The sequence below is a fragment of the Xiphias gladius genome, chromosome 11 (genome assembly GCF_016859285.1).
Source record: "Xiphias gladius isolate SHS-SW01 ecotype Sanya breed wild chromosome 11, ASM1685928v1, whole genome shotgun sequence".
Lineage (NCBI taxonomy): Eukaryota > Metazoa > Chordata > Actinopteri > Istiophoriformes > Xiphiidae > Xiphias > Xiphias gladius.
In genome coordinates this window covers 15,071,810-15,141,019 of record NC_053410.1, presented here as the reverse complement: position 1 = coordinate 15,141,019, position 69,210 = coordinate 15,071,810, and the positions used below count along the sequence as shown (strand labels likewise).

The following is a 69,210-nucleotide window of genomic DNA, read 5'->3' as shown; positions in this document are numbered from 1 at the left end:
GGGCTCTCCAGCACCTTCAGCACAGACTGAAATACAGAAGAGAGGAGTCAGATAGACCATTAGGACAGCGAGCATGTGGAATCACCAAACACACTTAAGCCTAATCACACATATGACAAAGCAGATTGTGTTCACTATACTTTATAGAGAATGTCTTTTGATAGACACTAAGTTTTGCTCAAAGTCTCAGCTTTTAAAAGCATCTCCCTAGTCAATTAAAACAATATCATGAAAAATAGATGAAACATATAGATGTATCATAAATCATTTCTGGTAACTAGTTTTTGGAGGTGAACTAAAACACATTAGGTTTATTCAATTTAAAGAGCTAATCCATCAGGTAGGTAATGTGTGAGGCAGAACGCAGAGGGAAATGTGATTAACTGAAACCGGAGTAATCACAATGGCTCTCAACACTTGCCAACACAGGTTGTACCCAATCTGATTGCCACTTGCTTTAACCATGTTAGCACAAAGAACAGACACACACACAGAGACAGACACACACACTTCTTCATGCATTCACAAACAAGCACTATCCAATACTCACACACATTGAATACACACAATATCTGCAAGTAAGTGCTCTTCTTGCTGCCATCTATAAAAACGGACACATACAGTAGGTGTGTAACTTAGTTAGGTTTAATCAGATCTCTGTCCCATTCACTGATCTGATAGAGGTGGTAATCTTCATAGTGCCACAGCACAAGGCTGCTGGCCTAATTGAATTGGTCCAGAGTTAACAGCTAAACCTGTTTTAGCAAATCAATCTGCATTTGTCTATAATGTAATCAGGGTCCCACATGCTAAGAAAATAAATTCACTAGCTTATTATGTCTTAAATGCATTACAATTTGTTATGATTTGATGCAGAGTGGAGACAACAGTACATTCTCAGTTCAGCTGAGATCACTGCATATGTGAGTGTTTCTGCTTCCGTGCATGTTGTTGTCTATGATTGTGTGTGCATGTAAAAGTACCTGCAAAAGGTCCCACTTCAACCCAAATTCCTGCTGTGTTGAAGAGCAGAGGGCACCTATGGCTGTACTCATGAACTCTTCAGGGTTAATCTCAGCTAGCTGCTCCAAAATGCTTAGAGTGGGACCTCGATACTGATCCTCATCCAAGAAGATCTTTATGTAGGGAACCATACCAAGGTCTCGCACTGAAACTGGAATACACATGCAAAACCTAAGTATAAGACAGTGCTGCTAGCCTTAACATACAGTATGTAAAAAAAACAACAAATGATTGCAGATGGTGACAGAGTGAGGAATTTAACTAAAAAATTGGAAATGAAAACAACGGAATGTGTATACCTGTGTTTTTGATTGATCGCAAGGTAAGGGTGGACACAACTTGAAGCATACAAGTAGTGAGCAGTCTCTCACTGTTTTCCACACATGGCAGGTTCTGGGGATCTAAAGAGCACAAGAACTTCAAATGCACATTACACAGTAAACTTACAAGGTGAGAAGTAATTTTGCATATTAAATTAGGCAGGCCAAGGACAAACGTCCAATGAATTTTATGTAAAAATGACTCACTTTGAAATCTACTGAATCATGACTAGGGTGTGTTGCTCAATCCCAAATTTGATGTAATGATGTGTTGTTTTGCAAACAATCCCTCTCTGTCTGTTCTTAGCAGTTGTACAATCCTGCTTACATCAGAGGCTGTAGAAATAAGTACTGTATGTTGCTTCATACTCATTTGAGAGGAAGAGACAACTCCAGCCTTCCTTAGGATCTTAGCTCTCCTACGAAGTTCCCCGAGCAGCAGCTCCAGCAGACCCCAGTCACTCAACACCTCAGCTAGCATACCACTGTGAACTGTCATCCTAAAGAGCACAGGGGACAGAACTTATTCAGCATACATCAAGGAAAAAAAATGGGTACAAACAAAGCATCTTTTCAGTAGGTACCACCTGCAGAGTTTGTTATTAACTTAAACAGAAATATACTATATTTATACCTAAATTTGGCAACTTTATCCCATCTTACCTTTCTTGTGTACATTTGTCTTAATGATCAGACTAACAAAGCTGTTGCAGTATTAGCGCACTTGTCAACTGAGAGGAGAACAACAAATTCTGACAGCGGATACACTTTGAATAAAGCAGGAGAATCCTGAACAATTCTGATAAATATGTTACCAACTAGCACTGCTCACCTGCGAAAACACTTAAGAGCTCCCACTCCAAACTCGATCCCTGCCACCCCTCCAGCTAGTGTCCCAGCCCAAATCTGCTTCAGCACACCCAGGAGTGCACGCAAGGTCTCATGGGGGATGTAGTTCATCTTAAATACCACCTGTAGGAAAACCAGCATTTAGTCAGTCCTTGCATGCATGTTGTATCATAGGAAAAACAAGCATGGGGACTTTACTGTCAACATTAGAAGTCATACCATCTCTAGCATTGAAAAGAATAGTTTTTGGACAGCAGCTGGTTTACGCCACACACAGGCAGCCACTTGGGCCATTGACTGAACAGTCCACTCCAAGAGGAAGAAATTGGCTGGATCCCTCTCCCATATTGTCTGCAGGGTACGCAGAAGGTGGCAGCACAGCAGAGAATCGTGGGAACGCAGCAAGGAAGCCTGCAGCAGGTGGAAGGCCTGCAGGTTCTTTACTGCTAAGCCTGGAGACAAAGGCACATTAGAAGACGAGGGGAAAAAAATGTCAGTACAATTAACTTGTCAAAGAAGGTTTCAGCCCTTCAAAACAGGTAAGATTGAATAGAATTTGGTCTGAATATTTGTTTATCTTAAATTTTTGAAATGGGAGAGAAGGTGTTCTGATACTAGTCTATCACGTACAGTACTGCAAAACAATATCAGCCTGAGGTCAATTTAGCCGAAAGATGTTTTGAATGTAAAGCTCCATTTATCTGATTTTGCTCTGGCAAGGTCAGTCGGTCAATTTCACAGAAAAAGGAAACCCAATAAATTACAAACAGCCTTTAACGCATAACACATGCTGAATCCCATAAGCCAATTGAGTTATACATACATAGATAGATTGAAGATAACATGCATGAAGGCAAAAGAAAAGTAGCGTAATCTGCCTGGATAGATTTTGTTCGCTTCATTGTCAAAATACTTAGAGAAGGTCTTAGATTTGGGAGCCAAAACACACTGGTGTTTGTTTTGAATAAATATATACCTGGTTTGTAATAGGATCGTTCACACACTTAATCAAAATTGCAACAGAATCAAATAAGATCAGCACAAAACAGTCCCTGGACCCTCTGCTGCAAAGGCATCTACTCCTCAGTGTGATAGATGGGTGCTGAGTGTGTGTGTCTGTGTGTATGTGTGGATAGGTATGTGTGTGTTTATTATGGACACTCTATTTATGAGTGTTGGATGGAGGTGTGTGTGCATCTATGATAGATGGCTGGTTGCCGTAGGCCAATGGTGAATGGATGTGGGGCATCCTAACAGAGTTAGAGGGGAGGCCTCCACTTCATCATTCCAGACATAATCACCTCAGCTTCCCGTTAACCTGAGGGATGTTGTGCACTGCAGCGAGGTCGTAGTGGGGTAGTGGGGAGTCAGGGTGTGTGGGAAATCAGGGAAGGGGGAAAGGGGGTGGTGTAGTTTGGGTGGATTACATAAGGGCAAAAGTGCAAAAGAGGGATGAACTGTGTGGTTATCTGGGGGGTCCATTCCCCTCCCTACACCTGTGTTTGCTGAGCCTTGCAAGTGATAATAATTAGATGGTTTGGAGTATGCAATTGGAAGGGATGGTTCAGAGTTTATCCTCGTGATACAATCAACCATTAGAGATAATTAGGGAGTGGTGGCCAGAGTATAACAATGCACAACTTTTGCTGGAGACTTGACCTACCTCTGGTGAGCGGTGGATTAAACTTAAAGCTTGAAGGCTGGGGGTTGGTGACACAAAGAGCCACTTTCAGCTCAGTTTTTCCAAGCAGGGTGAGAGACGCAATGAGAGCCAGCAACTCCTCCACAGACTGAAACTGATCCATGGACACACCTGCCTCACAGCTTACGATGGTATAATGATAAGAGACAAAAGAGGTAAAGTTAAATGAATAGCAGAGAGAAAAAGATTTCTCTTTACTGAGCTGAAAAAATACATTTATATGAATTATTGCACCATTTGAAGGGTCTGTATATCATGAAATTCCACTTATTTTCTCAGAATGCCTTTTCAGTCTTGCCTTAAAAAATACCAAGATGACAAAAATACAATTCTTTTGATGCCTTTTCATCTTTAAAAAAGTATGTCCTTTCTAAGCAGACTCCTTCACTACTATTCCTGAAATCACATAGTTGTTTCATTCTTTTTGTGTTCATGTCCTTGTATCTCACCGTTTTAGGATGTTCTCAAGGGCCTGGTAGCCGTTGTTGGTGTCAAACTCTATGAAGAGGGCTTCATTGAGGGGATAGGTATCTCTAATGAAGCTAAACACAGCCACAGCCACCTCAGCAAGCAACGGTCCTGAGACGTCAGCACTGATGTGCAACATGTTCTGGATGCAGATACGCACACAGTTCTTGCCTAATGCGGAAAAGGCAGAGTTCTTGGTAAGTGAAGTCGTAATTGCTCCGAGACGTACAGCACATCAGAACACAGTCAGCACACTCACGGTTTCCAACACAAGAAATGTATCATCGCAGACAAGGAATGTTTCAAGAACACTTCTCTTAAGGCTTCAACCAGGTTTAACAGACTGCTAAAAAAACGATAATTCAATATGCATATAAGTATATTCGATGTACACGATATGGCAAAGACCTATAGTCCTGTGAGCAAAATATCATGCTGGAAAATGCTGATAACTTCTCGATGTCCAAAACGAATCAAAGTAAATTTGTGTAACAGAACATTTGAGTGAATCATCTGTGCTGATGGGTACATCGTGTGAAACATACTTGCAGTGTGTCTGTTGCTGGGGTTTGTGGTCATGTGTCTCTGTATAATCATCTCATTACTGGAACAAAAATATCTCTCTGCACAAATAACTTCCCCTAATAAAATATAATTTTTCACTTTCTGTGCAGTCTGTTTTCTGATGTATTTAATACTTTTCCTTATGTGTTCAGTCTCATTGGTGGAATAGAATTTATTATAGGAAGCAGAACAATTAAATGACTGAGCTTAACAGAAATGTTATTTATCTCAATAGTTTTGAGTTACCTCACCTTGCAAGCTCGGGACAGTGTTGCTTGTTGCTGAAGCAGAGACTGCCTTAAGGACGCGGGAGGCCTGGTGCCTCCAGGGGGCACTGGTCTGATCCCATAGTGATGTGAGCCCAATGATAAGACACTGCAGTTCCTGAGTTTCCACCAGTCTTTCCACACTGACTGGCAACCTACAGAGCTGAAGGAGAACCTGGAACAGAGCAGGGGGAAGAAGTGGAGAGTGAAACCCGCATCCAATGGAAAAGAAAGGAAGTAGCACAGAGGATAGCCAGATGGAACTTGAGGAAAAATGTAAAGTGAAAACTAAAATGTAAAATGAGGCTGTTGCCTCAACTGACCTGTGTTAGTGACTCCTGAAAGGTCTCTTCTATGGCCACGTTCTCCTTTTTAGCTGGAAGGCACACTAGCAGGTACAGACATTTCACCAAAGCAGCAGGGAGCTCTGGGTTTATGCAGGACAATATATCCTACAAAACAAAGTGTTTTGAAGCATTCTCTAAAAAACAAGAAGCATTTGACTTTTATGATGAAAATTTAAAGTGAAAAAAACTGGAAAAAAGTTCAGATCTTTATTTTCTAAAAATATTCAAAGGTATAATACTAATAATAATAACCCATGTTGTCCTAGTTTTGGCAATTTTGATAAATTGTGAAGGTATGTGTGGTATTTATCAATATGATCTATATGACATAGTATTGTCCACTCTCCAATGCCAGTCAAGGACTTCACATAAATAACGGTAATTTCTCCATAAATGAGTGATTCCCATCAAATGTAAAACGGTTGTCAATTAAACAGCATTGACCAGCTGAAAGTGTAGAAAACTCACATTGAAAATTCATTTAATTTTAAAACTAACTATTAATAATCACTCACTGAGCTGTCAGCTGTCAACAGCAAAAGGGACTTTAACAGCAGCCATCCTGGTCTTTTTCCTATTTCACACTTTGTGTCCTCATCCAGCCTCTGGAAGAACTGTACCACTTCTTCACGAGCCCCCTCTGAAAACACATGAGACTCAACATTTACTGAGCCCTGACCCTGGAAGACTAAGGGTCATAAACAAAGATAACAAGAAAGCAATACTGCTACATATTATAGTTGCTTCTCTTCACTATTTATAGTTGCAAAAAAACATTAAAATCTAACTCCATATTTCAGTTAAGTAGACTAGTATTCAAATAGAAAGCAACATGCATATCTGAAAAGAATGTGGGTGGCTAAAAGTTTCATTTCTATTTTCAAAAAGGAAAAAAAACTGCATAGTATTTCTATTCTGGTAGTTCTAAGTTTTCAGGCTACACAACAGTTCCTAAACAGTAAATGATTTTAATATTAGAGTAGTCTGTTCCTTGAAGACCAGCTGAGCCTTGAATCGAGAAAGAGAGGCCACACTTTTGTTTGTTCCCAATAGTAAAGAAGTATGAAATAGCTACTACAAACTAAGGTGTTAACACCTTACCAAACTAGTACCCATAACTTCATCAAAAAACAGAAGTGTTTACTTCCCTACGAACAAAGTAAGTTTCTCCTTCCAATCTCCAGAAAAACACTATTGCACATAAACAACCAGAGCAGACAGAACCGAGCCTCTGGAAGGCTCCAAAACTCCGCATGAGGTGTTTCCACTTCTCTATGCATGTGCTTTGGCGTTCCGCTTTCGATAGAATGGCAAGAGTGACATTTACAACATATGAGAGAAAAAAAAAAAAAAAAAAAAAATCACACTGGAACCACCAAAGAGCCACAGCACACTGAAAAAGCAGAAGTAGACAGCAGAGGTAGAAAGTCCCTCTACCTGGAAATAACTGTGCTGTATGTGCTGATATTAGCAGTTGTTAGTACCTGCAGGCCTTTCTGACAGTCTGTTGTGGATGTTATGGATGACCGCGTCAGCAGTGAGAGTTGCAAGCGCCTTTACATCCAAACCTTCAAGTCTGCTACCATCCTCGCAGACCTGGGATCAGAGGGGAGAGTGTCTATCATACAGACACACTGAAGAGGAAAAACAAACACCTGTTCTGAAAGTTTTAGATAATACAGATGTTGATAGCTATATTGAAAATCTGTAAATATACTGACAAATTTCAGTTATATTGAGGTGTTTCTGTCCACCCCGTTTACATACATCAATGAGAGAATTAAGGGAAATTATAACTTTCATTAAAAAAGGATTTATTAATAAACTGACAACTGAGTGTAAATTAAAAGTCATGTAACATGCAATAAATGCCATAAATTATCATTCTTTTGCTTATTGTATGGGCAATCTCATCTGTACCCAATTTTAGGTTTTCAGGACTTTACCCACAATATACTGTATCTGTGCATTATGATATCCAATGAAGCAATGTAACCACGTTGTAGCTGGATCACAAGTGCTTTTGCTAATGCACTACACTATAAATAATAAAAGCCAATGTGCCCTTTTCAGTTCCGTAAGAGGATATCGCATTTCACTGAGTTTACTATTCTTAAGTGAGGCCCTCTGTTCTGCTCAAATCTCTGGTCATGAGGTTTATCCGTACAGCCACACACATACACACACAGAACCGCGCACAGACCAAAGAGTGATTACGTCTGCAGCTGTAAGCCTGATCAATGATGTTTTACACAAACACACACACAAGCAGATCAGTGATGGAATTTATAGTGTGTGTACATAGGTAAACAAAAAATTGGGATGCATCTTCATAACTGTGATGAAATTTAGGTACTGAGAATAAGAAAATTCCTCTTTTTCCAGTTAATCAAAGTGAGGCCTGAAGCTATGGATCTGAAGCACTGTTGTATTTCATGTGATAGTCCTGTGAACTGTATAGATTTACTGCAAAACCACATATACATTCATCCATTCAAGAGACAGTGCAGTGATGGGATCAGCTGAGGCCCAAACATCTGACTGCTGACTCATGTTGTGCCACGAGGCATCCACTTAACCTTTTTAAGGTTGGGTATTAATTAGAACCGTGGCTCCTCTTTAAGGTCTCCTGTCACGATCCATTAATGATTCTCCAGTTGTATTTGTTCAAGAGTAAGAGTTTTACAAGTGAATAACTTCCACTTCATTCAGAACAGAAAATAAATAACTCCCTTGGTGGATTGATAAAGTGCAAAATATAACTCTGAAAATGGATGAACAATGAATAGACACACATTGATGTCCCAGTGGTCCATACCTGTATGTAGAGAAGCAGGACTTTGACTAGATGCTCCTCTCTCTGCTCTAAAGGAACATGGTCAGTTCTTTGGTCAGGGCTCGAGCATGTGTGAATTCCCAGCGCTTGTAGTTCTTCTTTGAGCACTTGCGGGAGTTGAGGGTTCCCACAAGAGCCCTCTACTTCCAGCTCTTTCAGCTCCACAGCGGCAGATAACTCCCCTGAAGCACTCAGCTCTCCGGTTTCCTTATTGATCCTCTCCCCCTTAGCAGTCTGTTCCTGCAGGGGGGCAAAAAAAAGAGAGAGAGACAAAAGTAGAAGTCCTCAGACTGTTCCATCTTTTTTTTAGCCATAATATCCAAAATATCCTTTAATCATATTTCCTTGGTCTGTCTCACTTCCTCAGATAAATTTGTCTCAAACCAAACCCTCAGCCCTCCTCCCCCACCCAATGAGCACACTGCCTGCATTGAGAAATCCCCAGACTGAAGAACAGACCCCTGGCAATCATGTGCCACTCTCATTAACCAGTTATCAACCTCTGTGATGGATATGTATAGTATAATTGATGGCCAATTTTCAATGCCGTCTTTGAAAGTTGAAACCCCAAATGTGGAAAGCTTTCATGCTTCAAATCCTCGAGTACTAAATTTACCACTCATTTTTTATACCATGTAGTAATATTATTTCCCTTTTCTCCAGTGCAGTATTTAGTCAGCAAAGGTAACTGTGCAACAGTTTGGTAATAATTTAACAGTGCTTTCACTTACAAGTAGAAGGAATTGGGACAATAAGACAATTGTATGCATAAGACAATTTGAGTGCACATATGTTAAAAATGGCAAATCAGGATGTTTTGTTCTTAAAAAAAATCAAATAGATTTGACAATGATGAAACCCTAGAATGTTCAGGTCCACTCAATTTTGCCCCTAATACTGACAACACTTTGGATACTGTAACATACATGTCCTTCATACAGGAGGCTGCTAATGTAAGTTTTACACTTCTCTGGCACAGTAGGTGTAGAAGAGGAGTCCTGCTCCCATGCAGACATGTTACTGTTTGACTGAGGCTCGACTAGAGCATTTTTTCTTCATTACAGTGATGTTATTTTTGGCTCTTTCTGTTTTGAGACACCCATGATGAACAATGAGGGACATTTTTAGAGACAGACTGCTAAACTGAAAAACAGGAGCCAGGATAATCAGTTATGATGGTGCAGAAAGTAAAGGGAGCGTCAGTTCACATTCCACAGTAATTCAATAATACTTTGACATTTCCTCGTGTTTGAATGTTCTGTGCGAAATGAGTGTGTGTGAGAGACAAACAGCAAGAAAGGGCAAAAGCATTCAAAGTCACTCCTTACTGGAAAAGCATCAAATACCTCTATTGTGTTTTATAGTGCCATACAGTCAAGTATGTCAAAGGGAAAAATATATACATGATCACATGTACACCAAGACTTCTCACATCTTCACCATGCTATTCAAAAGGAAAATAATTAATACATCACACAGTGCAGTCCTCATTTTCTTACCTGTACTTGTGAGAGAGCCATTTGGGAGATTCCTGGCTCTAGGACTCTGTCATCTGTGTTGTGTTATTCCAACTGAGTGAGTGGTCTGTCTCTGTTGCCATGTCAGGGGGAAAAGACAAGCAGGGACCTGCTAAGACATTACTAGCGCCTACTGTGCAGAAGCTTTCGAAAAACTACCCACCCCTTACTAATCTGCACCAAGTAGACTGAACTTTGAACAAGCAGAGCAACTCACATCAGCTGGCCCAGGTCATGTGCCTCCTTACTTCCTTCGAGAAGCAGAAGTGAAAAACTGTTGTTTAGCTGGTTGGATGAGGCCCTCCCACTGCAGCTCAAAGAAGAGTCCATTTGCTTTTTATAGATGTGTCATTTAAGACTGGCACGATATAAATCCCACTGACAGGAACCCATGATTCACCGAAGAAGCCAGCAAGCGCAGCTTGTATTTACAGGTTTATGTGGATAATTTGAAGGCTTTGGCTTACAGGTGAAGAATTACAAACAACATTCATTTTGTTTGTTTATCTGCTGATAACTGGGAAAACAGGTCTGCTTGATTGTGTTTAAATGGTATAGTACAGCAGGAAAATATCCTACTAGACTGTTAGATCTTGTAATATAAGTCCAATCGATTTGGTTGTAAAAGTAGGGTCCAATTTAGAGTTTTGTTTTTTTCTTTACATTTAGTTCACGTATTGGGCCTTTAATCATAAGGAGTATGTTAGTGTGGTTTGAATGAGTGTAGCTGCATTGAGGTTGGGAAACCACTGTGGTTGTATTGACATTAAATAAATATATATATTTTTTTTTAAATCAAAGCAATGCTAATATGAATAAACAGCGCCATCTTGTGGGGTTTAATGATACAGAAATACGCCGACAACAGCCAGTTGAGAAAAAAATGTCCAAAAGTAAATGGACAATCTTAAAGCCCAATCAATCATGTACCATAGACTTTATTTACTTTAGATATTTTAGCAGTAAAAACCACAGGTTTAACCTATGACATCAATGATGCAGCTGCCATTAATGTTTGGCTCAGTTGTGGTTTTCCAGCGCTGGTATGGTGCATGGTAACTCAGTGGCTATTTGGGCACTGAAACTGAACGAAGCCATGATCTATGTGATTAATTACACTTTCACCTGATGCGAGAGATCGGAGTGTCTACGGCGAAAGGGATACGTGCAGACTTTAATTACAAAAACCCACCAAAAGTAGTGGGTTGCCACTCGTGAACATGGCTCCCTCCACCACTCCGCTACCACTCACTGAAGCCAGAGCTCCTCTCTGTGGACCCTGCCGAGCTCCTTGGCGCACTATTCCCCTTTTTTTTTTTTTTAAAGCCTTTTTATCCCCTGCTCCGGCCTGCTGTTGACTCCGGCCGATAGCGTTACTCTCCGCTTCAGTGCTTTGCCAGAACTTTGGATAAAACCAAAAACTGTCGCCCTGTCGCAACGGCGGTGCTAACTAACCTTTGCAGGCTGGCGGCGTGTGCCATGGGTACACCGACGTCTATCCCCTCCGCGCCAGAAAAGCCGGACTTCGGCCACTGAGCCAAACGCTGCATTATCACCTCTGGGCCGTACGTGGAACGGCTGCAACGTTGGCGTTGCTACTGGCGAGGGTCATAAGAGGCAAATATCACAGAGTATGATGTCTTTTCCTTCCAATAACACATAATGCATTTCTTGCCATTCATGACTTAACATTGGAAATAAGCCTCTGCGTCTAAAAAGTTGTGTAAATACTCTTTAGAAATGAGTTGTTTGGTGTTTGGTGTTCTGCCCCGACACGTCCACGGTCAGCGTGAAACACCGCTAATTGATTTCCGAGGCGTCATCGTGTTCATCGGCACTATGCGTTTTGTTGACGCAGCGGCGTCACGGATCACGTGGCCGGCTCCAGCCAATGAGGCGCCCAGGGCGTGGTCTGCCCCCCGGTCGGTTTAGCACAACGAAAGATCCCCGTTACCGTGCAGCGAAAGATGATCTCCCTTCTCACCTTACGCTATGATGTTGTAACGCTTCGCCCGAGGAGCTGATTTTTGTTTCCGTTGCAGTTTGCCGTCAGTGGAAGTAAGGGCGGGCCGCTGCTGTGCACTCGTCAGAATGCACCCGATGCCCGTGTGCCCCGTTAGCGGCGGAGACATATTTGACTGTATACAGAGAGCAAATACTGAGCAATGCATACAGTTCGTTCAAAACGATCGATCAGTCCTCAAGCAAAAAGGTAAGGAAGAATAAGATGCAGTAAAAACCCCACGTCACGATCTTGCCTGGGTAGTTCTTTTACTCACAGCTTCCTACTCTGTTCCTGTCAGCATTTGCATAGTCTTTAGCCTTTAACTGTGAGTGCTGGTATTTTCCGATTTGCCCATTATAAAGCCAGAAAACTGCTGGTGAACATAGTTTACCAAGAGGACACACCTGTTATGCCCACGCCATATGTCTGTAATACACCTCTGCTGAACTCTGCATCATAATCTTAGACTAAGTTATCATGTGCACTGTACAAGTATAATTTTACATTATATTATTTTAAAAGGACACCTTTAAACTTTATCATGCTTCAGAGTCTCCTGACGTGATTTTGGTCCTAATGCCAAAGGGAATTTTAACCCTGCTGCAGCTCCTCTGTGAGATGGTCTGGCACAGATCTAGATTGACAGATCCTGTGACAACAGAGTACAGAGTCACGTTGTGCCAAAGGAAACCCTAACTCAAACTCCAGAGGGTTCTAACGATCAACAGGCTAACACACCGTGCATTTGTGTCAGGCTTAGATTGTAAATCGCAGAGACTTGAGATTAAATTTGAAGGTCAGCATCTTCAAACCTGACTGTGATGTGCATGTGTTTGCCTTCATCCAGGCTGGGGTGGTTTCACCCCGCTCCACTACGCTGCCCTCCATGGTAACCGTGTCCTGGTTGACCTTTTCCTTAGTAATGGAGCTGACCCCAACCTGACATGCGATGCAGGACAGACAGCCTTTCATTTTGCCTGCAGGTGAGCAGTTGGTCTCCAGTGTTAACAAACATGCCTGGATTCTTGAGGTGATAATGTCTTTTTGTTCTTTACTTGATCCTGCATAATAACAGTTTGTACTTTTGACTCTTTTCAGACAAGGGAACATATATATCATACACCAAATGATGCAGTATGGAGCTGATTTGCGCCTCATAGACCTGCAAAGAAAAACGTCTCTGCATCATGCAGTCACCGGGGGCAACATGTGGGTGGAAGAAGCAACGCATCACTTACTTAGTTGTTTTTGTCTTTTGTCTTTGTGCGACTACACAGTCATACACAAATATATTAAGTACACACTAACTGTTACTTATCGTTCCCAGTGTTGCAGTGCACTATTTGTGGGAGACAGGAATGTTCCGGTTTTCGGACACGGACATGTACCAGGTGACACCCCTACACCTGGCTGCATCCACAGGCAACACAGAGATGGTCCGGTATTTGCTCAGAGACCAGGTACGATATAGTCCTCACTCTCTCACGCACTCACATGCTTTAATTGACTGTTTTACAAAGAGGCATTATCCTACAGTTTTAAAGCTCCATAAAAAAATGTCTTTTGAGTCAAATGAAAATGATGAAAAAGGGTAATACGTCTGACTTGACTGAACGTCTAGCTGCTTTTGGTCACTTTTAGCTCATTGTTTTGGTTCTGAAGGTTAAGTCTCACTATCATTCACAACTTTCCTTAAACTGTAGGCGGCCATTGTCAGCAAATAACCTCAGCTGAAAACCTGTACACAACCCGGCACAAAATAGCTACAGTCAAAGCAAAAAATAAATAGCTGGCTGGTGGGGAAAAAAAAACAAGTGGTTATCAAGCCTAAAACCCCAGATTTTCTCAAGCATTGGTAGCCAAAACCAGAACTAAAGGCAAGTTAGTAATGTATTCGTCTTAGATGTACCAGAAACACAGCTCCTTTGAGATATTATTATTGCTTGTCTGTTGGATGTGTAAAAAACAATTCTTTGCTTGAACTTACCCATAACAATTTGATAAACACGAGGAATGTGTTTCCCTGCTGTCTCTTTGTTTTATTCTTTGTATGCCCTAATGCTCAATGCAGCTTTAAAGAAATGAAAACGTGGTTTTGACTTACACGGATTTTTCAGTTTATACAATTAGCTACATCGATTGCAATGCTACAAACAGCTCCGCAATAAAAGCTGCCTTTTAGGTGTTGATTGGTCATTTTTCTGGCTGTAGTTTGTGGTACCGTTGAATTGTATTTCGTTATATTGAAAAGTTTTGATAATATTATTAGGGTAGTTAACAATTATAAATCATATGCTTGGAAATGGAACAAAGATTAGCTAAATCTTAAGATGCTTTTGTGAAGCAGGACCCAGTGCAGATGTGACGATCCTTCTAGCAGCTGTGCATCTGAACCCTCTGTTTGTCTCTCAGAGATGTGCTGTGGATGCAGTTGACCAGCAGGGAGCGACAGCGCTTCACGTTGCAGCAGAGAGGGGTGGAGTGGAGGTGTGCTGGACACTGCTGCAGAGAACAGGGTGCAGGATGCTCCATCAGAAGAACCACAGCAGCCTCACACCACTGGATCTCAGCAAACAGGGGAAAACATTTAGGTGAATCTGCTGTCTCCAGAAATATTTGGAAAAACACTGACTAGCAGCCCGCTGCATGGGATTCTAAAATCCCTCAGTACCTTTAAAATATACAGTATGTTTGCTTTTCCAGATTACCTTTTTCTCTTGGGGTCCTGATGCTGATTAATATATGGCTATACTATGTATTTTCCACTAGACACCAGCAACTCACCAAACTACTGAGTCGGCACATAAACGAGCCAATACACCAAAAGCCCAGAGAGTCTCATGGTAAATATGACTCTGTAGTTTTCATCATTCACGTAGAAATAAAAACAAGGATGATGATGATGATGATGACAATGGCGATGATAATAGTGGCACTGTAACATTAAAAGCGCTGTGTGTGTGTTTATATGTTGAGTATACGTACTGGTACGGTTGTGTTCTGTTTTTTCTCACCAGTTTTATATTACTGGACACTATTTTTTCCAACTCTGAGTGGAGCTGCCATCCTGCTAATAGCAGCCATGTTTGGAGGCTATGGGGGTCTAATCTGCGGCCTGCTCTTCCCCTGGCTGGCCAGAAGCATCTTCACACAGTACCACCGCATGACCACATACCAAAGGTTTGACAAAAATTGAAGAACCTGTGAAATCCTTATCTGTAAGTCAAAATATTTTAGTGTTTGTGATAACTCTTTGTTCAGAGTGTCATCTGTCGTCATTGCAGGTTACCCAACCCGATTTACTTGGGAACCCTCATAGCTGGCTTGTTCCATTCCCTGCTCTGCTTCTATGGAAAAATAACGTCTAATATCCTTAACAAAGGTCGCACACGTTAAGTCTCGCGCCCATGCATATTTGTGGATCATCTGGCTTTTTTTACTCTGATTGCAGTGTGGCAAAAGGGGCGTAGAGTTGGTTGGTCTGTCAGTCACGTCTCACATCCCACCACAGAGCCAATGTCTCTGCTTGTACTCAGTGAATATCAAAAACTGAATAAGCAGATTTCAATTACATTTGCTAAGCAAATTACATACTCACCAAAGAATAAATCCTCTGCATTTCAGTCTCTCCACAAGCTTTTTTCTATTCAAATTTGTAAACTGGCCAGTGCTCTCCTAGTGGTCTTGCGCACCCAAATATGCACGGTATGGTGAATGTAATCTAGGATTTTTGTATGATAAAATGACAAGGGGTACATCCTTAACCTTTTGAATGTGTGTGGCCAAACAGTCCTCTGGTCCAGGTGTCAATGGTCCACCTCTCCCTAGTCCTCGGATTATTCTGTAAGGTTCTGACACAGGACCCCGGGACACTGGACAGAGCAGATGCAGATCCTCGATTCTCCTGTATCGCTGACCTGGTGGAGAACAACCAGAGCCCTCACAGGTTCTGTCCATACTGTGAGGTAAGACATTCACACTGGTCATGGTTCAGACAGCACTGATATTTTGCTTTCCCCCCTTAAGTATCTAGTTATCTAACTATCTAGTTATCAATCTTTCTGTCTAGATCTAGAAATGTACACACAGGCTTTCTCTTCTTGGTGTGTGCCCTCACATAGTCTTCCCCTCCAAAAAGTTATTTATACACCCCTGCTAAAATCTCAGATGTCAAAGCAGCCATGTAATCTATGTAAAAAACAATATTTTTGGTGATTAATTCAAGTTGACTTACATCGCATAGTGAAATTAAAAAGCAGTGACCTGGAATGTAGGAGAGGAAGGAAATAAAACACAAAACCCGGTATGCTTTGGAAAAAAGTTGACAGTAAAGTTAAAGATGCACATTTTCTAGTTCATGGGCTACATCGTACGAAAAGTTGGATTTGTTTTTAGAAGTATTTTGCTCACCTTCCCACCCTGTCTTTCTTTCCTCATAGTTGTTTCAGCCGGACTACGCTAAACACTGCAAGCTGTGCGAGGTGTGCATCAAAGACTATGACCATCACTGCCTTTTCCTCAACCGGTGCGTCGGCCGGGGTAACCACCGCCTCTTCCTCCTCTTCATCCTCTCCATGGTGATTGCCCATCTTCTTTTTGTTGCCACAGCAACAAGTTACCTGTACGACAAGATGCCGGCAGGTAGTCACAGCTTCTCATTGTGGCTCGCATTGTTAGGGGAGGAGTCCTGGGTTGTGGTCATGATGGTCATGAACGTGTTGACACTTTTGTGGGAAGTGTGGCTACTGACCGAGCAGTTTGATGCCATTGCTATGGGAACGACCACCTACTTTAGACAGTGTGAAAGCTCCGCACGGCAGAGGTCACTAGGACAGCGCTGGGTTATAGTGCTGTCGTTTCTGCTGGAGGGTCGAAGACGGGTGGGCAGCGGACAAACAAGAGAGGACAAAACTGCCATAGACATTTAAAACTGTCGGTTTGTCTTGTGTGCAGCTGTTTCATCATTGCTCACTTACATATCTACATTCTCAGTTTTGAGTCTTCGGTGTCAACTCAGCTTTGTGATAAAGTCCTCTTTAGATTCAGTAACTCTTTAACGCCATATAACATGTTGTACTTGAATAAAAAATTTGGTCATATCTTAGTATTCTATTTTAATATACAGTAGGCTATACAGTAGATTCGTGAGCAGATTTGTCCACAAAGTGGTTCACAGGATAACACCCACTAAGAGTTTAGTCGTTCACCTAGTTTTTAGAGACCTCACTGAACACTTTTATGATAACAGCGTTTTTGACTAACTTGCTGGTTAACATTGTTCTGTGTTTTAGCAGGAAAAACCTCTGATAACATGATTGCTCACATTCACAACTGTGTTTTTCTATTCCACATCCCCATACTTTTTTAACATCGTTGTTATTGTTGCTTTAAATAAAAGTGTAAGGTATACTGCAGATCAAAGCCTTGTGAAGATTTGCGTACTCAAAACATTAGCAAGTTCTGTGATTAGCTAGTGATAATGGTTAATAGCATGTGCACTGAATGACTTTGTTCCTAACATAATGTCATTACCTCGGCGACCTGCTGCCAGTCATTTGTGCCATGACACTTCCTCTGCTCTCACTAATGGGACATGCTCTTTTCATGCCTTCAATTACACACACTCATTTCCTATGTGTCCCCCAGGACCATATTTCTAGATTATAGATGATGTTCGCCACACCCCTCAGAGGCTGGTGTGTCTGGACTATGTGAGTGGCTATGTCATGTGATATAATTTAGTGTCTACTGTGCTGCCTGTTGTGCATATGGAGTGGTTAAGATGGGTGCATGTAAGCCTGTGAAACTGAGTGCTTTTACTGTATTTCTCCATCCCTGGATCAGTGTTATTGCATCTAACTGGCTGCCACTTGTCGATATCCCAGTATATTTTACATGTACTGATGTATTTTATCTGTGGTGAAACAGTTTATTTTGGTTTCCAAGATGATACCCCATTTGTGCCATGATGTGTTTTCTATGCTGTAGGAAAAATGTGTTTGATTAAAAAAAATTTCACTGAAATCTGCCTTTCATAAAAAAACAACAAAAAACTTTCTCTTTTATCTCACTGTGTAGCCAGAGAGAAACAGGCTTTTCAGAGCTTTTCAGATTTAAAGCTTGTTACCTTCCCTCTCAGTTTACATGAGCAAATCACAAACAGCCAGAGCATTTTATTTTACTAGCCTGCGAGCAGAGAAAATGTACAGTAATAACATTAAAAGGAGAAACTCATAATATTTTTTAGATAGAAGTCAGCAGTTTTCACTTCTCCATCAAGGCAGCTCACTTCCTGAGTGACAGTCAGTCTCAAAATTCAGATGAGGAGGACAACAGGAGAGCATCGCACAGCTGTGTTTGATTTCTCTGTAAAGCAGTACCAATCACAGCAGCTGCCTGGATTATGTGATGCCTTCTTATGCAGCACAAAGAGTCTGGCTCCAGGCTGAGAGTCATCTGGTCTGTCCATCCGAGATGACATGGCAAGTAATACTCGCATGACTGTTTTTATTTCCTGCCTTCTATCAGAATCTGTTCACATCAGCATTCCTCAGGCGCACGTCACTGGTGTGTTGATGGCAAGTATAGTAGTCCCTTCTCCTTGGGTATGCGAATGTCATTTGATTTGTTTCTTAGTGATTATCAAATAAATGCAGGAATGAAATTTCAGTGTTGTCATTGTTTAAACCCTGAGTGTTCCTGTGTGTGTTTGTGTGGGTGGGTGTGTGTGTGTGTGTGTTTTGTGGCTCTAGAAATGGACCCAGTGGAGAAGGATACAGCCTGCAGAAGGGTTCACTGAAACCCTCCAGGACTCCTCTGACCAGTGACAAACTAAAGGAAATGGCAGGTAAAGCTCTGTTTGTACTTTGTTCTACATAGATGATCATTGTATCAAGCATGGTGATGATCTGTTTTGTTGCTAATGATGCAGCTGACTGGCTATCTGAGCTATCATATAAAGTTAAGCTCTGATTTTAAGATATTCATCCTGTTTTTTATGATTTATGGGTCCACAACCATTTTTTTAATAGTATCTCTCTGCATGAGGTCTTCTGTTACTGTCAGTGTATGAACTATAAGAACTAAATTGCCAATGCTGTGTTACTAATATACTGCTACTCCCTTATAAAGCCTTCGTAAAGGCAGTGTGTACCAGTGTTAACCAGCTTGCATTGATTGATTGTTATATGTGAGCTGTGTTGGTTATTTTTTCCTATGAGAAACCTCAGTCAGGTTGCGCTTCTAGCAGTGTCTCTGCTGCAATTGAGTGTCATTCACTCTCTTGAACTGCAGCATTTATCTGCTTCATCACATCACTACCAGACAGAATAGGAACAAGAACATCACACCCTTGAGTGCTGTGGCTTTCATCATACAGATTGCTGAGTGACTGAGTACTGTGGCATTTTGCCTTCAGACTATAAATCTTAGCCTGAATGAGTTATGATCAAGTCAAGTTATGTCAGTTTTAAACACATGTCCACTGAAAATGATCAGCCCTGCCATACATCTGCAATTGTTTGTAGGTTCAGACTCTACTATGACATGCCCACTTGCTCTGCATCAGACATTTAATGAATGAGAACGGTGTCGGTAAAAATGAAATGTATTGATTTGAGGTTATATCTCAGGTACGGACAGATCGTAATCAAATCTCCATGCACAAACAGCTGGAGGGATTGTGAAGACTATGAAGCGATGGGGGAGCGGATGTAAAGAAATGGGTGACAAGACAGAGGACACGGAGCCAGAAATATTTATAGACGGTGAGATATTGATGCTGAAAGTGTGCAGCAGAAGGCAGAGAGACAGATGGCAATGGAGAGAGGGAGAGAGAGAGAGAGAGAGAGAGAGAGAGAGAGAGTGGGCAGGGCTCTAGGTATGTTAGAACAACAGCACGCTGGGCCAGTGGGATAGAGAGTGGGAGTGAGACGAAAGGAAGAAGAGGAGAGTGTGTGGTTAAGTGCTTGTAAGTGAGTCTGTGTGTCTGTGTCTGTGTGTGCGAGTGTGTGTGTGTGTGGGTGTGTGTGTGTGTGTTTATGTGCATGTGTGAAATCAGATGGAGACAAGTGCAAGACAGTGAGCCGGGGGAGAGAGATGCTCAAAGACGATGAGGAGTAGCAGGGCGAGGCAGCAGCGTGAGGCACTGAGTGTGTGTGGTTGAGGAAGAGTGTGTGAACAGAGGGATGCAGTCATGTCTCTGTGAGAGGGAGCAGCACAGCAACGGTAACCATGCTGAGCCCCAAGATAAAACAGGCACGCCGGGGTAAGCACAGTCCCTCCTCCCTTTTCTCCATCCCTCCTGTATGCTCGATGTCTTTTCTCTCTTTCTTTGCTCCTATGCTTCGTACTGTCCTCCCCGCAGTCCATCTCTTTCTCTCCCTCTCTCCCTGTCTCTGCAGAGCTCCATCTGACCCACTGTCTTTGTAATGATGATGACATCAATATTGTTCTCAGTGCTTTCATTGATAATGACATCAAAAGGTGTCACGGCGCCAGACTTGTGCCGAATCTGCACACCGGTATCATTCTGCATCCCTGTGACTATTGCTGTCAGCAGTGGCCTGAGTTTTCTTGCATGGTCTGAAATGTCAAGGCTGTTTATCGGCTTTGTTCATTGAGAATTAACGGGCACTACTACAGGGTGATGTAATCCCTCATGTTTCTTGATTATACACCCTCATTCTTAGAAGATTGGATTCTGATGGAGATGCTGTGGGTTGTAGTAAACATGGCTGCTGGAAAGATAATTTTCCCAATAACAATGGTCTGTATCCTGACACGTTCACTCCTGAACCAATGCCTACATCTCTGTTTGTTCAACGTTTACCCCAGCTATTGGTTTTTTGGTTTTGAGCAGGTGACAGACTCTAGGTGACAGGTGGGGAGGGGGATGCATGGCTCTCTACTCCTGTAAATCAAAACTGCTGACTGTCAAACATAGTTCAGCTAATGTGAGGTAAAATCCACTTGTGACCGCTGAAGTCAGGACACCGCATATGCATGCCTCTCACATGACTGTGGGAAGATGACTGTGGAAGCTGTAAACCACCACAACAACTCCTGGCATTGAGATTATCACGATATCACGAGAATCATAGCAGGTGGTTGCTATAGACAAACGACACACGCTGCTTCAGGTGGCTGGGGGGGGGGTGTGACAGTTCCAAATCATCTCAAGGAAATTGACCTATATTGGTTTTTAGAGGAGAGTATCCACATGATAGCTGTTTTAGAGGCATTGCCACCTTGACTGGAAATAACAGCCTGTGAGGTATTCTGATCTCCTTGAATTAATTTCACATTTTTTGCATGAAAATGACCACAACAGAGTGAAATATCGGCTAGCAGCAGCTTCAAGAACCCTTACTATTTTGTATGTGTTTTGGCTGGGTTTCATTTCTCCCCTGGCTGTCGTTGTCTTTTTCTAGACCAGCCATAAAAATAAGACCATGAAATGTGAGTGGAGGGAGAAAAGCCTCTTGTTGAACACAGTTGAAGAGCGCAGTAGCCACTTCAGTTTTCTCGCCACGTTTCGTGAGCTTGCCATCTCTCATTTGCTATAATGGTATGCTCCTTTGGTTAGATTCCCTTCTCTGCTCTCCTCTGACCCTTTTATGCAATCATTCAATTTATCATTCAGGGCATTTTCAGACGGCATCACAGAGCTGGAATCTGCATTGAGAGGGTTAGATATCAGACCCAAAGTGGAGTGTGGAGTCTTACGGGAAGATGTATTGATAAAACTCAGAGTAGTGGTTGAGGCTTCTCTCCGTTATCTGTTTGTTTGAATAATTGTCAACATGAGGACATTTGAATGAATAATCAAGGGCTTTAGTCGGCAAGATATGATCTTTTTTGAAGCACTATAGGCGTAAAATTACCTTGAAGACTTATTATCATTTTATCATTTCCTCAGGATTTAATTTATAAGACAATGTCCAAACTGAAGAATTTTTGATGCTGCACCATGTTAATTATAATCAATACAAAATCCTTACAAAGATTACAAAATCATTTATGTTAGTGAATTTCCTAAAGTTATTACCAGTGGTAGTGGAATGTACCTTAGCATATTTATTCAACTATTGTACTTAGGTAGAGTTTTGAGGGACTTGTACTGTAATTGAGTATTTTTTTTATAGTATTTAGGTAAAGAAATATATTTACTCAGGTACTGTAAAGTACAAATTTGAGGTACTGTACTTGTACTTTACTTTAGTCTTTTTAGTCAATTTTTATGCTTTTCTTTAAACTTCTACTCCACTACAGTTCAAAAGTAAAAGTACTTTGTACTCCACTACATTTATTTTACAGCTGTTACTAATTTCTTAACAGAAAAGGATTGTACAACATAAGATGTTTATAAAATATAATGCACTGTTGTAATCAAATAGTTAAAATGAGCTCAGCCTCAACCAACTACAACAGTAGTAATTAATGCATCAGTAAAAATAAATCAATAATAAAATACAGAACTGTTTAACACTCACAGTGGCCATGTTTCTGCATTATAACTACTTTTATTTTTGATACTTTAAGGGCATTTTGCTTGTAATATTTAGGTGCTTATCTAAAATTTTGAAGGCAGAATGTAATTGTATTTCTCTTTCTTACTCTTTTACATTATGGTATCGCTACTTAAACTTAAGTAAATGATCTGAGTTCCATTGATTATCTCTAATGACTACATAAAACAGCTTATTAGTAACATAAAAGTACTTCAGTGGATATGTAAAATATTTAATTAAATATGAGGTGATGCACTTTGAGCTACATTATTTCCTGAAAACATAACAATCATTTGGTTCTTGAACACTAACAGTTCTTTGCTCAATAAAAATAAAAAAAACAGTTCCTCTCTGAGATTTCGTGCCTCTTTTTTTAAAGATGTGCACAACGCGGCCATGTCTGCTGTATTTATAGATCCTGCTCTCTCTGCCTCTACTGTCAGAATACAGTTTTGTTAATGAGTGCTTCACGTGGTGTCCAGTCTTCTCCCTTCCCAGCAATCATGAGTCTGCAAATGACAGACATCCAGAAAGGCTAGAAATAAAATGACGAGGAAAGACAGAGAGCTGATAAGTAAGAGAGAGAGAGAGAGAGATAACGGGAGAGAGAAACAGAAAGAGAGATTACAGTCCAGGCCCTTACAGAGACAGTACTTTCCCTGCTCTCCTCAGCAGAAAGCGAGATGCAATTAATGGAAAAAAGACGCAATTGATTTTTCTCTCTCCTCTCTCGCCTCCCTTTGACTTCTGTTTATCTCTCTCCCTCTTTCTCTCTCACCCTGACTACCTAGGGATCACTCTACTGTCACTGTTTTTGCTCCATACCTTCAGCATACGGATGCTAATATATAATCCATGCTGGTAGTCAGTCTGTAGCAGTTAAATTGCAACCAGATCCAAAGGAAAATTACTTTCTGGACACCAGTGAAATTGGAAGTAATGTATGCAATTATTATTATCTGAAAAACATTATAAAATGCACTGGAATATCTAGATGGATATCATATTAAAGCAGGATGTCTTTGCTACAAAATGGAGGATATGTCCTGGTAAATCGACTTAATAGAAAATCAGGATGCATGGTAAAGTCTGTGGGCTTAGCTGCACCCAAGAGAGACTTCAATGAATAATGATTGGGGATCGTCTCTGGGTGAATTTTTGGAATGATAGCAAAAAAACAAAGAAAAACAATCCCAAAATGACACGTCTCCTCTGTCTCTGTGTAACTCTCTATTTCTTTATCTCTCTCTGTCTCACTCTCACTCTGATGCTCTAAATCTTGAAAGCTCCTGTTTGCTCACTTTATCTCTATGTGCGTGTCCATGCAGCACGGTCCAAGAGCATGGTGCTTGGAGAGCTGCCTCGTGTGTCCAGGCCCTGCTCGCCTCTGGATCAGGAGAAAGCCATGAAGGCAGGCTGGCTGAAGAGGCAGCGGAGTATCATGAAAAACTGGCAGCTGCGTTGGTTTGTCCTGAGGACGGAAGCTCTGTATTTCTACAAGGACCAAGAAGAGACCAAGGCTCAGGTGACACTCACAAAATAACACATATACATATACAAGAGAGTTACCGGATGTCACCTGTTGCCCCAGCAGCCTGCAGTGCTCTATGTTTGCATTAATTCTGGTTCGAAGCGCAATACATATTCATGAATTTATCTGATTAGTATTTATCTAGTATTTTCCCCCAGTGTCAGTTGAGCCTATGTGTGTTCTCCAACTCTGAAAACAGCTTAGTGATTCTTTTAAATACATTTTGTAGCCCTCAAAAAATAATACCCCACAAAAATCACCGATCCCCACAATATCAATTAAAGTCTTAGTGTGTTGTTATTGCCCCGACACACACCAGATAATGTGGTAACTATTTGCCCTGTGGTTCTGCTGCAAGCACTTAGTTAGTGACCTTTGACCCTCTCTATGCTGGATCAGAAATGCAAGTACATCAGGAAGCAGCAGAGGGATAAAAGGATGAAAAGATTTTTTTCCCCTGAGTCATCCCTCCATCCATCATCATTGGACAGATGCCCAGAGTGCTCAGAACTCTATAATGTTTAACATTCACTACAAGTCCAAGTCCAGAGCCACTAATTGATTTCTTGTTTGGCCCTTGAATACTAGTGATATGGGTGTTTTCCTCATGCCTACTTGTCTGTCAGTCTGTCTTTCTATCTTTCTATCCCACGCCTTCCTCTTCTTTCTCCTACAGGGTTGTATTCCCCTTCAGGGCAGTCAGGTCAATGAGCTGCCTGCCAATCAGGACGAGCCTGGTCGCCACCTTTTTGAAATTGTTCCAGGTGAGTTGGCGTGGTGACAACTCTGCTGTGTGAGGAAGTCAATAAGTAAGAAAGTCTTGTTCAAGGGATGCTGAACCATGTGCCAAAAACTGGGCTCACTTTAGGCATTCACTTAAAATGGTAGTCTTCACTAAATCCTGAGGTATGATAAAGCACATCTGATATAATTTTTCGCCAATACCAAAACTTAAATGTTTTTTTTCAGAAAAAACATCAAGATCTAAGCTGGACTCTAAGGCTAAGAGTGCCACAACTAGCTATACCTGACACTCATGAGATTTGGTGTGATGAAACCCCAAATTCTCCAACATCAGTGTATATACTACAACCAGTAAAATATTAACCTGAAGCTGGATTTGCATTCATTTGCAGAAAATTTCTCTGTGATCATACTGTAAATACAGCGGCTTGTGTCCTCTTTGTAAACCTTGCTCTGATTAATGAAAAAAAGAAAGAAGTAAATCAATATCTGCGTATGAGTCACAGGCCGTAACAGATGAGACATGTGAAATATGCAGAACAGCAGAAAGGATGTGTGAAAGGATGTTCAACAATGCCTCCATTCTTTTCTGCATTTCTGCTCTTGACAGCGTGGGGTTGGTATCGTCACAGTATGTGGATCAAAAAGGACCTAATAGAAAGAAAGAAAGAAAGAAAGAAAGGAGGTTGACTAACATCCTGACAGTTTATCCTGAGGATGAGGTTCCCATTAATGATGGCATTAAGTACATTTTTCTCAGCTCTGATTATCAAAGAGGAGGATGGATTGTAGAAACACTGTAATGCATCTGTATTGGAGACTTTCTGAAAGTAGATTGAACTGGTGGAAACTATTGTATATATCTCCCTCTCTGGTTTTCTGTGTTGGCAGGATTGACAGGATCATGGTGTATAATTTCACTTTTGCAAGAACGAGTAATTGGCAACCTGTAGATAAAAATACAGATTTGCCTCAGAGGTTCTACAGAAAAAAAGCCTCTGTTTCATGGAAACACTGTGCACAGGAACAACTGTGATATTTTCAGTGTCTATGTCTGACACTAGCATGTCAGTTGTCTCTGTTCTGCTGCACTGTCTCCTCCTCCCTGAAATATATGTATGTTCATATATATATAAATATACACCTACTCACACATTACCTGTGTTTAGAATAAGATGACTGTCAGCAGATATAACTGATTTGGAGGATGGTGGGCAGTCATGCAAACTATATGCAATTTATGGCTAATGGGGTAAAACATGCAAATACAGCAATGTGGTCTTTTAAAATGTAAAATGGTGTCTTGAGTCACTTTTGAGTGAAAGTTAGTTAGTGAAATAACACAGTGAAAAAAACAGAAACAGACGAAAAGGTCCTGGACAAAAAGAAAAAAGAGACTGAGCGAGAGGCAATGGTGCACTTACTGGTGTCAGATTGCTTTTAAAAGGTTCCCTTCTGTAGAAATGTAAAATCGTTTTATGAATAGCGAACTTGATGCTTTTAGAAATTGAGAAGTTCTTGCACCTCTTCAAAAGCAAGTGATTACAAAGTCACATAAAGGGAGTGTAATCAAAGCTAAACTAAGATAAACCAAAATGTCAAACCGGGTGGTATCCAGCTGTGTGTACCCAGAGGATGGAGAGGCAGGGTTGCATGACTGCATCTTTGTACGTTACAGGGGTGCTTGAGCTAATAAGGCTATTTGAAATACTGATATTTATATCTTGTAGAACCCACTTGTTTACAGGTGATACAGTTGATGTGATCAGCAAAGTAACTTGCCAAAGTGGTATTTGTGCTATGTGTGATTCCACATATTTAAAGCACGGTGGTTTTGAGATGTGTTAGACATTTTGTCCTATTGATCCAGAAAAGTAATGAAGTATGGTTTTGTTTTCAGGGGGGGCTGGAGAAAAGGATCGAACAGGTGTAGGCCATGAATCATTCCTCCTGATGGCCAACTCTCAGAGTGACATGGAGGAATGGGTCAGAGCCATACGCAGAGTCATATGGGCTCCACTGGGAGGAGGTGGGATTCTTAAACATATTCATACACTTAGTCTCACACATACAAATGACATACATACAGCACTGTTAATTGTAAATTAGTAAATAAATTGTAAAATCTCTTAAGGAAACATTCTGAATTTTGCCTGAGTGGTGTTCTTTTTCGGTGTTGTTTGTCTGCAGGTGTGTTTGGGCAGCACCTAGAGGAGACAATGTTGTACGAGGCCCAGTTCGGCCCCCAGGGGCTGGTCCCCGTGCTGGTCGAACAGTGTGTGTGCTTCATACGTGAACATGGGCTCAAGGAGGAAGGCCTTTTCAGGGCCCCCGGACAGACCAATCATGTTCGACAGCTGCAGGACGCGTTCGACCGTGGCGAGAAGCCCGTGTTTGACAAGTGAGGCAGCAGGGAGGGGCATTTTGTCTGTAGCAGCATGCCAAGATATAAGCAGTGCTGTATGTTATTCTTTATGTGCACTCTCTGTCTCTTACAGTACCACAGATGTCCACACGGTGGCATCACTGCTAAAACTATACATACGGGAGCTGCCAGAGCCTATAATCCCATTCTCCAAATACACACAGTTTCTCTCTTGTGCTCAGCTACTTACCAAGGATAAAGTAATGGTAATGAAATATCTGCCTGTCTCATTTCAGATATCTTTTAAAACCTTTACCTTGATAGTTAACACTTGTTTATCTTGTTCAAGGGCATCACAGAGCTGGGCAAACAGGTGAAATCCCTTCCTCAGGTCAACTATAACCTCCTTAAATACACCTGCAGGTATGTAAACGCTGTCTTGTTGTCTCCTCTATGTATGAGTAGTTGTTAGGCTCATTAATTTGACTTTGATGGGTTTCATTGTTGCTGCTGTTTACCATTCACTGTTTGATGGTTGAAGATTTGTCACCCTGTCATACAAGACAAATAACATTTCTTACGCCCACATCCTCGTCATCAGGCGATGTGACATCACAGTTATTGTCTCTGAGTGTGCAAATCTGCATGTCTCCTCTGCCTTCTGCATCTATATAAACACCATGAGCTGAGCCCACACAACAGGAGGAATCATGACTCAGCCCCCCCTTTTTCATGGGGTTGAATTTTACCGAAGAGAAAAGAACAAGGGGTTTTAAACATTTTCAAGCAAATGCAGCAATGCACTGAAGATTTTATGTGGAATACGGTATGATATGCTCAAACACTGGTTCCTGTCTGCACAGGTTTCTGGATGAGGTTCAGTCTCACTCCAATGAGAATAAGATGAGTGTTCAGAATCTGGCCACTGTGTTTGGACCCAATATCCTTCGGCCTAGACTGGAGGATCCAGTTACCATGATGGAGGGTTGGTGATGTCAACATATGTTAATCTGCAGCTTAATTTGTGACAAAAACTTGCTTTCCGATCAGTATTTACAAAGCCATGGAACATTTCCGGCAGGTGTATACTTACCGTGTGTGTATGTGTGTTTGACATTATAAACAGGAAGTTCACAGGTGCAGCACCTGATGACTGTGCTGATCAGTGAACACTCCCGACTTTACCAACGTGAGGAGCCAGAAAAAGAGACCAAGATCCCCCCACAGCAACAGCAGAGTCCTGTCCAACGGTGCCAAGTGGAATGGTTCTCACAAGAAGACACTGACCCCCCACCCTCTTCAGGCAATTGCTCCAAGACCCCTAAAGAGAAATCCCAATCTTCCACCCCTTCTCTAGAGAGTAAGCCGACTGCACCAAGCCCCATTACAACATTGGAGAAGGGTGAGGATGGTAAGAGTGAAGGGAAGGGCAAAAGTAAGACAGAGGAAAAAGTGGACGTAAAATCAGATAGCAAAACTGAAGGGAAAAGTGGGAGTGAAGTAGCTCTTAGCCCCAGTAAACAGTCTAAAGCTCTGCCCTCTTGGAGGTGCTCCCTCAAGGGCAGTGCAGCATCTGGGGGGCCAAGGGGGAAAATAGGGGGATCAGCGGGGGATGTGTCAGCAGCTGGCGGGAGCAACTGGCTAATGAATGGCCTGTCATCCCTACGAGCTCACAGGCGCACAACCTCTTCTGTTGAAAGATTGAAAGACTCTACTCTGTCTCTGAAGGATTCAACCCTCTCCCTTAAAGAGACCACTCTTTCACTTAAGGACTCACAGAGAGACGCCGATGAAGACTCCTCTCGAACATCCCTGTCTCACAGAGCCCTCCACCAGTCCCACAGACTGTCTGCCTATGACAATGTTGCCCCCTCCAGTCTAAGTCTGCCTGCTGACACGTCCTCAATCTGGACGTCCTTTGAAATCTCATTGGCCGAGCCAGAGGGAAGTGATAAGGCAGTAAAAGAAGGGCAGGGTCAAGAGGGACCCAAAGAAGAGAGGGACAGTACAAACATTCTGGATCACAGTGCAAGTGGTACTGAGGATGATCTTACAGGAACAAATGAAGGTTTCACCAACATGCTAACCCAGCTCAGTCAGGAGCTGAAGAAACAGAGGACGAGCTATGAAACCTGCATTAGCAAGTAAGAATGAGTCACTGGTGATTTCCCATCAAATAACTAATTAAAGTCAGCATGATGATGTTACTTATAATGTCGTCTTCTCTTCTTTGAGGTTGGAGGAGTCCTGCTCTAAGTACCAGTCCCAGGTAAACCGCCTTGAGGAGGAGCTGGACCAGGAGAAGAAGAAGTTTCACATGCTAGAGATCAGACTCAGGAACTCGGAGCGGGCACATCAAGACGCAGAAAACCGAAATATTCTCCTCCAGCAAGAAATGGAGGAGTTCTTCAAAACCCTTGGAGATCTGACCACAGGAGCAACACGGACCAACTAGACCAGACCAACCTGCCTTCATCTGGTCCATCAGAGGAGGAGGAGGAGCTTGATTACTGGGAAGACCAGCCAGCCCCAAAGCTTTGAAGACCAAATACCTCTAGTGCAGTACTACTTGCCATTGTATCCTCTTTAGTATGGCCGTGTTGTGCCTACACTGACCAGTGCCGGTGCCAAATGAGGACTCCTCTGGACCAAGACCCTCTCATTTTACCATTCCACACACTTCCTTACTATTATACACTATAGGTAATGTAGCTGATTATTTATTAACTAAATTTCTCTGTAAGAGACCAGAAAAAGCCTTATTTATGAAATGAGGTACAGTCTTCCTATAAACACTTCCCTTAGAATTTGTAGCCTTGACAGAAATCTTATTTTGACAAAGAAAGAACAACATTAGACATTAAAATTCAACTCTTTTATTTGCTGGAGTTGAAGGTACTGTAGACAGTTTCCATTTCTGATGTATATAATTGGTCTGTTAGTGAGGCAATTTCAGATCCAAAGGCTAAAATTCACACTTCTGGCCTTACTATAACACACCACAACAGGTTTACTCTTTGCTATCAGTATGTGGCCAAACCATCAGAAGACTGCAGCATCATCCCAGTAGTGCTGAGTGGCTTTCTTTGCTTTCCTCTAAATGTACCTGCACTAAAACCAAATTTGCTCAGAGAAAACTCATGCTTTGTCTATTCTAACATTTCTATTTTTGGGGAGATTGAGGGGAGGAAAAAAAAAAACCCACAAAAAGAGGAAGCCACAACAGTCATTTGAAATGTGGCCCAGAAAGGGTCAGGAAATGTGTCGCAATCCCCAAAGTGCATTCTGGGAGCTGATGCTAGGGGTTACTGCCTGGAGTGCCCAACCATGAAAAGGGCAAAGGGACAGGTTGGGAATTTGAGCCATCAAATACATCCAAAGGTTACTATGGCAAATGCCTGTTTCCTGACTCTCAGAAACATAAATACATCTACATTAAAATGTACAGATGAATTACCATGTATACTAATCTATGAATTATATTGCACAGAAAATAAACAAAAAAATGAAAAAAAAAAAATGCATATAAATAGTACTTCTGAATGAAATGTACATTACATACAATAGATGCCTCCTAGCTTGAAATAAATAAATAAATAAATAACACAAATGCAGAAAAAAATTCAATCTTTTTTCGCATTTCTTTCGAATGATGTGTGCCATGAAATACATACTGTATCTTCAAAAATGTGTGTTTGAGTGTGTATATGTGTGAGGTAGAACTCAGAAAGACGCACAGAAGAGAAGGGCATCTGCCACGGAGAGGACTGAAAATCACTGAACTGAGTAAGGGCACTTAAATGAAATATCTTAAATACCAGACAGCTGTGAATAATGTCTGAAAGAGCCTGCCAAAAGGGTAAAGTGACTAATAAGACTTAGTCCCTAGTGACAGTCCCCAAATACAGCTCACTCATTCTAGCCAGTGGAGTGGCCTATATTAACTTGTTACAGCGCTAACAGTAATCATTGGCTCCTTACAATGCCACATTTCTATTCACTTACATTCACCCTGTACTTCCTCATCCAACAGACCGTCACCTACAAATTACATCTAAGTAAATAAAAAAGTTAAAATACAGTCAGTCTACAGTATGCTATAGTAAAAAAAGAAATTCAGTGCCAGGGCAACAGACCATTTGACTGCTTGTCGCGATACACACAATCAGAGGTGACATAATACTAAGAAAATAAGTTAACTTGGGATGCTTTCTACAAGAAAGAGGAGGAACAATGTCAAAATAAAATCATCCATTTGCATTAGGATCCAAGATGAAACGAGCTCTAGTCTACTTTTAAAGAAAGAATTTGTGTAGATTCATTCAAATGTCCCAAAAATACAAAAATGCCAAATTAACAATTTAAAAATATACTCAACATAATATTGCAGTGCTAACAGTATGATAGTCAACTGTGTAGCAGTAGCTAAAAAAACAGCAATGTGTAAAGTACACTCAAATCCCTCTCTTTCATAACATACTTCACAGTTTCACATCAAAACATACTCTGATTCTTTGCAGCAAAAATACAGTAATAATGATACAATTTCAAACCACAATCATTTACAGAAGTATAGAGGGAGGGGAAATAAAAACAAACTGTACATTAAAAGCGCAGTTCTACAAACTAACATTAGAAGTTCCATTGGCCTAAACCCTTTCCTATCACACACAGATGAGGAAAGGTTCGTTTTTGTTTGTAAGTGTGGGTTTGTGTGTATGTGTATTGTATGTGTCCGTTATCTGCAGCAGGCCAGTGCACCCAGAGAGGTATGGCTGTCCAAGCTGCTGTCTGTTTCAGAGGTCATGGTGGGGTCACTGCTCGGGTCAGTGGGCTCTGTGGACATGGACGAGACATCGTTGGCCGAAGAAGAGGAGGAGGACGTGGGCTGAGGGGCACTGTCGATCACTGCTGCACCTGTGCTGCGAAAAACACACATCAACGCATAGGTTTCATTGAAATACACAGGACTCTGCCATGCACATGTAAACAGTGCCTTAAACTAAGTTCCCAGTAAGCACCAATTTGGTTATTTGCATGAATATGTTAAAACTGGGCTAAATCTTTTAGAAAAATCAAAGTAAGATGTCTCATTTATTTAACCATGTCAACCATATATATTTTGTGGAGTTAGGAGCTGCTTCACTACGATGTCTGTAAAAAAAATAAATAAATTATACAAAAAAAAAAAAAAATCGACTTCTTTCAAATTAAACATTTAAACTTTAGTAACAAAATATTGAATCTTTATTAAGTAAATGTTTCATCTTTATTCCCCAAATCTCTGATTATGGCACTAATACAAGGTTGTACTTACGACTGAAATACTGTTGAAAAAATTGTTATGTGTAAATTTTTGTTATGTGATTTCTTGGTTAAACCTGCAAATCACCAAATTATTTCTTACTGGGTTGTGTGCATGTACGAAGAATGCAGTGAACTTATATAAAATAAAATAAAACGTATTAGCATTTTTGCATTATTCACTCATACAGACTGAGTGTCAGCCTCTGGTAAATACCCATCATGTGCCTCTAACAAACAAAAATGGTATTGATTCACTATAATTCATCCTTTCCACCTCTTCTCATCACCCAAAGTTATACTGATTACTCACCTAAAGGAGGTGGCTGGCCTCTTATCACCCCATTTTTTGTCCACTCCTCCCATTCACTCACCTCCTTATAAATTAGCCCTACAAATGGAAGAACATTAGAAGGTTATGTTGGGCCGGGGAGACAGAGCGTAATAATTGATGCATGTATGCACACAGTATGTGATACACTTTTTTTCTGTACAGTCAGAGTGTTTTGCATACGGTAGAGTCCAAACAGCATCATGTTTCTAATTTTGACAGGCTGTGCTGGTGTGTAACCCTTCTAAAAATGAGTGAGGGGTCATTATCACCTGGCAGAGTTTAGGATGAGCTCATCGTGCTCCACATCTGAAAGTGATATTTACTCACAATCTTAAGTCCTCCCATGCGCCACAGAATCAGGTTCCCCCACAGTGGAAAAACATTAACTGGGTGGTTTTAAAAAGGGGATTTCAAGTCACGCAATGCGCCCTCTGGCAACTATAATGGAGACACAGAGCCCCTTGGGCAACAATGTCTAAACAACTGACTGCATTTTCTACGCATTCACTGGCTGTCCCACTGGATTTCTTTACACATGGTTTATTTCTGTGCTTTCCATGAATAGAAAATAATCACGTCACCACTGATAAACTGCTAATCATAGAATCTGACGAGCTGACCATTTATATTTCCTTGTAAACTCATCTGATTTTCACAAAATGTAATGCATTAACTATAGTACAAAGCCCTAATAGTGACGAGTAGTTGTATAGTAATATATTAAACGTTTTGCTAAATTACCAAGCTGGTTTGGTACTTCACTCTAAACCAAAATTCAGCTATCTCCATCAATAACGCATCATGTTTTGAGGTGGTCAAACAGTGTGGACGCCCAACTAAATTTCCATATAAATTCATTATATCAGTGACTGAAACCTCTTAGGCAATACATCCGAGCACTGTTGTTAGTTTCTGTGCTGCCTCTGGAGCCAGAGGGTAAATAATACACTGAAACTGACAGTGAAATGCGAAGTGTTCTGCGCGGCGTTAAGAATCTTAGCATTCCCTCTAACCTTTCCACTCTTCCACAGTATGCTCCCTCTCATCCAGCTGTTTGTCTGGGATCTTCGGAGGGGGCTAAGAAAGAGAAAATGGCTTAAATGGCACATTGGCAGTTGAAGAGCGATGCCAACTTTCCACTTCAAGTGATGTAATTAAAATCTCATGTGGCCCATTTAAGGATCATTAGGTCAGCGATCCACTTACCGCTTCCACTTCTGCTGGATCGTACCAAACATTAATATAGGGGTGCTGCAGGGCCTCATCCACAGAGATGCGCTTGGAGGCATCAATCACTAACATCTTGGATAAGAGATCTCTAGCTTGGCTCGCTGAGGGAGGAAACAACAGACAGATAAAATGCTGTGCTATTAATCACAAGACTACAAATGCGGTTTGATGGATGTGTTCTTGATGATTTAGGTTTTAATTCGATAGCACAAAAAAACAGAAAAAACAAAAACACTACCTTTCAGTTTGTTGTGATCAGAGTCGGCAGGGAAGAGCACGTCTGGGAAGAGTTTCTCAAAGCTGTATCCAGCATAGCGGGGCCTGTTTTCCACGTACGTTCTCACTGACTGATTCAGCTTCATTAGGAAATCCTGAGACGGAGTGCCTAGCTGCTCAATTACCTTGTTCCACTGGTCAATGTCTGGGGGTGTAAATGTTAAGGAAACAGGCCACACACACACTGCTCACTCCAACACACATACTGTAACACACCATTAGGACAGTGACATTTAACTTTCTTTGAGGTGAAGACACGAACAGCTTTACTTACGTAGTCTCCACACGCGCACACACCTAGATCACATGAACTATAGTGATACAGCCCCTCAATCTTTTCCTATATAGCTAATACACAACTCTTGTACATACTCCCTCGACACTAGGGCCCTTTAATGTTTGATTTTGCTTTAAGTTCTCACAGTAGGTGGGTGAAGCAGAAAAATGATTGAGGTCACATTTGTTGGGTGGAAAACTTGAAAATGGATAGCAAAGTGACAGAGGGAAAATCTCAGGATGGTGTTGGATCTCTTCACACAGAATGAAGTGATGACACGGTGATCAATCAATGATGGGGAAGGATACGATCAGTGCCGGGGAACAACACACTTCCCCTGATCATCTCGGCCACTATGCAGCCCACTGACCATACGTCCACTGGAGGTGGACGTTTGGATGACAGGGAGGTGGACATGCAAACAAAATGATGAAGAAAAAAAAAAGCACAAATAACAGAACGAACTGAGAAGAAGGCAGACAGAATGGCAGTGGTGCGATGATGTGTGGGAATGAAAATGGACACCATGCAGCATCAGCCAGATATATGAGAGGCAGCAATGCAGTGTTGAGCAGATAAAAATAAAAAAAAATGACACATTGATGAAGCTTTACAGCCCATGACTGCCGGAAAGCTTCGAATAAAGCATGTTACACTGGACTATACACTGGACTTAACAATTTCCCATAGCCTGGCACAAAATATTATATTCAAGCCAAAAACTGACTAGGGAAAGCACACACACTTTGCAAAGCCTGTTAAGATTTAAAGTGTGAAGAAGTATTCAAAAGACCCAAGGATACAGTCCCTTCCTGGGAAGAGGATTTTATGGCGAACCATTTCTGCCAATATGCAGCCCACAGACCATATGTCCACTAGTGAAGTGGAACATGGTAAACAAAGCCAATAAGAGGTGAGAGGAATGCATAACAAAAGGTTAGTTACACGTAGGAGGCTAGTTAGTGAGCGTCTTCTTGCAGCAAATTCCCATTATGTACAGAAGTGGCTTACACAACGTGAACAGCAAGATTTATCTTCGGGTCCCTCTATATGGGTTATAACAGATCAGCCACAACATTCAAACCAGTTACTGGTTTGAATGTTGTGGCTGATCGTGTATAACAGATCTGACACACAAAAAATTTTTAAAAAGAAAAGTCTTTAAAGTTTAATAGCGTAACTGTAATTCACTTTTATACGTTGAAAATCACAAAGAGTTGACAATGTAGCCGGAGTGACAGAAACAGTACATAGACTATCACTAACCATTGGCTTGATAGCCCATGCCCAGGATAACCTCGGGAGCTCTGTAGTAACGAGTAACCACATATGGTGTCATCAGGAGGCCTGTGGCAGCCGTCCGCGCCAAGCCGAAGTCCAAAATCTTCAATGTACAATCTGACTTGACGACTATGTTACTGGGCTTGAGGTCCTACGGAGGAACACACACCAAAATGTATCTTTTAGATGTTAAGTTCGTCAGCAATGACATTGTAAAAAAAAAAAAAAAAAGAATAACTCACTGACATCTATGATAAGAGAGCGCTACATAATCCATCATGACTAAAGGGTTGAAGGTTCCAGTTCCTGCTGCAGATACTTTCTAAGCACAACTTTTGCCTAGGTCATGTTTCTCTGAAGTACAAATTACTTATTGAGGTGTTTTGCTTGCTAGTAGCAAATGCATGTCAAATTTACAGTTTCCAGGTTAATCAAGAAGTGAAATTTTTACATTGGAGATTGGAGTTTTGAGTCTCTCTCTTCATGATGACGCGCAATTGGAAATTGCATGCATTCGTTTTGCACCTGCTTATTATTGGTCCATAAGAGGAAATTATATATTGTCCTATTCGACAAGGAGATTACAAGTCTGTACCGGCTCAAATCAACTTCAGAAAAAGCTGCTTGAAATTCAGTGTTTTGTTCAAGGACACCTCATTGAGAGTACTTGCTCTGAATTTAGGCTTTTACAGTCAAAAAATGACACAAATGTTAATATTTCCACACTAATGATTGAGCAGAAATATATCCAATATATTTTTATAGGGTTTTATTGGTAATTTAAGGACTATATTTCTCATCTGATATTGTGCCACTTGACCATTTGCCCTAACACTTCAGTGTCAAGTATCATAGCAGGTTTAACAGTTCCTCTTCAGAAAACCGGCCTGGCATTGGTCTGTGTAGTCCTGGCCAGCTGATGCTCACCCTATGAATGATGCCGGCAGCGTGGAGGTGTTTGATACCACACAACATCTGATAGAGCAGATAGGACAGCCTCTCGTGGTCCAGCTCCATCTGAATGACCTGGCACAGGTTGGCGTCCATCAGCTCCATCACCAAGTATCTGACAGAGCAGAAGCGGTTTACGTGAGTGGTTGGAGAAGCGTTTAGGCAAATACACAAGAGGGAATAATTCAGTTGTATGAACGGTACGTACTCTGTGCTATAAAATGAAAAAACAAACACACTCAAGTACATCCACACAGCTAGTTACTTACACGTCTTGGAATTCTTCTAATGATTTTTGTGGTGTAAATACATTTAATAGGCCAATGATCTGTGGGTTTAAAATGAGATGAATCAGGATGATGTTACGTCATTTACATTAAAGCATAATTTCAGCATACATACACATTTAAGCATACAAATACCATTAGCATTTTGTAAATGTAAAATATCATGTCTCCCACTGATGAAGTGTAATGCAACTGATCAGATTTGCATACTTACATTTTTGTGGTTGACACATTTCATTAGGACCAGCTCTCTGTAAGCCCTCTTGGCATGGGTTTGGTTTTGAAACGGCCGACTTAGCTTCTTGATGGCAACGTTTCTTTCAAGGATTTGGTCGTAAGCAGAGCTGAAGAACAAAGTTAGTCGATAATTTCAAAATGTGAACACAAATATAGCATAACAGGCAGCAGACATCGCAGGATATGGATAAGTCACTTCGATAGACTAAACATCTCTGCTTCTTTCATCAACAAAAAAATAAAAAGCACAAAAAAAGTTTGAAAACTTACTGTTTACATGGATTTATATTCTAATTTCCTGAGGTGGTGTTAAATTAAAATGTTCTACAGTTATCGTGAATGTTCTGGTGACATATTTGAAACAGTGACACATATTTAACCAAGTAGCTGCTGACTAAACATGGATGAGGTTGAAACACTCACCAGACGATTCCTTGTGCTCCTGAGCCGATGGGTCTGAGATTCTGGTATCGCTTCAGTACTGTGAACGTCGAATCGCCAACTTCTAGGCTGTAGAACTCTCTCTCTCTCTTGTTTTTGTTCATGGCGAAATCTTCAATTACTGCTTTCTGTGCATCCAAAAATGTCCTCTGTGTACACAAAGACAGACACGCGCGCTTTAAATGTTTTGCAGTGTCAGGACTACACCACAGATACCACAAGAGCAAACCAGGCGAAAATTAGAAAGTCGTCTGAAAATCCCTGCTCCGGAGAAAGCAGATTAGGAGTAAAGGAGAAAAGACACTGCTGAATTTCACACTTGAGGCAAGCACGGCAGTTCCTTATCCCAGCAACTCAGCAAACCCACCAGGGTGGAAGATTTGATATCATCAGCAGGGGTGGCAGGGCAGCAGGACACTGCGAGGTCTACTCCATCCTATGAAACATGATTCTCAGAGTGACTCTGTCACGCTGGAAAACCAAGCCCAGTGATAATTCCTTTGAGTTTGGACCCGGGCCCGGGACTCCAGCCCCGTTCTACAAGCAGGTCTTCCACAGGCACATGTTAACTGGGTCAAGTTGCACCAAGAGGCTGTGAGCCCAGATAAGACACAACACAAAGATGCCAATTTGTGAGCACGATGTTCCCCAACAAGTTTCATTTTACATTAAAACAAAACCAAATAAAATCTAAAAAAGGAGAAGACTAACATCGGCTTCCTTTTCTTTCATACCGTTCGTATGTAAGCAACGTAATCACCCTCCCCATTCTCTCGACACACAGGCCATATGAGGAAAATAATTGCCAGAATAAAGTGAGTCAGCTCTCCTTCTGTTCCTCCAACGTCACAAAGACGTACATAACATCCACCTCCCTCACAACATGAAAATAGACATGCCGCTTCTTTTTTTTATTTTAAACAGGAAGACAATTACGCTCGTGCGAGTTATGATGGTTTGAATGACGCTTTAGTTGGTGTGCAGTACTGTTGGTGGCATGTAGAGTTATCTGTTGCTCTGTTGTAAGCTCATTATTTTTTGAAATAATGGCTGTCCATGAGCAGAATGAATGTCAGGTCCGTGTTGGGAGGCAATCACAAGCTCAAAGTTTTACTCACTTGATATCTCTTGATCGCCGGAATTCCTCTTCCGTCACACACAGTGTGAATATTAACGTCCCTGTTGTGACTTAACTAGTATTGATGCTTACACCTACAGCCAGCATCAACAAATTCCTCTGAATCAATTACACAGTAGTAGATTGCAGTTACAGCATGGGTCAGCTGCAGTACTTACAAGCCATGCAGCAGCCACATCAGTAGTTTCGTGCAGCACCTAGGACTTCGGGATCTCGTGAATGGATCTGAAGGCAGGGAGCTGTAATAGTTCTTGGTGCCTTGTGTATCCAGCACAAGCAGAAATACAGCGGGGTCATTCGTAGAGCGCACTCCCTTTTAATGATTTAACCTTTGTTTTCTCTAAGCAAGCGGCCTCAGCCTAACGATTTAATGAATGGCTTCCAAAGCACGTACTTAAAGGTCCATTCTGATCCTGGCAATGGTGGTAAACGTACATTACATTAATATTACACAAAAATGCACTTTCTCGGTCAACTGTCTCAGTGTTTTACCACATATTAACACAATGTAAGCTCTGCAGCTGTCTTGTCTATAACATCATATACCATAAAACAGACCCACATTAATACTAGTATCACACAGTCAACTAAAACAAACCTAACAGGTAGAACATCAAGTCCATAGGTAGAACAGCATCTCATGTTCTCCCAGTTTACATACACCGCTCACCAGCTAATGAGGAAATACGGGAAAATCTCAGCTATAGAAACATTTACTATAATCTACCTGACGGAAAAGATAAGTTCTGGCACATATTATCCTCATATATCCCGCTGTGGACCCAATCCAAGGCTGAGAGGGCATCTTTGTTCCGGTCCACACATGCAAACTGCCCGCAGCGCGGAGAGAGACACAAGGAGAGAAGGAAGGAATTTGCCAATTGCTATAGGACTAGGACACTATCGATCTGCTTTTTATTCCCGTGCGATGTGTGTTAACCTTGGCCACACGACCCCTGCCTCTCGTCTCCTCGACGGCAGCGGTAGCAGGCAGGTAAATGACTGCACAGACCAGCTGCACCAGAGAGGAGGCGTGCACGCCGGAGCCTGAGTAAGCTGGACACCGCACGGGAGGACATTATTGCAGCGATAGACAACAACCAATATCGTGAACATGACAGGGCCTGTTGGGGAGACACAGTGCGCGGTCCGCGGTGACACCGGCTGCGATCTCAACCTTTTCGTGCGAGGGCTGTGGACGGACGTGCTGCACCGTAGCGGCGTTCAAGCGAGTATCGCCGGGCAAGTTTTACGAGGGAAAGTGCAATGTAACACCCTCAAACAACAGCCGCGTCGGCAGGGGAGCGTGCACACGGCGACACGCGACCCTCCCCCACGACCAAACAATGAGCACGTCTGAGGAGCAGAGGTGCGAATCCTCATCTTACCTCTGTTATCAAGTCAAACTGTCGATCGCCCCGCGGTCCGATCAGCGGTGAAAATGTCGCGGAGCGGCGGATTGTTTGTTCGTGCCGCCGGCGAAGGATGATTGATTCCGTTGTTGCGGCTTAAAAATACATGACCTCACCAAATTCACTTGCCTACGTTTCCATCTGGCTGCTACTGACAGGCCAGGACGCGCAGTGCGCACGGGGCATGCGTCCCGGCAGCGCGTCACTCATCCACTGAGACACACCCACCACCACCTCCTCCATCCATCCGTCCCCGCTTCCGCCTGCCTGCCTGCCTATCTATCTATCTATCTATCTATCTATCTATCTATCTATCTATCTATCTCAAGAAACACAAACTCGATTTCGCCCACTTCTGTTTAACACGTGATAAATGAGATGTTACTGTATGCTCTTTATGCCTGCGGTATATTTAGTGGGCTGACCCTGGACTCACCGAAAAATATAGATCCTATGGCCTACTGCGTGATAATCAGTCAGAGCCCAGATAGAGATACTGGCCACACTTCTGTCCGCAAGTTACGTTCATTGTAATCGGCGTTTCCAGTAGCGGTGTACGGAACGATGGAATGTGAGGCTGCATATTTCCCCGCCGTGTAAATTTCCTAAAATGTATTTTCTGGTGACAAAGAGAGTGGCTGACAGAGGGCGTCGGGCCGTATGGTTTATGGATCACTGAGCGCACAAGTCCAAAAGTCTTTCACGCATTTTTCTAAAACCAAATAAACCAAATACGCAGTTGAAAACTGACCCCCGGTTTCCCCCAACAATCTGCCTTTGCCGCAAAAATCCTCCACTGGGGGAAATAGAAGGACATCTGAATGTCCACATGAAGGACATGTAGTGAAGCACATGCACAGCTTCAGGCAAAATAGTCAAGTATTGTACAACTCTGACATCTGATTTTTTTATTTGTTCTTGATTTTTTTTAAATCTTTCTTTCTTTTTCAGGTCTGTTTGATTTTAATTAGGCGAGTTAGTTTAAAAGAGAATATAAGTGTCTTTTAGATTTCTTCTGTCCTTTTAATGTAAACACAAAGGCTGTCTTGGAAGTGGGACCCTGCGACTACTCTTGACTGGGCAGGTCTTTTTATACACAGACAACTAGATCTAAATGATGAGTGTTTTCCGAAGGAGTTTCAAATTAGTGATGATGGTTGAACAAAACAGGTCTGTGATCATCGGGTAAACAGACAAAAAAATCAACTTTTCGCCTAAATTCCTGAGTTACTTGTGATTTAAAGGTTATACTGTACTTAAAGTAAAATGATCGACTTTTGACCTGCCAGTGTTATCGACTAATCAACAACACTGACTGTTCCAAGTTCTTCCAATGTCAGTCAGTAAGTTAGTTAGTTAGTTGGGGAGGCACTTTCCCAGCGGAGACGCGGTTTTGTGTGTCTGTTTCCAGGGTAAACAGCGATGCTGCAGTGATAATACATAGCTATGGATAAACGATTAGACTGTAACTGCGCGATCAGTGTCATCGGGGCAATATCTGGCCTCTTCTGTCGAGCCATACGTCTTTGTGCGTCTAGCCCACATTCAATTGTTGAATCGTACGTGGACCGCGACATGCACAGGCTCTGCAGAAATCCATAGCATAGCAGTCAGGGGTGCATCTAGAGTTCAGCCCTCGGTTCCTATACGCTACGACGGCGCAGGTACCCGCGGAGCCGCGCTCTGCGAGGGCGTGTGACCGAATACGGCCGGTCGGTGAAATTGCGTTAACTTGGCGCCGAGTAGTTCAGACCCCCCCGCGGCCGCCTGGCAGCCCTGGATGGTTGTTATTTCTTGCTGTCCCTGCGCCGATACCGCGGGGCCTGCAGAGACCTGCTGCGCGCACTAGACCCGGGAAGCGGCATGGATAGACGTCCCAGCACCGACGCCCGCAGCGAGACGAGGCTACTACGGTTTCTTACCCCTTGTGCGAAGAGAGCCCGCAGTGTTATGATCATCGTGGTGGGGCAGCCCTACTGCAGCAGGCTACAGTCCACTCGCTTGGCCGCGGTCGTTCGTCCTTCCCAGGCTTCCCCGTAGCGCACCGACCGCCGAGGACTCACCGCAACTTTGGGCGTCAGACGGATTAATTAAATCGCTGTAGCTGATCTCACGCAACCCGCTATTGGCGGCGCTGACCTGCCGCTGTCAAACCGCGAGGGTAATCTAATTAAGTGTTTAGCGGCGAGGGGCTAAGAATAGCGCCAATTACAGCAAAAAGTTTCGGATCTCCAGCGTGGCGCCGGCGGCGACGGAGCACATGAGCGAGGCACCATGTACGGTCCGTGTCACTGATGCATTACCTGCCAGAGCGGAGCAGCCACGGGCGAGGAGGACGTCAGAACAGCACTGCCATGATCACAAGGATTATTTTGGATCCGTGGTGGGGGCGCTGAAGATAGCACAATACAAAGGATCAGACCGCTGACATAGGTTACATACGGTACCAGGTAACGTTTCCCTTCCTTCTCATCCTCCCCCTATAGTCCTGTTTGACGGTGGGGTGAATGGAGGTCGGGGGTTTTCATATTCAGATAAATCTGTTCTGTCTGTGGGCTGTAGATTTCAGACGAAAACTAATTCACCCTAGCCACTAACCCAAGCTGAACATTCACGGGATGGTAATGAGATTTACCTTTAAGAATCATAAAAATGCCTAGTGTAGCCTCCATATTCAGGCCTGTGTTGTTTATAAGAGGCTGCTTGTGCTGTAGCTACGTAAACCAGACTCTTAACATAGTGGTTTAATGTCCACACTCTCATACTTTGTATTTCATGGTACATGAACGTGGGGATTCGTTGTCACCTTGTAGTGAGAAAGAAGGTTGTAAGAAAGAGACCTAGATCCCAAAAAAGCATGTTGTCCCAAATTCCCAAGAATACAGCACGGCTTCTCCTCTGTCTGTGTCTACATCATGTGATGTCTTCTTAATGGATCAGTAAGGTAGTTTGTCTATAACAGGATAGTAAGTCTAGTAGCTGACTGGGGATTAAAGTCATGGCATGTTCTGCATTTTAGTCCAAACACAATATATTGGAGAATAAAGATGCTTTTACACCTATTGAGCTGAAGAGGGGGGGGGGGGGGGGGAACTGTGTATGCAGTGGCAACTGTGTAAAATTGCCATGTTTTCAGATGATTAGATACTAAAAATAGTTGGTTCTAGACAGCAAAAGAAATCCTACAACTGCACAAGAGATCTTTGAGATGAAATTCTTTAATGCTCTATAATTCCATTTTAATCACTGACTTTTAAAGAGTGTGATTTAGGGAATGCAGATGCTGTGACAGAAAGCGAAGGTTTGGTGTTGAAAGCAAAAGAGGTCAGACTTGCTCCAGCCAATCAACAGATCCACATGTAGAGGTAAAAGCAAAGTTGTTCTCCACACAACAAAGTTCCCTCACACCTGTTTCCCCCAGAAATCCAACAACACACGACACACTGGTGTCGGTGTAACTCGCAACCCATAACCAGGTGTCTACGTTGGTCCCCTGCAGCATTGTGTGGCTTCGCAGCATTACTCCAGTAGCTTTACACCTTGAGGGAGAACAGCTGCTGAAGTTTTGCTCAAGAGTGGATTGGTGGATTTCTACTCTCTTCTTCAATCCCTTCCACAATAAAACAACAAACCAGGCTGCAGGGATGCAGTAGGATGACTTTACATTTCTCACCGATCCATCAAGGAGACCACATAACCCCACAATTTCAGAGGTGTTTTTGGTTTGTTTTGTTTGTTTGCCACACCTTTAATCTTGTAAGGCTTTCCTTGGGTTCAGTCGACAATCTGGGTGACATGAGGATAGATTCAGTTTAAGTCAGGGGTTTAATCAGGCCCGAAGTAAATGGGTCGGTTTGCATTAGAGGGAGCACGTTGCTTCCTTCAGCACACTATGTGGTTGGCTGTGAGCAACCTACTCTGAAACATTTAGAGGTTGATTCTCACAGCCTTTCCTACCATCCATCAGGAACAACGAGATGCGGCCTTTTGTAATTGTTTGAGAAAACCGAGTTAAACAAATCAAACTAAAAGAAAACAACATGTCAGTTTTTATTATTCTCATGTCGTCAAAACTTTATCTAAGGTTGGAAATGCAGTAAAAGATTTCTAAGACTTTATAAACGTAGATGTTTTTACAAGATTTCGAAATGCAAATTAAGAAAAAAAGAACTAAATATGTGATAGTCAAAATAATTGTATTATACATGTTATGCAATTACTGCATATAAAAAATATTAATAATATTCAAAGAGAGAAAGCTTGTCTTGTATGTCATCATCGGTCTGGACAGTCATGTTTTTCTTCCTCATCATCCTCGACTGTATACAGTATGTAACAACAAACTAACATGGGATCATGACACACTTGTGCTGGTGCCGGGAGCACAGCTTCCTCAAACCCACCCTCGGGTCTGACAAAAGCCTATTAAGAAATGGGAGGGGCAGAGAGAGCGAGAGGCAGTGAGACTAATGGACTAAGATAATCTAATCAGAGTCCAGTGCAAAGAACTGTCCTTTTCTGCAAAGTTTCTCAGAACTACCTCTCATAACTGTCTCTGAAGACATAATACTGTTGACAGACTGCGACAACAATAGCAACGCTTTAGCAGAGAGACGTCAGGATGAAGTAGAGATGTTGTAGAGAAGGTGATGAGAGAAGAACTAAGAGGATAACAAGCCTGACACCCAGCAAAGAACAACATGACATTCACTCAACTTCTGTGGATGTTTGATTACAGAGCAAAAGGCAAAATAAAAATGAAGCCTCTCTTCAGAATATTACCTTCAACAAAGGCTCTAACAAGTGATATTTTGGCGTGTTGAATGTTTGCAGGAATGTGTGCAGGATGAGCAGCACATTTGTTACATTAGCTGAAGTACTGGAGGCACGAGGGGGACCTCTGCTGGAGGAGGAAGTCTGGTCCCTGCTGCTGGGCACTGCAGAGTCTTTAGTGGATGTCTCCTATAAGGGTAAAGCACTTTAGACATCCTGTCTTATTGTAGGCTCACATACATCATGTCTTAATGTTATGAGCATGCCATTATGTTATTGCAATGTAAACATCACATAATATGTGAATATGTCTCGCAGTGTTTCTGGTTCACTCAGTGTGACTTTACTGTAGAACTGTATCGGTACCATCATCATATCTTATGGCCTTCCTACTTTTTTTTCAGGTCACAACAATATGTGTAATATCATAAGCCCCACCTCCTTGCTGCTGTCAGCCACTGGTACCTTGGCATTTAAGAACTGTGGCCTATCAGATGAGGTATCCACCTTCACTGCTCCAGAAATGCTGCAGGGCCGTGCCAGCTCAACCAAACCTGCCATGGAGAGGGTCAGTGCATCAGTGCATACACCCTCATTTCTGTCCTAAGACCTCACAGACTATTTTTTTTTTTTCTTTTTAGCTGTAACTTTAAACTCTGCAGTGACTTAGATTATAAAGTTACTACTGTCATATCCTGATGTGTCTTTTTCCTCGGAGTATAAAATCTGAGGATGTCAGGAGTTGAAGGACTACTGAGATGTGAGCATGCCATCTAGTGGCTGGGCAGACGAACCTCTGCACTAAATTCTGCACTGTGGAGCCCCAGTTTATTAATATTGGGTAGATGCTTCAATAAAGTAACTGCTAGAAAATAATTACAATATTTGTCCATACAGGAAAGTTATCAAATATGTGTATCCTTGTCTCAAACACACCTTTAACTAATCTGCCTTGATAAATGCCTCATATTTGTAATGACAATATGTCCTATATATATGAAACCCATTGATAGAGAAAATTGTCTTTAAAAGTTGCAGGAAATGTCATCCAATGTATCATAAAAAATGTGCTCAAACAATACATAATTTAATTAAATCATGCTTAAATGATTGTTTCTGAACTACGAAGACAACCTGTGTAAACTACTTGAACAAAAAAAAAGATTAACAGACATATTTTTTATGCACTTTGTCCTCTTCTTCATAGTTTGACCTTTAGGTCTAGTATATTAATTCCCTCTCAGTTAGTTGAATGATCTTTAATTCGTAGTTCTCCAGTTCGACCACATCCAAAATCCCACAGTTTACCAAGAAATTACCACACACATAGAAGTTTATGTCATTTATATTTGCATGTAATGATAATGATAGCGACAGATAGGGTTTTATTTATGCTGCAAGGGTAGAATATAAATTATGTTATAAAACATGTATGTATCATTAAGCAGAAATACATGTAATACATGTAAATGTAAAAGTAAACCTGGTTTTATTTTACAATTAGCTGGTAATGTCTCATTACAGTAATATGTCTTGTGCTTAATCAGTTCATTTTGTTGCACAGATGCTGGTGTATTCACTGGGTATGACTCTCTACTGGTCAGTTGATTTTCATCTACCTCAAAATCAGGTGGGAGGCCCTGATACAAAGCTATAACATTTTAATCAGTATCATCACAGTCTCACACCTCAGTTATTAGCTATAATTATTTTCCACTTTCATTCATCGCAGCCAGTCCAGTTGAGTGACCATCTAAACGGGCTCCTCCTCAGCATGTGTGAGGACCTTGCCCACCGAAGGGTAAATCTCAACTCCATCCTGGAAGCCTGTGAATCGCAGCATAAAGCCTCCATCCTGCCGCCGCCCGCCAAAGTCATCAGACAACTGGTGGAGGAGGTTTTTCATGAATCAGTGAGTCTAGATATCCACCTACAGTATGTTCTTGGCCGCAAGCATGTCAGCTTCTCTGCGGGCCATTGTGTATATGTCAGAAATTAAAGGCATGCTGCATAATAATCTGCAAAATGACAAAAAAAGAAAAAAGAATGTAAATAGTAGTGTTTTTTTTCCTCCAGATGGACCATGGCTCACTGCCAGACAGTAACGTCCCTTTGAGTGGCAGGAGCCAGATGATCAGAGAGAGACTTCATGGTGAGTTCAGTCCAAATAAGTGATATCATGAAACTCAGAATTACTATGCTCTAAATAGGGACAGTACTTTCAGTATAATTTCTGCAGCCTCATTTCTGATTCGGGGATATCTGGCAACATGAAAATAAAACCTGAATTATGTGTATTGCGCGGGAGTACCCTATTTTGCTCTATTACTTCTATTCATTTTGGCATCATAGATAAATCTGATCTTTAAGAAACTGTCGTCTACATATTTGCAGAATAAATAGTTGCAGTCATTGTTCTTTTGAGTCAAGGTAGCGTACAGGTCAACAGGATTAAAATCTTAACCTAAAACAAGCCCGGGATTAGATTTCTGCGAGAGCCAATAATCAGCTACTGAGTGTGGATGCTCCAGACTAAACCTTGTGCCAGTCTCAGTTCTGTCCAAACATCTCAGTGTCTCCGGGGAGCACAGAGACGGACAGGAATCAAACATTGCTGTCATCTTTCATCTCTTACCTGGCTGACAGGAAAAAGAGGGCCATTTTCAGACTTCGGCGAAGGGATTGCCGAAGGGAGAAGATACTCAACGGACTCTGACTCAAAGTCAGGTATGCATGTGATGCAGAGGAAACCAAAACTGAAAACAAGTCACAGAATGATTGAAAGAAGGAATTCTTAAGTTCTTTCAAAATAATTTGTCCTGTGCTTGCATCCACTTAATAAAATCCTTAACTTTGGTGTGTGGATGTAATCCTTATTAAATGCAAAAATTTTATCAATTACTTTTCTTTTATGTGTGGGTTCCAGCAGTAAGATACTTATTTTGACAGTGCAAGTGCTCGCTTTATGTGTGCTTTCTAGGGAGTTTACCTCAGAGATCTTGGAGACAAAGACCAAGGAGCTCTCCCACACCACTGTACCAGTCTTCTTTAGACAGGTATGTACTATAAGCACACATCCATACACACTATCACGACCAATATTGTAGTTAGAAGAGGATTCTTCAGCTATTAGAGCTGTAGGTGTGTTCATCTCAGTATAAATAAATCCATCCATTTTTCATTTTCCCCTCCCTCATTGTCTGTACTGACTTTGAGGGGACATGAAACTGGGTTTGACTTCTCCAACTTGTCTGCACAACTATTACACAATCCTTCCTTCCCCACCCCCCTCTCTCCCCCCAGACTCCCTCGTGGGGTTCGTCACAGGGACAGCAACTGCAGTTGGCTTGGTAGGAGCCCCCACCACGACGTCTCTCCCAAAACATCAGGCAGATCCCACAGTCCCTCCATCACATTCAGCGAGTCCTCGCTCAGCCTGAGCCAGAGAAAAGCTAAGGTAAGGTTAGGGATTTTTTTAAATGTTTATTCAGGTGTAAGAATACAAGGGAAATGTTCCTGTAGAACATAAACTAAAAGTATATGTTGTGGATCTGTACTATGAACTAGCACCTTTTCCACGGTATCATAGGGATAGTGGCATACAGTATTTAGCTGAATGAGAATGACCGCAAACTATTTAGTACAGACAGCAGAGCATTTAGTGAAGCATAAAAGCCCATTGGATGTGTTGCTGCTGAAAGAGTTTATATTACAAATGTTTATTTCGTCAGGCTTTGGGTCCTGAGTTCATCAGAATGCCAGACGACCAACAAATTCTTCTTGAGCTTCCAGGATCTATTGTGGTAAATTTGTGATTTGTATCTGCTTCTGATTCATTTGAATGTAAACTACTGTTTTTTCACACTGTTTTAACTTGTCTTTTCTTGCATACTGAGTTATGTCTGTTTGCGTACTTGCATATATATATCTGTGTGTGTACATATATATATATATATATATATATGTGTGTGTGTATATATATATATGTGTGTGTGTGTGTGTGTATATATATATATATATATATATATATGTGTGTGTGTGTGTGTGTGTATATATATGTGTGTGTATGTGAGTGTTTGTAGGGTTTTTTTTTATGTCCATGTGTGTCAGTGTGTTTGTGTGTGTACACCACAGTCCAAAAAGGGCCGTTCCTGTTCGTCTCAGAGAGAAGTGACTGTGGTGCTGCCAAACGGACAGTACGTGGTGGTTCGCTGTGACATTAAGTCCAGAGCAAGGGATGTGTTTGACATGGTGGTGGCTCATGCAAACTTGGTGGAACACTTCTACTTTGGTCTGGCCTTCCTAGATGGTAAGACGACATATTATATGGAACCTAACCTATCTTGATTGCACTGATTGCACATCAAAAACAATCAAATTAAAAACGTATCTCACAATATCCATAACCCAACTTGTGATATTGTACCCTCACAAGTTGCATGAGTTTTGAACTTGTGATAATATTTCAGTTATTAACAATTTTTTTATTAAGACAAAAACTTTTAAAATAAAGTTGAATTTATTTCTATATGCTTGATTTTGGTGTTTCACTTCAGTAGTCTGAAGTAAAAGAGGGTTTTCTCTTTCATTCCGCAGATGATGAATATTTCTTTTTGGACCATGAAATAAAAATCTCCAAAGTTGCACCCGACAGTTGGAAAAAAGGGCAGATATCCTCCTTTTTGGTGTTTCTTCGAGTCAAATTTTTTGTTGATGATATCTCCTTCATTTTGTAAGTATACTACTTACTAAACATTATTTTACTTACATGTCGTAAATTAATTTTTAGAAATGCATAGCTCAAAAAACTGTGCCGCTGTTTCCTTAATGTTTTTTCCTGCATCCTAGGCACAGACTGACTCGTCACCAGTACTACTTACAGCTGCGTAAGGATATCTTGGAGGACAGGCTTTACTGTAATGAGGAGACAGGCTTGTTCCTAGCTGCTCTTGCGCTGCAGGCTGAGTTTGGGGATTACATGCCAGAGGTACCAACAAAACAAAAACATCTTTAAATAACATCATCATCTTTCAGAGTTTGTCACAGGAGATTATTTGGTTCTTTTGTGTGTCATTTTAGTTATATGGTAAGAATTATTACCAGCCAGAGCATTACGTGTCCAAGAGGATGCTAGAGAAGCTGGCCCTGCCCAGTGTCAAGGAAGAGTTGCCAAGACTGCATGCAAGTCATGCCCAGATGCTGCCTGAAGAGGCTGAAACAGAGTACCTAAAGGTAGGCACACTACTAATGCAGCCCCTCACACACAAGTCAAAGATTCCATTATCCAGTATCTCACATTGTCCTATTTTTTCACCTCACAATATGTTAAATTAATAGGGCACCTGTTATTACTACTACTATTTTCTTTTAATTTGATGATACTTCTACTGTTGCACTCATGCTTCCTGTAAGTCGAAAGTTTTTGCTAAAGTAAATGGCCACCATTTAAAGCTGAACACATGTGTCCTCACACAAAAACACACACACAATTTAAAAAATATGTGCCCCTCAGATTGCCCAGCAGTTACCTGAGTATGGGGTTATGTTCCACCGTGTGGGGAGAGAGAAAAGGCCGGTGGTGGGAGAGTTGGTGTTGGGAGTCTGTGTCAAAGGAATCATCGTGTACGAGATGAAGAACCACCTCCGGACTGTCACCAGGCGCTTCCTCTGGAGGGAAACCGACTCCATATCCACTGGGGTAAAAATAACTGGCATCTCGGTCAGATTTTGCTATATAAGATATTACGTTGTACAGTTCATTTTGTTATGAGGCTAAAAGTAAAATGTGCGATGACTCGTGTCTGTCTTTCAGCGGCGTAAACTAATTATAGAGTGTGGCGGGCCCAGTGGGAAAAAGCACAGTTTTGTAACAGAAAGCTCAAAAATAGCACAGTACCTCCTGAACCTCTGCTCAGCACAGCACAAGTTCCATAGCGAGATGACATCACGACAACTTAACCACACAATGCTACCAGGTGGGAACAGTGATTGTGTGGATGGTATTGCTTTGGACTTTGATAATGATACATATTAAAAGGAATGAGCTCACGACGGCTACAGCCAAGAATGACAAAGAATTAACAACACCTGATTCTCTTCTGTTTCTCCAGATGAAAACATGGATAAATACATGTCTGTCTACCGGGGTCGTAACTTGAACCTGAAGCAGATGTCCTGCTCAGAGGGCATGCTGAACCATGTGGGTCTGACACCTGGTCAGCCAGATTCCCTCTCCAAGTCCTGCGACGACCTGACTGCCAAGCTGGAGGCTCGACTCCGCCAGCAGAGAGAGATGAGGAGGGAGATGAGCAGAGAGCTGAACAAGGAGCTCCCTGAAACAGGAGAACTCGGGGACACGAAAGATCGACAGTGCTGGAGGTAGCCCTCGATGATGATAACATTCAAATTCTTATCACAGAAAAATAGTAGAGATTTGGCTAAATGCAACTGTGCATGTGTCGTAGTACTCCAGAGCCAATTCCCAGAATGATGTCCAGTGTCTCACTACAGAAGCAGGACTCTGATGCCTCTTCCTCCGCACGAGGTGAATACATCAACTATTTAAACTCAGCTCCTTTTTGCAAACACATGCGGAGGAGTGACATATAGAAGGAAAAAAACAATATTAAGTGTCTAAGTGAAGTGTTGGATCACCACAATCCTGAACAGCTTTAATGACATAGAAGTGATTTTCATACTCATCAAACCATTTAGGGGCCCATCATGCCCTGTATGGAAGCATCAGCATTTGTTTTGTTAATTGAGACTTATTCTTTACTTCCCGGCTCATCTGTATGTTCAAATTAGGGTGGCATGGTGGCTCATTGTTACCTCACAACAAGAATAGTCCATGTTTTGACTGTGATCCAGACAGCAGGGGCCTTTCTGTGTGGAGTTTGCATGTTTTCCCCTTGTGTTTGGGTCTTTCTTTCACTGTCCAAGGACATACAGATTAGGTGATTTGGAAATTCTAAATTACCCATAATCTGAATGTGCTTTTGACCCTGAACACAATAGAAAATAAATAAATAAATTTACAGTGGCCTATTTACCATATATATAAAACATGTGCTTTGCAGTCGATACACCAACCAGGACCCCACCAGAGAGAGAGATAGTCTGTGTGACCCTGAAGAAAGATCCCAAACTGGGCTTTGGTGAGTTTATTAAAGCAGACTTAGCTGTGAACTTGATGTAAAATTAATGAGCAGAGCGCCATTTATCTGAGTCTTTAACAGGACACTGTTGTCCTCCTCTCTGGTCCTGTTTCAGGCTTTGTGATAGTGGGAGAGGACAATACAGGTAAACTTGACCTTGGGATCTTCATTGCTTCCATTGTGCCTGATGGGCCTGCGGACAGAGATGGACGAATCAAACCCGGTAAGGAGCTGCACCAACAAATACTAACTGGAAATACAGACGCTGGCTTATAGCTTAACATACCAAGTGACATTGCTAAAGATAGAAACAAAACTGCACATGACAGTGTATAACAAGGATTTTGCAATTATTTGTTGATTTTTCCAGGTGGACGTCTCATCTCCCTAAACAAGACTAGTCTGGAAGGAGTGACATTCAGTGATGCTGCAGCCATCTTACAGAGCAGCCCTGAAGAGGTGGAGCTCATTGTGTCCCAGCCTAAACGTAAGATCTGCTCAATATTTTCATCTCTGCTTGGACAGTCATGAAAACACTCATAAATCACTGTCAAACCATCAATATGTATAATAGTGTCACTTAATACAATCTATATGTGTACTGATGTCCTTCATCTCACCTGGTTGTTTTCCTATCAGAGACTCTGAAGGAGAGTAAGAGTACCTTGAGTCAAATTACTCTGGGTTTGGCTTTGGAGAAGGGCTTTGGGTCACAGACCACCCTGAGTGGCACAGAGTACCGTCCTGCCATGGAGGAACTGGAGGAGGCCATCACTCTGTCCAACATGGCAACCCCAAAGCAGAGCAGGAGGCTTCACATTCCTGTTGTGAGAATACATGATGCCCAGGTTAGAAACCAGCGCTAAGCCAACAACGGTTAGAGATAGTGACTTTGTTTCTATCGACACAAAATTGTCAACATGAGGCCAAAGCTGATAAAAGAGTTCAATCAGTGTTAATTGTTAAATGGATTACATGCTCTGATTAATGTTATTAAACTCTTGTTGGTGTCGGTTCACCCGCATCAGAGTTGTCCTGAAAACACCTGCAGTCTTCTCCTCATTTATTCCTTTCTGAATCTAAATCTTTGTTTTTTGCTGTTTACCTCCTCCTTGCTCTTTTTCAGGATGTATGTTCCAGGTCCCCCTCTATCTTAAGTTTGAAAACTGGCGAGCGGTTTATAGTGGAGCTAAAGAAAAGCAGTGCTGGTCTTGGCATCAGTGTTGCTGTGAGTGAATCGTTTGCCTTTTATTATAATGCTTTCTAGACAGAAAGTCCTGTGCCTCTTGCCATGTTGACATATTAAAACCCAAGTGAATTGTGCCAAGAACGTAGTGGCGTTGCTGCCTTGTGTTACATCATCTCAGCCAAACTGATTTACAGGTCTAAATCGGAAAGGCAAATAGGTAACAACGTACAACGCAAAGTACCTTGGATCCCTACACAGTGAGTCAGTGTGAGTTGTTAGGGTTATTTGAGGTCTGTGACATTGTCTAATCCCTTCTCTGTAATCTTTTCTTGCTAAAAGGGAGGAATAAATACTAACGTGCGGTACGGAGGCGTCTACATCAAGAGTCTGGTGCCAGGAGGTGCTGCAGAGCAGGACGGGCGCATTCAGATCGGTAATCTTTTTGTTTGTCACTTCAATATGTGATCAGGTGCCAACAGCACGGAAGTTTCTGTAAAGGTTTGATTTCCTGATCAAGTAGGAGAGATAGTAGCAAAAGCCATTGTCATGGATTTGCAGTTAATCATCTGTGTAGTTTTTCTGTCACAGTGTTGTTTTATCTTAAATGACAGTTCTCCCATTCTCTTTGTATCATCATCAAAGGATATGATGAAAACACTGTGAAACACTGTATCTGCCTCATTCTTCACAGATATCGCCCCCTTTTTTTTTTTTTAATTGGCGGAGATTGTACAAAAGGGCCCAAAGACTTTTCGACTTCCTTGAACAGAACATTAAATAACTGAATGTGGATTGAAGAATGGTGGCCCATGGCCTCTAAGATGAAAGTTCTAAAACCTGTAAAGCAGTAGCCAAGCCATTCTTGAGGCTTTTTTATTAGAATACTGGCATGTTATTTTGTCAGTTATTTGTATATGAGTGTGCCACTGGTATATGTCTGTGTCTGCTTGGTTCATGCCTCAGTGAGCAGGAACAACTCTTAGATTTACTGACATGCCCATCAACCACACACACACACACACACACACACACACACACGGACACGGCACACACACACACACACACACACACACAAACCGTTTATATATTGGTGTTGCTAATGATGATGAGATTTGTGTTTTTGCATATGACAGGTGACAGACTGCTGGAGGTTGACGGGTCCAACCTGAGGGCCGTGACTCACCAGCAAGCTGTCGAGTGCCTGAAGAGGACTGGGGAGGTATACGCACACACAGGGCCACAAACACGTGCAAACATGCACATGATTTAAAACACAATTATATACAAAACATTCTACATCTTTTGCTAATATGACTTCATTACTTTAAGTACAATGTGACTGTCATCTCCAGAAAAAAAAACAGCTTTAAATAACATGTGTTGATGCTCAGCATCAAAGCAGTGAGTATTCTGACATTTTTGCCACAGTCTAGGGATCAAGTCCTATTTCCCGTCTTCAGTAAATGTAAATTTTTTTCAACCGAGATTTTAATCCTTCCCTAAAAATACTGAAATAGTTTTACTCACTTAGCTGTTGTATGTAATAATGTGTGTGTGTGCATTTGTTCCCCGTAGGTGGTGAACCTTCTGTTGGAAAGGGAGCCCACTGTAATCTTGGAGCCCAGACCTGACTCGCCCTGCCCCCCCTTGGTCCACAGTCCGTCACACACACAGCCCCCCAGGACTGAGGTCTCCATGGAAACGACCTTGAGTGGTCGAGCCAAGGACTACAGCTTTGTGACTGATGGTGAGAGGGGAGAGGAAGGGGCAAATGCGCTCACAAAAAAAAAAAAAAAAAAATTGATAGACAGTGTCAGGAAAACACACGCACACACACACACACACACACACACACACACACACACACACACACACACACACACACACACACACACACACACACACACATACACTCACACATACAGCCCAGAGGTGACTGTGAGTCATCTGACAGCTACATTGTGGTTGCTGTCAGAGTCATCCAGGGTTGACGCTGTCTCTGTCCCCTGAGACAGCATGTGCTGAAACCTTGAAGCTGCCTGTTCACTGCCTGAGCTTAGTTACAGGGGTAGATCCTTGTCTCTACAAAGCCAGCAATTCTATACTGGAAATAGTTCAAGAAATGTGAGGCAGATGCAAAAAAATGTGTCTGAGATATTTCTGCAAAAATGGACACTTCTCATAAGAAGATATGTGTGTTGGATTAAATGAATGATAAGCAGTTTGTGGTCACAAATCAGAACTCACGTTACAGATTAATGATTACACAACACACATTAATGCCCCGAGATTCCCCTCCATCTCTCCCCTTTCCTAGAAAACACACATGAAGTGGTGCTGAAGAAGAGTTTGTCCGGCCTTGGCTTCAGCTTTTACATCTCACAGCTACGCTCGGGGCCAGACCGAGGCAGCGTGGTCCGCATCAAACGTCTGTTCCCGGGTCAGCCAGCGCTAGAAAGTGGCCTGCTGCAAGAGGGAGATATCATTCTGTCTGTCAACAAAGAGCCCATCAAGGACCTCTCTTACCAGGTAGGGTTTGAGATATTTAAAATGATTATTAATTTACATATTTATACCGGTGAATTAACAAGCAGTGAATTTCCACATTCATAAATAGTTTGATCTTTTTTTCCAACATTGAAACAGGGAAAATATAGCGGGTGGAAAATGTGGTCAAAAAAACAACAAAAAAACAATGGGCTGGTGAGAAGGGTTCAAACTTTGAGCACTAATGGAGTCACAGGAGGTGATGTCGCCTGTGGATAAATAATTGTGAATGGGCTGGGAAGTGTTTGAGCAGCCCTGCTGTTGGCCCTGCTGTTTCTTAAGGTCTTGGCCATGCCATTGGCTAACTAATCCTTTAATCTCATAGTGCTGAAAATAGCAAGCTGGTTGTGTCATAGTGTTTGATGTGTCCTTTAATCTTTTGTGTACTGCCAAGGAGTTACAGTGGCATTCACACAGGAGCATTCAAGCATACAAAATTTAATAGATTTGCACATTTTGAGTCCGCCTCAAGCAGTGCTCAAGCCCTCTGTACCCAAACTTTGCCGACCCAAAATACACGATATTTTTGGTGTTATTTCAGAGGGTGTTGCTCCTGCTTCGTGGAGCTCCGTCTGAAGTTCATCTGCTGATCTGCCGACCAGCTCCTGTCCTACTTTATGATGTAGATGACAACACACTGGTGAGCTCACATGCACACAAGTGCACAGACCTACTGTATATGCACATACAGGAAAAAACACCTAAGTTAGACCCAGTAATCCAGACAGACCCTCTTACCTCCTGTATGACTCTGTAGAGTCCTGCACCCGTCCGTGAAGTTCGATCCCGGTCTCTCGACATCCAACTAGGAGACGACTACAGCCAGCTCCTTAAGTTTCAATATGACATCAACATATCTGCCCAAAAGCAATCCCCCACCCCAGAAGAAGACCTGAGCAACACAGCAGAGAATAACCCAGAACCTCCTGCAGCTCCAGCACTCCTGGAGAGCCAGGAGAGTCTGGGCAGGGAAGTGCAGGCAAAACAGACTCCTCCATCTACTCCTCGCTCACCGCCCTCACCCACGTCACCCACATCACCTCCGTCACCAGTCTCACCAGTGTCACCTGCCTCGCCGGTGTCCCCTGCCTCACCTGCCTCGCCTGCCTCACCTGCCTCTGGCACTCCACCAGCTCTGCCAGAGTCACGATTAACAGCTAGGAATCCAAAGGAACAACAGGAAGTAGAAGCAAAGGAGAAGAGGAAGGACAGGGAAGAGGAGGTTGAAACGACATCGAGTTCAACTGTGATGCTTATGGATGTCTGTCCCAAGACTGTTTCAAACTCTGTATATGCCAGGTAAAGTATCAGATGTAGACACACGTGAAAACTATGACATATTATTACATTACAAAATTCAAACGTTTTCATCAGTTTTTCCACAAAATATTGCAACCATTACTGCAACAATGGATTTGACTTGGTAACAGCAAACCAGTACCAAAATGTGTATGGAAATCTCCGAGGAATACTCAGCAGGTTTATCTAAGTCTCCTATGTCCAGTCATGTTTAGGAATCCGCAGTATGCCATCAAAGTTGGTTAAGACATTTTAGGTGTTTAGCTGTAATCAAATGATAAATTTGTAAATCTACAAAAAAGGAATTATGAATTGATGATGATTAATAAAATTAGAATTTACTTTAAATGGTGTATTTAAAAAACTTAAGGGAAAAAAGGAATGATTGAATTTGAGGTAATAATTATATTTCCTTTTTTTGTCTTCAAATGATGAATTATTAATTGAATTTTCAGGAATTGCAAAATTGATGCTTTTAAATTTAACATTTTGTTATTTTATTTACAAAACATTTGTAATTCTACCTCACAATTTATTTGTCTCCTGATATAAAATTTATAGTTTACATTTCATTATGTTTTTAATTTAAAGACTTGTAAACAGTGTGCCACTTAAAAATTTGATCAAGTCCACGCTCTGATTGGCCAGCTGGTATGTGTTGGTGGGTGTGGTGTGTCGGGTCGGTTAGAGCTCCAGCTGTCATTAGGACATCATATAATATTTTAGGATAGAAATTTAGAAATCGTTATTTGAAATACACTATATATAGTATGTACTATTTGTTTGTCTGCAGTGGAGTCAGAGAGGCGGCAGATGGAAGTGTGACCTACTGCCTCATGGGAAATGGACTGACTATCATGGCAGATGAAGAGTACCTGACCATCAGCTCCACCCTGGAGCCTCCTCACAGCTTTCCCTCCAGTCTGGCCGCTCACACCCCAACAGCCAACCTCAGAGCGCTCGGCTCTCAAACCTCCAACAGCTCCTCTAGTTTCAGCTCTCAGAATCCAAACCTCGGCCCTCACATTCCCACCACCACCTTCTCACCGCTCAGCCTCTCGTCTGACACCCCGACCACTTGCTCCCTGGCTCACCCATCTCAGCCACTCACAACACAGCCACCGAAAGCCAAGCACCACCCGATCCAGCAGGGGCTTCTTCCAGGTCACTACAAAGCCTTGTCCAAGAACAGCCGACCTGTGGTGCCTCCGTCCCAGCCTCCTGCTCCACCACTGAACCCCATTACAGCCCAGATCATCTCTTCTGTGCCTCCTTGTGTCAGTCCACCTGCCCCGACGCTGCCACCCACAGTCCTGCCCTCTCCTGCCGTGAGCCACACACAGCTGAGGGAAGAGCCTGAGAACAAAGAAAGAGAATTCAAGGATGTTGATGATGATGATGATGACGAGGATGACGATGAGGAGGAAGAGAGTCGAAGAAAGGCAAGTTTGTGTGACCTTTCCTATTCTTCCCCACTTTGTCAATTTTGTAAGAAAGATATGTTTTTACTAATGTTAGTTTGTTTACAGGTTGTATCAGGAAACTGTGATTAGATTTAGCTTCTGGTCTCACTTGAAACTAACAATAATACAGACAGAAATAGACAGATGTCAAATCAAAGGGGCATGTTTTGCAGGGCCAAAAAAATTAAAGCAGCTACCCGGACAATTTCAGTTTAAATTTACATGTAATTTACATTAACATTTAATGTACATTTATTTTTAATTTGGATGTCCCCATATATCTGGTGAGTGTTATTGGTTTTCCTATAATTTTCTGTAGATCAATGACATGTTTTTTTGTCATTATATCAAAGATTTTTGACCATTCTATACTTTATTACAGATACATCATACAGAAAATTAAACAGTTCTTCCAAAATAGCAGTCTTTCTCTGCAAATACACACCAAATGTTATAGATGGGTGACCACTGACAAGATATGAGGCAAATGTACTGGTTGCAAAAACTATGGTTTTTGTTCACAGGGGTCACTGAAATTAACAAAATAAACTCCTTGTGGTGGTTTTAGTTTAAATGTTAAGTGATAAAATTAATGGATGTAATAGTAATTTGAAGAATTTTTATAGCAGTTAAATAGATAAATTGTCATTGTTTCTTGCCTGTCAGGGATTGGTTAAAGAGTTTGAACTGACAGTGGTTCTGACCAAGTCGAGGAGTGGAAGCTTTGGGTTCACCATCACTCGAAGCAAGCTGGACAACTGCTACTACATACAGGAAATACTGGACAACCCAGCCAAGGCGGATGGACGACTGAGGGCAGGAGACAGGCTCGTCACTGTACGTATTAAAACATCCACAGGCACACATTTGTACATTTCTGCGCATTTAAATACATTATTTTGTTGTGAGCTGTATATGTGTGCTTGAGTAGTTGACCATGAGCAATTCCTTTTCTGGCATATGTCTCCAGGTAAATGGCCACGATGTTACCAGTGTGGCAGATGATGTTGCCATGACGATTCTCAGGTCATCTCCGAGGAGACTGAGTATGACCCTGGGGAGGGCAGTTACCAACCTGGTGGCCCCCCCACCCTGCGACAGCCTGCCGGATATTGTTCTGTACAAGACACCTTCAGGACAGCTCGGTGGGACACTGCCCATGTTTTCCTTACATTTTGAAGACACAGTCCATCAAACTGTTTCTGTCATTCACTTGTACTGAATTGTATCTATGGTGTGCACTCCCCAGGTATAAAGCTGACTGGAGGCATTGGCAGCAAATGGCAGGGCATCTACTGTCTGGAGGTGGTGCCAGGCTCCCCAGCCAGCGAGGAGGGGAGTGTCCAACCCAATGACAAGATCATCTACATCTGTGGCAGGTGCACCCTGGGTATGACCCTAGAGGACGCAGTCAAAGCCTGTGAGATCGCCCCTCGTAAAGTTAAACTTAAAATCATCAGGTATATGCCCTCAACGGTTAGAGAGATGGAAACTGAAATAGGTGTTTCTTTGAATAACTCTACTGTTTGTTATTTGTCACAGAGAAGACCAGCCAGTGACCCCCAAGGCTAAGTGGAACGGTAAGGGCTTCTGAGGGATTTATGGATGGTTTCACCTGCTTAAGTTAAGCCAAGGACACACAAACACAGGATAGTATGCTTGTTATATGCACGGATGGATCGCCTAGAGACCAGATATGTTTGTGCTCAACTAAACAATGATAATTGATGTTCAATCATTACTAGAAAGTGTTCTGTGAAGACAGGTAAATTACTTGTCCGTACATTTTTTAGATGTAGGTCCCGTAACGGAAAATAACTGTTTCCTTGTAGTAGTGCACCTCTAAACAAGTTTTTCTTTTGTAGGTCTGTTTGACTGGAAAAAGGACAGGAGGTCCTTTGCTCGTTTTGAAGAGCCCGTCTCTCCAGAGAGAGACTCTCCTACCGAAGAGGGTGAGTTTTTACTTTCTCACCCTCGTCTATTCCTCTGTCTATCATCTCTGAATTCTCTCCATCAGCATGTTCTATCAGCACTATAACTAGTTCCTTTTTAGCCTTTTACTTGTTACCTTATTGTCTGTGTGAAGCCGGAGCTCAGTGCTGAAAGATAGGTGTGTGTGTGTGTGTGTGTGTGTGTGTGTGTGTGTGTGTGTGTGTTTGATCTGAATGCTGACAGACAGATCCTGGGCTCTCGCAGCAGGATTAATAATTAGCAAGCCTCTGGCCCTCCACTGGTGTATTGGACTGCCAGGCCAAAGGCGTCATACACACACACACACAGACAGTGCCATACAGTCAGTGGTCTATAGGGCAGGTAGCTCAGTTGCCTGGTGACAGTGTCTGTAGCAGTAAGGGACAGTGGAGAGGGTCACTTTGAAAAGACCAACCTTGTTCACCTGTCATAGAAGAGACGCACCCGTCAACACTTCTCTTTCAAAATGGCCGAAGAGGTGGGAGGTTGGTGTGTGTTGTTTTTTTTCTGTGTGTCTGTTTCGGAAACTTCATTTGCTGAACATGGCTGTATGGATGGAGACTGGTGCCGAGGAGAGTTTCCATTGTTAGCTTAGGAACGAACTGCAGGCGTTTCGCCTTATTTAGCTTTGACATCACTTTCACTAGCTTGATCAATATTTGTTGAAAACATAACACTGGAGTTGTTTTGTCTGCACTAGCCACTGATTCACTGATAACTCTTCTTGTTTTTTCAGCTGAAGCCGTGTGTAGGACTGCTGGTGAATTCAGATGTGTCTCTCTCACCCAAGAACATGATGTAAGTTTCTGAACATGTTACTTATCTTTGTCCAAAAGCTCATTCTTTCTGGTTTACCCCCTGATTTTTGTTGCCTCTTGCCAGCTGTTTATTCTTTTTCTTTAACTGCACATCTTCTGAAGTATCTGTTGTAACACACACTAACACTGTAACTGTAACATGACTCTACTGTGTGTCAATCTGCGAGTGCATTCTCTCCTGGGGGGACACTGTCTGCATGTGTGTGTGTGTCTGTCAGGCTTTCTTTACAGCTGATTTGTTTTTTGACAACATAATGGTATTTTTCTGAAGAACATCAGGCTCTGTAAATACACTGGAATAAAACTGACAGAAACTGATAGTCACGGTCACAAATTCTTGTTTTCTTTCTCCTTTTCTCCTCTGGTTCCTTGTCCCTTCAGAGTTGCATCATGCAAGTGGAGTTCACAAAACCAGAGGGAGGAGGCCTTGGCTTTGCTTTGGTTGGAGGAACCAATGGTAGCATGCTCAGAGTGAAGGAAATTTGCTCTGGTGGAGTAGCTGAGCAGGACGGTCGGCTGAGAGTGGGAGACATTTTATTAGAGGTAACAACCCATCACACCTCTTGATTGTTTTATTACCCCATGTTGTGGGAAAAAATCCTGATCCTCACTGTGTATTTTCCAGGTGAACAGTGTGATTGTTTCCGGCCTGAGCCACAGTAAGGTGGTGGATATCCTGCGTAAAGCTGAGGGCACTGTACAGCTCACCGTCTGCAGAGACGTCCTGCCCCTGACCTACTCTGAGTCACCCACACCGCCCAACATGTCCGCTCAGACTGAAGCTATTTTAGCTGAGCAGCCGACTCCTGATACCTGTTCCTCACCTGACATCGTGCTGAATAGGCCGACTGAGTACCCCCCTGGTACGATCATCTTTCTTTCCTATTATCATGAATTTGTAGAAAGTGGATACTCAATACAGAGCTGTAGACTATGCACTGAAAACATTCTGTCTCAGCTTTGTGAAACACACTATAATATAAATACAAATGCTGTGTTATCTTAATGGACAGCATTTAGAGGCCTGATTAAAAAAAACGTAATAACTTAACATATACCGAGTGCTACAATTTCTGTTTCAGAGGCAACTTCAGAGGCAAATGAAACAGGTCTTGTCCTAACTTCACCACCACCTCCACCACACCGACTAACTGTCGTAACAGATGAGACTGCAATTATACAGGTAACCTCCACAGAAACAAGCAAACACACACAAGTACATGAATAATGTTGTAATTATGACTTACTTTTTTGTTTCCCTCATACCCATCCTTACCTCTTTACTAACACCTACTACTAACATCTTGCTCCTCCTGTCTGTTGCCTCCTCTGACTGCTTGTCTGAGGAACAGGAGAGCTGTAACAGCACCCCTTCTCATCCAGCTTGCTGCCCATCCCTCAGTGTCACTGACATGTTGCATGGAGCCTCTGACAGGTAGTAAATTCACAAACTACTCTCCTCTTGTATTCTAATTATTTCCTCTCCTCTAACCCCCTTCTCCGTGCCCTTGTCCTCCTGCTTTTCTTCTGGTGTGCTGGAGTTCCACTCTTAACCACAGCGAGGCAGCAGAGAGCAATAAATGAAACAAGAACCAGGGATAAACGCTGTTGCATATGGACTGTGAACCCCAATGAGACAAAAAAATAGCGTGACAGTTAGGAAGTGTAATAGCAACATTCGCTGTAGCCTTAAAACAAAAAGTATGGCAGAAGTAAAAAGTTATTTTAGCCTCTTGTCTATACTGTATTTTAGGTGGAAAAGTCGCAGGGAAAGGAAGCTCAGCCTTGCATGATTTCATCCCATCTTACCGAAGAATAAAAATGGTCTGGTCTCACCCCTGCCCCCTGACTCCCCCAGGAAACAAACTGTGACCAAACTTTTGGACCTGTCCTGCAAAGACATCCGGAAAACTCAGTCAGATGGCTGGAGCAGTGAAGAAGAAGATAATGATGAATTTGACACCACCAATGAGGACATGACCTCACCCCAAACAGGTGTCTGTTCTTCTACTCTTGTGCTGACGAGTAAGAGTGAAATTTTCGTCTATGCTGAGCCATACTTGCAACCCTTATCCTCCTCGTTTCCTCTTTTGTTTCCTCAGGCCCACCCATCGTATCAGAGGAGGAACTGGCCAGTTTAGCTCTCATTAGCCCCGCTAAGGCCAGCCAGTATTCAGGCTCCAGGGTCAAAGCTCTCATCCAGATTCTGCAGCATCAACTGGACCAGCAGGAACTGGTCAAAGAGTTCATGGTGTGTATGTGTTATGGACAAAATAATTGATGTATACATTTACCAATTGGTGTAATTCATAGTTGTAAAATCGCCTAAACAAAGGGTATAATTACACATTGATCAATAAATATGCTATTTAACAGTTTTCCACATTGATCCTGATATAAGACCAATACAGAGGTGGTTATTATAACTAGTGCACTTTCACAATGTTGAAAGAAATGCAGCAGAAAAAGACATGCAGACACACACACACACACACACACACACACACACACACACACACACACACACACACACACACACACACATAGATGCTCAGTCATTATTAAGACATGGCAGCTGCACCATTTTAAGTGATTACACTTTATAATAATATTATTTATTTCAGGCTCTGGAGCATCTGAAGCCCTCTGACAACTGTCTGGTGGGAAAAGCCCCTGAGAACAGAGATAAGAACCGTTACAGAGACATCCTACCCTGTAAGTCTGAAAGAAGACTTCTGTTAACTTTTACTTTCTCCTTTTGTTTAAACCCCTGTGCTTCATTCTGTGTTCCCGTATTGGAGTTTTTTTATTGGTGGGTTAAAGCTTGTAAAAGCTGGACACCTACAAACTTGACATTTATAGGAGAGTCTGTTTGTTAGCAATTTTCTTAGCTGGTCAGTTCAAGTGGTCTGTAAGGCTTTTACTAAAGGGAGTGGAGATATTTGCTAACAACACTTAAGTCATTTCAGCTCAACAAACCATTTCCCATATGAGTAGGAATATTTCACTTATGCTGCACTTAAAATGCACTTGAATAATGAATTTCAGGGGGTAGATACAGAGAGATGGGATGAGAGGAAAAACTCCACAAAAGATGTGTGTGTGTGTTCAATGATAGGGTGTAAAACTTTGATTGTGGTGAGCACTGAGAATGTGAAAAAATTCACATTCCTCTCAAACATTTAGTACTAGGGATGTTTTTAATGTAAAATAAGCTGGAAAACACACACATGTGCACACAAACAGAGGCATTTCACTCTCCAGCCCCCAGAGTATGTTGGGGGGAGAGGAGGTGATGAGAAGGATAGTGACCCCCAGTGGAATACAACTGCACCTCACCATATGCCTCGCAGCCTGTTACTACTGCTGTTTGTGCAAGTGGCCCAGAAAAAAAGGCATGTACTGATCCGATCCATTGCTTGTAGCCTTTAACCATTTTATTTAGAAGGCCAGATTTCCAGTCTGTGGCTTTTTTGACCTCACAAGCAGGAGGTGGGGGAGTAACCCAAAAAAACATTCCTAACTGCCTTCAGTCTATCACCCCCCACATCACCCCCACCCCCAACAAACGTCTTCACAGCACTTGTTTGTTGAGCCCAACTCCAGCCCTCAGAGCTGTTTACTTGGCTTTATTTACTGTACTCTAAGATTATGTGCTTTAGGCAAAACAACAAGGTAGCAGTGTTTGTTGTTTATGATCAAGAAATCAATGGATTTATCAAACATCGAGAAAACGTAAGGATTGTCAGTCGTTCTGTTTGTGGGAGAATGCTGCTGGAGGCACAATTTGTTTATTTAAATTATGAATTCATGCAGTGATGCACTCTCACACTCAAATAGACACACACACACACACACACACACACACAGGCAAGGAGTTTAGGGTGTTTTACCCCTCTTTCTTTTTCCCCACATAGATGACAAAACACGAGTTGCCATTGGAGCGAACCAGGACTACATCAACGCCAGCTACATCCGCATGCAAGTTGGCGATGGAGAGTTCTTCTACATCTCCTGCCAGGGCCCTCTGCCTTCCACAGTGCCGTCCTTTTGGCAGATGATCTGGGAAAACAGATCTGACATTATTGCCATGATGACCCAGGAAGTGGAACGGGGAAGGATCAAATGTCACAAGTACTGGCCAGAGAAGCTGGGCGTGCCTCTGGACACCGGCAGGTACAAGCTACACCTGGAGAACCAACAGCACTTGGAGTACTTTCACATTAAGGTCATCCGCATGGTGGAGACAGAGGTAAGAGAGGAATACCTGCCTGTCTGTTTAATGACTTTACTCTAAACGTCAAATGTAAGGATTTTTATGCAAAAATTCGACACATTGTTATTCCAGAGCGGTGAGACACATTTTGTCCGTCACCTGAAGTTCACACACTGGCCTGACCACGGTGTGCCGCATTGCTCCGAGCAGCTGGTTCGCTTCATCCGCTACCTGAGGGCTGTGCACTACAAGGGGCCAGTCACCGTTCACTGCAGCGCCGGCATCGGACGCACAGGAGTTCTCATCTGCACTGATGTTATCCTCAGTCTAACTGAGAACGATTTACCTGTGAGTAGAAGCCAGCTTGTTAGGTTTGCTAGCCGTTCTACCATTCCATATTTGTATTTTTATCCATGCAAGTGTGGTGATTTTAGGGATGTCAAGGTCGGTTGGCCTGTCCACCCTTTATGTCCAGACTGAAATATCTCAGCCATTATCAGATGGAATGCTATTTTTTAATTTTTTTTTTAAACACATATTTATGGTCCCCAAAGGATAAATCCTGCTGCCTTTTTCACCACCAGCAGGTTGGCATTTTTGATTTTGAGTGAAATGTCACAAGAACTATGGAATGGATTTTCATTAAATTTGCAAACAAAAAATTCTTCTCAAGAGGAAATGTAATACCTTCAGTGATCTCCTGACTTTTTGTCCAGTGCCATCATCAGGTCACATCTGTAATTTGTCCAATACTTTGGTTGATGACCAAATACCTAAAAAACCAATGACACTTTGTCACTTTATGTTTAGTGCTTATCATGTTAACACGCTAAACTAAAATGGTGAACATGATACCTGCTAAACATCAGCATTGTCATTGTTAGCATGTTGATTTCAGTATTTAGCTCAAAGAGCAACTGTGCAGCCTCACAGAGCTGCTAAAATGACTGTAGACTCTTAATCTTGAGAGTCTAGTCAATTTATTGTTGATATTATTAGAAATGATCCATAGCCATAGACTAGTTCACATACATGTTGTAGTTGTGCCCAACAATCTTCTGTCTCTGTCTTCAGATTAATGTGAGCGACATTGTAAAAGAGATGAGGCTTCAGCGGCACGGGATGATTCAAACCAAGGTCAGTGCCAAAGTTCAAAGTTCACGCTTTAAAAAAAGACAGTTCCCAAAAGCTTGACGTGGCCTTTGTCTCTCTCATTTCAGGAACAATACCTCTTCTGCTACAAAGTCTGGTTGGAGGTTTTACAGGGCATTTTACAGCTTCACGGCAACCAGTGGCAACCGGAAAGTCCACGAGACCACAAAGTAGTTTGAATGTTTCCACTTTCACTTCACCCGCCTGTAAAGCACAGGCTGTATATGTATAACCACGTGCAGTCAATCACAGCATAGACTGGTGATACCTTTTCTCTGGCTGTAGTTAGTTTAGTATGATGTGAAACGTTATGAAACCCGTACTTCTCTGTTTTGATACTTTGTGTTGAGGCCTCTTGGTTAGTTACAATGTTTTCAACTTGAATTTTTTTTGTTCTTAAATGTGCGCCTGGTGCTGTGAATATGTCAATTTAATTTAGATCACTGAGGTTGTTTTGCCTTTTCAGGCTTAATGATTTGCCTTCTGTCTCTAGCAAATTTTTTAATTTTTGTGTCACTAATTTAATGTATCCCAATTATTTTTTCTCCATGCCCTTTAATTTGCATATTGCATTTATTTTTAACGGTCATATTGCGCAGAATTCAAAATCTGGGATTATCCAAATCTTTTATCTGGCAATTATGTCACTAATGTTATCAAAGTGTAAGATCATCATACCAAAGTTAGTCTCTGTTTGAAACCTTGATTAGTAGCATTTGATTAAGCATTGTGTAATCATTTTATCAAGTGCATTTCTACCCTGGAGAAAAGGGCATTAGCAAAAGAACATTATTCATTTTTTCAGTTCATTAGCTAAGGAAATGAAAAGAATCAAGTGCCTTGGAATGACTCATACCGCTTGCTCCATATTGACCTCAAGCCACTTGTCACAAGTGGTCGGGGACCGAAAGCAGGATTTGAGAGCACCCGATGGTGGTTTGATTGAATTTGCAGCTTTCAGTCTGTTTGTGGTTTGAGGTGGATGTCTGGTTGATCCGAACCAGAAGAGGACTACATCTCACCTTTTTGTTAGTTAAATTGTAACTCTTAAACAATGTGGTTTGCACACCGCCTGTCAATCCTTTTTTTTGTTTGTGGGCCCATTTTATACAAAACAGGATCACAGTGAAAGTCTTACTAAAGATAATTACAACTTGCACATCCTAATACAGATAAGGAATGATTCAACGTAGCAAATTTTTGAATGAATTCTTCACTCTTTTCTAATATTTGGATGAGGCATTAACACTAAGTATTCTCTTTTGTTTTGTTTTTTTTTAGTAAAATGTGCAAAACTGATCTAAATATCATTTGAATAATTAGTTGCTGGGCTTTTATGTGTAATTTGTTATGTGACAACATCCTTTATCTGTATTCCATAGCTATTTTAATACAAACTCAGCCAAAAATGCAAAAAATATTACAAGGTTTACAAACTTTCCATTTTGCCACTTTAGATGTATATGATGTACAAAGCAACAAAGCTGCATCTCCAAGTCACAGATAAAAGATGATTTATCGCTGCTGGTTTGAACCTCAGCCTTTGGATGTAACTGCTTGTAAGCTTTGTTCTTTCAGCTGCAATCACACACACACACACACACACACACACACACCAGCTCTATTATTGCATGTAGACTCTTTAAATACAGACGTCTGAGCCTGCAGTTTGACTGCTGAGTGACTTGAACATGATCAGAACGTGGAATGTAATAAAGCAATACTCTCCCCGAGGATGGGAGATCACAATGTTGGCCTCTTACCCAATAACATCTTCCAAACTGGAGCATGTTGGTAAGATATATTCAGTACTGTACCTTTGCCATGTGGGTGGTTATGCGTTAGAGCCATTAGCCTCTGTCCTGTGTATGCAACATCTTTTCACTCAGTGCTGGTCGGTTGGTTTCTAGCGATAGGTAACCTTCTGTTACGTGCAAGTTCATGTTCTCTTTGAGATGCTGTTGCTATGTTTTCTCCCTGGGATCTTGGAAAATGGTTATTCTTGAAAGAATGAACAAAAGCACATTTCGCATACATCTGTGAAAATGCACCTTCTACAGTCAAGCAAGTGCGTATGCAATAGCATTGTGAAATGTAATAACCCTTAATTGCTCAACTGCTTATTTATGCTAAATTAATATCTTGTCACTGTACCAGCCACTATGTAACCAATAACCGAGAACAATGTAATACCTCTCTCTTTAATTAAAAACTATTCTGAAACTTGTTTGTGTGTTATACAACACATTTTACCCTCTGACTAATCACAAGATAACTCAACTTGAACAGCGGAACAAGAGCAGCAGAGTGGGTTTTCCCTGACGGCACACACAGAACAGAGAGCCGGAGGCGGCCCTAAATCTAATTCCACTGAGCCCCCTCTCCACTTTTACTGCAGGGTATACTCCC

The 69,210-nt window shown here is 42.0% G+C and overlaps 5 protein-coding genes across 21 annotated transcripts in view; 3 read left to right on the top strand and 2 right to left on the bottom strand.

Annotated features, from left to right (window-relative positions):
- Positions 1–11,441, bottom strand: part of wdfy4 (WDFY family member 4) — a 40,083-nt gene extending 28,642 nt beyond the window's left edge. For 5 of the 12 annotated variants that reach the window (XM_040138694.1, XM_040138701.1, XM_040138702.1 and 2 more), the window contains exons 1-16: positions 11,348–11,369; positions 10,110–10,199; positions 9,875–9,965; positions 8,358–8,615; positions 7,024–7,135; positions 6,055–6,179; positions 5,516–5,644; positions 5,178–5,367; positions 4,344–4,533; positions 3,856–4,016; positions 2,412–2,644; positions 2,176–2,315; positions 1,713–1,843; positions 1,323–1,424; positions 984–1,174; positions 1–26 (exon numbers count right to left, since the gene is read on the bottom strand). The exon at positions 1–26 is cut by the window's left edge and continues 705 nt beyond it. In XM_040138694.1, coding sequence (XP_039994628.1) covers positions 1–26; positions 984–1,174; positions 1,323–1,424; positions 1,713–1,843; positions 2,176–2,315; positions 2,412–2,644; positions 3,856–4,016; positions 4,344–4,533; positions 5,178–5,367; positions 5,516–5,644; positions 6,055–6,179; positions 7,024–7,135; positions 8,358–8,615; positions 9,875–9,895 — 2,009 coding nt within the window. In that variant the 5' untranslated portion in view covers positions 9,896–9,965; positions 10,110–10,199; positions 11,348–11,369. The other 7 variants (XM_040138697.1, XM_040138696.1, XM_040138705.1 and 4 more) reach the window with 7 other exon arrangements.
- On the top strand, positions 11,416–17,877 carry si:ch211-223a10.1 (putative ZDHHC-type palmitoyltransferase 6). Of its 4 annotated transcripts, XM_040138708.1 has the most exons (11): positions 11,416–11,523; positions 11,935–12,104; positions 12,745–12,880; positions 12,996–13,106; positions 13,225–13,357; positions 14,310–14,488; positions 14,667–14,740; positions 14,915–15,077; positions 15,182–15,264; positions 15,672–15,862; positions 16,337–17,877. In XM_040138708.1, exons 2-11 carry the CDS (start codon positions 11,984–11,986, stop codon positions 16,823–16,825), a joined length of 1,680 nt encoding a protein of 559 aa, XP_039994642.1. In that variant the 5' UTR covers positions 11,416–11,523; positions 11,935–11,983; the 3' UTR covers positions 16,826–17,877. The 4 variants fall into 4 exon arrangements, with proteins under 4 accessions (XP_039994642.1, XP_039994644.1, XP_039994643.1 ...); XM_040138710.1 differs by lacking the exon at positions 11,935–12,104 and having other exon boundaries at positions 11,467–11,523; XM_040138709.1 differs by lacking the exon at positions 11,416–11,523 and having other exon boundaries at positions 11,841–12,104; positions 12,818–12,880.
- Positions 17,878–19,915: 2,038 nt separating this feature from the next.
- arhgap22 (Rho GTPase activating protein 22) lies at positions 19,916–29,921 on the top strand. Its single transcript, XM_040138714.1, has 10 exons — positions 19,916–20,163; positions 23,737–23,933; positions 24,616–24,703; positions 26,584–26,712; positions 26,874–27,084; positions 27,182–27,314; positions 27,398–27,471; positions 27,912–28,033; positions 28,175–29,192; positions 29,284–29,921. The coding sequence occupies exons 1-10, from the start codon at positions 20,130–20,132 to the stop codon at positions 29,501–29,503; spliced, it is 2,226 nt and encodes a 741-aa protein (XP_039994648.1). The 5' UTR covers positions 19,916–20,129; the 3' UTR covers positions 29,504–29,921.
- Positions 29,922–30,633: 712 nt separating this feature from the next.
- mapk8a (mitogen-activated protein kinase 8a) lies at positions 30,634–40,440 on the bottom strand. 3 transcript variants are annotated; one of them, XM_040138716.1, is made up of 12 exons: positions 40,193–40,440; positions 37,649–37,815; positions 37,203–37,332; positions 36,971–37,029; positions 36,678–36,816; positions 35,736–35,901; positions 35,273–35,344; positions 34,155–34,337; positions 33,893–34,017; positions 33,700–33,763; positions 32,666–32,743; positions 30,634–31,965 (listed from the first exon to the last, which is right to left on the bottom strand). In XM_040138716.1, exons 2-12 carry the CDS (start codon positions 37,768–37,770, stop codon positions 31,787–31,789), a joined length of 1,317 nt encoding a protein of 438 aa, XP_039994650.1. In that variant the 5' UTR covers positions 37,771–37,815; positions 40,193–40,440; the 3' UTR covers positions 30,634–31,786. The 3 variants fall into 3 exon arrangements, with proteins under 3 accessions (XP_039994650.1, XP_039994649.1, XP_039994651.1); XM_040138715.1 differs by lacking the exon at positions 35,273–35,344 and adding an exon at positions 34,778–34,849; XM_040138717.1 differs by lacking the exon at positions 35,273–35,344 and adding an exon at positions 34,778–34,849 and having other exon boundaries at positions 31,830–31,970.
- Positions 40,441–42,637: 2,197 nt separating this feature from the next.
- On the top strand, positions 42,638–68,975 carry ptpn20 (protein tyrosine phosphatase non-receptor type 20). The gene is made up of 47 exons (XM_040139731.1): positions 42,638–42,666; positions 45,050–45,186; positions 45,394–45,557; positions 46,554–46,619; positions 46,722–46,901; positions 47,066–47,141; positions 47,636–47,716; positions 47,970–48,045; positions 48,293–48,446; positions 48,721–48,792; positions 49,124–49,298; positions 49,586–49,721; positions 49,838–49,976; positions 50,069–50,221; positions 50,502–50,687; positions 50,802–50,964; positions 51,100–51,367; positions 51,454–51,533; positions 52,069–52,146; positions 52,262–52,369; positions 52,517–52,633; positions 52,786–52,994; positions 53,273–53,374; positions 53,675–53,768; positions 54,469–54,554; positions 54,911–55,082; positions 55,653–55,864; positions 56,424–56,522; positions 56,640–57,181; positions 57,975–58,509; positions 59,311–59,481; positions 59,615–59,789; positions 59,894–60,104; positions 60,187–60,224; positions 60,510–60,596; positions 61,352–61,413; positions 61,815–61,976; positions 62,059–62,296; positions 62,516–62,616; positions 62,786–62,868; positions 63,292–63,428; positions 63,536–63,684; positions 64,058–64,148; positions 65,351–65,685; positions 65,782–65,997; positions 66,724–66,786; positions 66,870–68,975. The coding sequence occupies exons 2-47, from the start codon at positions 45,063–45,065 to the stop codon at positions 66,978–66,980; spliced, it is 7,077 nt and encodes a 2,358-aa protein (XP_039995665.1). The 5' UTR covers positions 42,638–42,666; positions 45,050–45,062; the 3' UTR covers positions 66,981–68,975.
- The last annotated feature ends 235 nt before the right edge of the window (positions 68,976–69,210 follow it).

Bases quoted from the DNA above. Each gene is read 5' to 3' on its own strand.
- si:ch211-223a10.1 (XM_040138708.1), top strand. From the start codon at position 11,984: ATGCACCCGATGCCCGTGTGCCCCGTTAGCGGCGGAGACATATTTGAC. The intron at 14,489-14,666 runs GTGAATCTGCTG...ATTTTCCACTAG, and splicing joins AAACAGGGGAAAACATTTAG to ACACCAGCAACTCACCAAAC. The intron at 14,741-14,914 runs GTAAATATGACT...TTTTCTCACCAG, and splicing joins AAAGCCCAGAGAGTCTCATG to TTTTATATTACTGGACACTA.
- arhgap22 (XM_040138714.1), top strand. From the start codon at position 20,130: ATGCTGAGCCCCAAGATAAAACAGGCACGCCGGG. The intron at 24,704-26,583 runs GTGAGTTGGCGT...TTTTGTTTTCAG, and splicing joins CCTTTTTGAAATTGTTCCAG to GGGGGGCTGGAGAAAAGGAT. The intron at 29,193-29,283 runs GTAAGAATGAGT...CTCTTCTTTGAG, and splicing joins TATGAAACCTGCATTAGCAA to GTTGGAGGAGTCCTGCTCTA.
- mapk8a (XM_040138716.1), bottom strand. From the start codon at position 37,770: ATGAACAAAAACAAGAGAGAGAGAGAGTTCTACAGCCTAGAAGTTGGC. The intron at 32,744-33,699 runs GTTAGAGGGAAT...TTCCATTTGTAG, and splicing joins TACTGTGGAAGAGTGGAAAG to GGCTAATTTATAAGGAGGTG. The intron at 31,966-32,665 runs GTGAGTAATCAG...TTCGCAGCACAG, and splicing joins AGGCCAGCCACCTCCTTTAG to GTGCAGCAGTGATCGACAGT.
- ptpn20 (XM_040139731.1), top strand. From the start codon at position 45,063: ATGAGCAGCACATTTGTTACATTAGCTGAAGTACTGGAGGCACGAGGG. The intron at 45,187-45,393 runs GTAAAGCACTTT...CTTTTTTTTCAG, and splicing joins AGTGGATGTCTCCTATAAGG to GTCACAACAATATGTGTAAT. The intron at 51,368-51,453 runs GTAGCCCTCGAT...CATGTGTCGTAG, and splicing joins AAAGATCGACAGTGCTGGAG to TACTCCAGAGCCAATTCCCA.